This window comes from Heterocephalus glaber, unplaced genomic scaffold (assembly GCF_053883595.1).
Source record: "Heterocephalus glaber isolate CG9 unplaced genomic scaffold, H.glaber_assembly_v1.0 deba00000122, whole genome shotgun sequence".
Classification (NCBI taxonomy): domain Eukaryota; kingdom Metazoa; phylum Chordata; class Mammalia; order Rodentia; family Bathyergidae; genus Heterocephalus; species Heterocephalus glaber.
In genome coordinates this window covers 34,651,124-34,723,212 of record NW_028258138.1, presented here as the reverse complement: position 1 = coordinate 34,723,212, position 72,089 = coordinate 34,651,124, and the positions used below count along the sequence as shown (strand labels likewise).

The 72,089-nt window shown below is 34.6% G+C and overlaps 1 long non-coding RNA gene across 4 annotated transcripts; it reads right to left on the bottom strand.

Annotated features, from left to right (window-relative positions):
- Nucleotides 1–14,643: 14,643 nt before the first annotated feature.
- Nucleotides 14,644–57,461, bottom strand: LOC147830395 (uncharacterized). Of its 4 annotated transcripts, none has more exons than XR_015452306.1 (6): nt 57,274–57,461; nt 53,419–53,501; nt 48,756–48,884; nt 48,074–48,113; nt 44,495–44,544; nt 14,644–17,400 (listed from the first exon to the last, which is right to left on the bottom strand). It is a non-coding gene; the product is annotated as an uncharacterized LOC147830395 (long non-coding RNA). The 4 variants fall into 4 exon arrangements; XR_015452309.1 differs by having other exon boundaries at nt 48,756–48,826; nt 53,419–53,498; XR_015452305.1 differs by having other exon boundaries at nt 48,756–48,826; nt 57,274–57,460.
- Nucleotides 57,462–72,089: the final 14,628 nt, after the last annotated feature.

Sequence of the window (72,089 nt, the reverse complement as noted above, 5' to 3'; positions counted from 1 at the left end):
ATTAGTATTTGTTTTATATAGTTGGGTGCAGTAGTGTTTGGTGCATAGATATTTATGATTGTCATCTCTTCCTCTTGGATTCTTCCCTTTACAAGGATGTAATGTCCTTCTTCATCTCTCTTAATCAGTGTTGGCTTGAAATCTACTTGATCTGCAAAGAGGATAGCTACTCCTGCTTTTTCTCAGGTTCCTGTCACATGGAGTATTGTTTTCCACTCTTTAACTTTCAGTCTATGAGTTTCCTTTTGAATTAAGTGTGTTTCTTGTATGCAGCATATTGTTGGATTTTGCTTCTTGACCCATTCTGTCAGTCTATTTCTTTTGATTGGTGAATTGAGACCATTAACATTAATAGTTCTAACTGAAACATATTGACTTGTCATTGCCATGACTTTTTCTTTTTGTTGGGCTCTCCCCCTTTACATTTAATTTCTTGTCATGCCAGATGGGTTCATTCTGCTTTGCTTCCTGGGGTTGTGATCCTCAATGTCTTTTCCTAGGATATTGTGTAAAATTCCTTGGAGTGCTGGTTTGGTATTCATGAAGTTCCTAAGGTGTTCTTTGTCATGAAAGTATCTTATTTCTCCATCCATTTTGAAAGATAGTTTTCCAGGATACATCAATCTGGGTTGGAGGCTGTTTACATTTAGGGCTTGGAAAATGTCACTCCAAGCTCTTCTTGCCTTGATGGTTTGTGTTGAGAAGTCTGCTGTGATTCTGATGGACTTTCCTTTGTATGTGATTTGTTTCTTTTCTCTAACTGCTTGTAGAACTTTGTTCTTCTGTTGAGTTTCTGGAATCTTAACAATTATATGCCTATGTGTAGATTTTTTTGATCAAGGCTATTTGGAGTCCTATATGCCTCACTTATCTGTATGTCAAGCTCTTTTCTCCTGCTTGGGAATTTTTGTGCCATTATTTCTGTGAAGAGATTTTTTATGTCATCTCCACTCTCTCCTGTTTCTTCATTGACACCAATCAGTCTTATGTTATTCTTCTTTGCATCATCTAGAAGCTGCTGGATTGATTTCTCATGTTCCCTTATAATTTTGAAACAATTTTTCTTTTCCTCGTCACTAATTGCAATCTTATCTTCTATATCTGAAATTCTGTCCTCACATTGGCTTATTCTGCTGTGTAGACTTTCAGTGGAGTTTTTCATCTCCTGCAAATCTATCTGCATCTGTTTTATGGATTCCATTTGTTTCTTATGTTGAGATTCCATCATGTTCTTGAGCTCCTCTCTAGATTTATTAATCATGTCTTGCACTAGGGGCACAATTTCTCCTGTTATCTGAAAAATTATTTCTGATTTCATTTTTTCCAGATTCCCTTTTGTTGACAATTCAGTTGATCCAGGTGTTTGAGTATCAGAGTATTCTATCTCATTTCCCTTTGGGGTTGCTGTAGGTGATCTGGAAGTCTGGTTTTGAGACTTATTTACATGTTTTCTCATTTCAATTGTGGCTGGAGGGGTCTGTTGGCACCTGCATGGATTACCTCCTCTGAGCTGGGAGAGGTGGGACAGGGGCCAGGAGCTGTGGTTGCGATGATGGCCAAAATGCCCTTTCCTGTGGGCTGGGATCAACGGGAGGGATGGTGGCTGGGAAACCCCTTCCTCTGGACCAGGAGCAATGAGACAGTGGCTTGCAAGCCCCTACCTCTGGGCCAGGAGCAGTGGGAAGGATAGTAGCCCAGAAGCCCCATCCTCTGGGCCAGGAGCAGCGGGACAGAAGGTGGCCCAAAAGCCCTTTCCTCTGGGCTGGGAGTAGTGGGAGGGATGGTGACCAGGAAGCCCCCTCTTCTGGACCAGGATCAGTGGGATGACTGCTCAGAAGTCCCTACCTCTGGGCCAGGAGCAGGGGGACTCAGTACCATGGTCTGGTGGTCTGGTGTCCTCTGCATTCTTGTAGTGTGGAACCAGGTAGCTGTACAGAGTAGTGGGTGGGGTCCAATGGATTGTTGCCAGGTGTGGGCTGATTTGGCATGTTCTGTGTGACTCATGACCTCAGTAGGGCATATGCAGACCTGCCTGTCTGTAGAGGGCTGATTTGGCATGTTCCAAGTGGTTCAAGACCTCGGTAGGGTGACTGCAGACCTTCCTATCTGCAGTGGGCTGATTTGGCATGTTCCGCGTGACTGTGTTAATCAGTATTATTTTTTTGCCCATATTGTCAGACATATAAGCACCTCAGTTGGAAAGTCCCACGCTTTATTAAGATTTTAAAATATATTTGTACAAAGCATAATGAAGTTTAAAGTTGGATAATAGATTGATTTTCCCCCTAATGCATTCTTTGTTGATGAAAAACATTTTTAGGATTAACCACTATAGCTTTAGGACTTTTAGGAGGACTCAAAGGGATGAGAAAAGCTAAATAAGAAGGTGAGAAAAAAAGAAAGTACAGGTTTCTCATTTAGAAACTCAGGCTTTCTGAATTCCAAGTTAAAAATATGAGGATATTCATGTTTAGAATTCATATCCCCTGAGACATAGTACATCCTTCACACTAAAATACTAAAATCATGTTCACATAACCCTCTTAATTTCACATAATCAAATAAATTATCTCTAATATGTCCTTTGGATTTGCTTCCTTTTCAAAAAGCCAGAGTCTAAGCTTGTAAAAAGAGTAAGTCTTGCTTGCAGTTGAACTTGAAATAGCCAAGGATTCTTATGAAAACAGGACCTATCAATTTCTAACCCTCATATATTAACTGGGAAGCATAAAACATTTTGTAAAAGGCCAGACAACAATAGACACAGTTTCATACTGTCCATTTTTTATCCATTCTACCTACTTCTTCCATCTTCATCCCAACTTCCTCCTTTTCCTCTCGTATTAAAACAGAAAGCTACAGAGCCAGGTATGGTGGTGCACACCTGTAATTCCAGCTCTCTGGAAGGTGGTTGCAGAATTACAAACTCTACCCCAGCCTTGGTATCTTAGCAAAACTCCATCTCAAAATAAAATTTAAAAAATTTTTAAAGTTGTGGATATAGCTCAGTGCAAAGGCCCTGGATTCATTTCCCAAAAGCAAATAAATAAATACAAGATGAAAATAGAAAGGCAGACTTCACCTTCTGTTATGTTCTCCCAGATTATATCTGGTGTAAAATATTCTCAAACAGGGAATGAGTAAAGAAACTGAACTTCAATGTTGTTGTAGCAAAAAAATTCAGCCAATTTCATAAACTTCTACCATTCTTGTGTGTGTGTGTGTGTGTGTGTGTGTGTGTGTGTGTGTGTGTGTCTGTGTGTGTGTGTCCTACTGAGAGAAAAGTAGATAGGGAAGATGCTTCCTTATTTGTATCACAGTGACAAAATTAATGTGAACTCAGTACCATCCAGGAAGGCAACCTATGCTCTCCAAATATGCGAAGTCTCTGTCCCAGACCCCATGCTTAGTAGTAATGAAGGCATTGGTGATCCAAATCCCTAGAAGGAGGAATAGCATGTAAACATCAGTTGAGTGGACTTATCCACCCCACCCAAGCAGGCAAGTTTTCTACTATGTACAGCATGGCTAAGTTGGAAAACTCAGGTCAGAGTTGTCTGCTATTTCGGAACAAGTGCTCTTGATGACCACTCCTGACCCAAGAAGCAGAGCAGCAAGGGGAGAACAGGGTGCTGCTTCATGGTGAAGACCAGGGGGCATAGATCTACAAAGACTTCTAGACCAGTTTCTTTACATGTTGCATCTCAGTATGAGGGAATTTTAGTGTAATTATGGCTAAATACCATGTTGAAAAACTATGTTACATATTTCAAAACAGAATTCCCAGAGAAGTAACATCATGCTGAACCAGAAAAGAGGTAAATTATTAGAAAGAAAAGTTAATGAAACTGTGGACTGTTCATCAATTGTAAATGTAGGGAAAAACATTTCACCTTTTATTTTTATGGGATCTTTTTTTCTCTGGTACCGGGGATCAAATTTACAACCATGCACTTGCCAGGTAGGTGTGGTGCCACTGAGCTACATCTTCCTCCATTTCATCTTTTGTTTTAAAGCTGAAAGAAAATGAAAAAGCATGGATGAGGATGGAGACAAGTTAGATAAAATTAGAGAATGTTATTCTCCATCGGTGGATAATAAGGGCCCTGATACAGACCACTTAGAGAAGAATTGTTCTTTTGCCAAGAGTATCAGAAAAATTAATCTGAGTCAGCTACACTTTATTGATGCTACCTGCCTCAACACTTCACTGGGTGACAAAGTATATTATTTAAGGTTCACTAAAGGAACAGAGTCAATATAAAATATATGTATAATCGTACAAAGGATTTGCTAGGTAAACTTACATGATCAGAAGGGCAGAAGTACCAATAGCCATCTATGGAATCATACTGGAAGAATCTAAAATGGCCATCTTCACACTAGAGAGCCAGAATTTCCAGCAGCAGTCAAAGGTGGAAAGCCTGGAAGTTTACTGCACAATCAGCGGTGGGAGTCTGAGTTGGAAAACTTATGAATCTATTGGAAGGCTGAAGAATTCACTCTGGAAGCCTAAAGCAACTAGAGAACAATTTCCAAAGGCAATGGCAAAGACCAGAGTTCCTAATTAGAAAACAAAACAGAAATTCCCTTCTTTCCCTTCTTGGTCCATCTAGGCTACAAGCCTATTGATTGATGCCAACTATATTTGGGGTGAGTCTCCCTTCCTCAGTTTGTGGCCTGCATGTTTGACATCCACAGATACACTCTGAGCTTTACTAATCTGCTAGGTTGTTCTTACTCAAGTTGACATATCATAATAGCAATCACATAAAGCTTCATTAACGAAGCATATCAAATGTGTCAGACTTTGCTTAATTCCAATTGGATGACAACTCCCAAGTTCCCAAGGTCATACACAAGCTCAGAGAGGTCTTCTTGAACACCCTCTCCTTGGGACAGACAGCTATCGGCATCCAAGAGGATATTACATGAAGAACTTCAAGATAAAGCAGTGCTAAGTAACATCTCCAATACAGAAAAAAGCAGGGCAGGCTGCTCTGGAACCATAACAGCATGAAACTAAACTAAGAGTATTTGCAGCTACTACAATCAATAGTGTTTTTAAACCAGTTCCCTGGCTCAGTGGACAACATTCACCATTTTCTGTGGTGTGAATACTTACACTATGACCAATTTCAAGTTACCAGTATTTTAACAGCTTTCATGCAACTTTCTAAATATTTAAAATTTGGCTATTGGGAGATAGCACAAGCCAGTCTGTCATACAGCTAGTACAACTTTAACAAAGTAAAAGAAGCAGGACACAGAGAGTTTTCTTGGCCACATCAGGGTAATGTTATTCATGGCTTCTTAAATGCACAAGTATTAAAAATAAAATAGGAAAAACTATATGATAGAGTTTTGTGCAGATTGCACTGATAAATTAATGTTTTAGTACATTCTATGTGGCATATCTCCTATAGTCTCCATATATGACAGATTTTATTGAATTTTAGCTTCATTTTAATCTTTATAAAATCTTGTATTAAAGTACTTTTATAGTTGAAGGAACCATACATAATATATTTGAACTTAGTAGACCTTTACTAATAATTGCTATCCAACCTCATTCTAAAAGGAAGAGGTAAAAAAGGAGTGGCCTTTCATTAAGATTGATTTTAAAATCCTAGTCTGAGTATAATAGGCATTAAATTTTCAAATAGTATTTCTATTTGTGAAATATTACTCTGAGGTCATATTTTGTTATTGATGTCTACATTCTCCACTGAAAAGAGAAAAAATCTTATTTTGCTTGATGATGAATGTGCAGAAATGTACTAATATTTCTAAACATATAGAGACAATAAAATAACATATTAAATAGCTTTGATTTTATTAAAATGTACACTTGTCAGTCTCTGTAAAGAATGAAAGTCTACATAACATATATGCTTCAAAACTAAAACACTAGAAATTGCAACAAAATTTTGCCTTCACAAATGACAGCCCTACAAGTTCTAAATTAGTCCACCTAATTCTTAACCCCCAGGAAATACATTTTTTCAAGCTTTTGAAGTTGTTGTTTTAAAGATTGTATCAGTCTTTGTTTAGTAGAGAAACAGATACAACACCAGATATCCAAATATATAAGAATTTACAAATTTGGCTTACACTGACCACCTACAGAGTCAGATGTGGAAGAGTGCAAAGGGTCTGTCTGCACACTGGAAACTGAAGGATTCAGTTGGAGCTCACTGCATTGTCCCTGTGTGTCTGCATCAGGAAGCCGATGGGTCTGTGATGGAAGGCTGAGGAGTCTGCACCAGAAGCCAAGCAATGAAGTCCAAGGTGAAGGTGAAGACTGGGGCTCCTCCAAAGATGAGAAACAGATCCATACTTTCCCTTTATACTATCCAGGTGACAAGCTGCCCTACAGTGGGTCTTCCACACCCTTGGGTATAGAATTGCTGAGCCAACTTAGTTGAGCTTCTCTTACGTTGACACAATCAATCAACTGTCACAAGGATTATATAAGGTGATGCATATGTTAATTAATTTTATTTAATTGTTCCAAAATGTATTCATAAATTATAACAGCCCTTTACATTCCTTAAATACATAAATTTTCAAATTGTCAATATATAATAAGATGTTTTAAAAGTATTAAAACTTAGTTGCTTTTAAAAGTGTATTTAACAAATTACTTTGCATGAGACAGTTTCCCAAGCACTCTGGAGACACAAAGGTGGTCCCTGTTCTTTAGGCACTCACACTTAGTGAGAGAAAGACATGTACAAAAGACATAGCAAAACATAGCTTTGATAATTGTTATCACAGAAGCAGAAAGTCCTGTAGTTGCTGTGGGAATCAATGATGGAGAGATTCATTCTAATTGTGAGATCTTATAAAACCCATTGGGATAATGAACATGTAGCACATCTGGGATTTCAACTGTCAAAGCCTGGTGCAATAAGCTTCCAAATTTAGAAGCAGCAGTTGGGGGGAAATTTTTCAGAGGAGAGATTTTTTCAGGGTGTGTTAGAGATAAAATGAATAATAAATGATAAAGTATGACTGGACCAAAGATTGTATGAGGCAAAGTAGATGATTGTTAAAGATGAGTTTAAAATATTATAACAAGGCCCGATAATTGACAGTCTTAAATCTCATGATCAAAAGTTTAGGACATTGCGACAGGTGATGAGTGGCTTCTTAAAATTATCTGATTGCATAGCTGCAAAAGTAGAATGGTATGTGACTATGGTTCTAGAAGATACTTTTAGAAATGAGTTTGGACTAGAATGACTTTGAAATTTAAAAGTTATTTGTAAAAGACAAAAAAGTAAATTATTTTGGTTTATTTTGAATAGAATTTTTATATCATGTAGCTGATAATTAAAAGGCTTCTTGAATCAGGAGCACAAAAGATATTACTGGAGTCCAATTTTTTTTCTGTAACTCTCTATTTTTCAATGATCACCTTATTGCAAACTTTCCATATGATTACCAGATGTGAGCAATATGTAAGGCATACATAAGTTTTACAGATTTTGACCTATAAAACTTGAGTAAGGTATCTATTGTTGCTGTCCAAGAAATTGATAAATTTATTTCAAAAATTATACTGAAAGGAAAAAGAATTAAAAGAAATTTTTTTTAAAAAAAAGAATAGGATTAATTTATAATGCTGTAATCTGGTTATAGTAATAAAGACAGTTTAATAGATCTGGAAATCACAAAGGTAATAAAGCCTTACTCAATTACTCAGTTGGCAAAATAATTCAGTCAGAGAAAGAACAGTGTTTTGAACAAATTGAGCTAGAATATGCATGTATCTATATGGAAAAAAATGAATCTCACATTTTACCTAATACTAACCACAGAACTTTACTCTTTGAAACATAGATGCTCTTAGTAAAATTCTGAAAAAGTAAAATATCCAGAAAAACACACACAAAAATCTTTATACCACAGAACACACAGAGCATAAATCATAAAAAAAGAAATGACAAATTGTGCTTCATTGAATTAAAAAGAAAAAATTTTGCTCTTGAACAACACACAGATAAGAAAACAAAACAAAAACTCTAATCTAGGACAAAAAGTTTGCAATGTGTACCTAAAAAGCTATGTGCATGAAGAACATATCAAGGACTCTTACTACTCAGCAATAATAAGACAATTAAATTTATAAGTGGCAAAAGATTTGAAAAGATGATTCATCAAAGCAGATACACAAAAGGCCGATAAACACATGGGATAGGTGCTTGTTGTTACCAGCAATCAAGGGAATACAATGTAATTCATAATAAGACATCATTATACACACACAACAATGGATAAATTAAAATGACTAATGTTAACAAGTACTAGAGATGATATGCATTAACTGGAGCACCTATGTAGCATAGGTGAAATCAAAATGATACAATATTTCTGGAAACCACTCTGTCAATATCTTATAATTTAAGTATACATGCTTAATTAGTTACTGAGGAGAAAGAGCATATATTCTCCCAAAGATGTATAAACAAATGTTTATAGCAGAATTAAGCATAAAATATAACTTGGAAAGCACTCAAATGAAATTAATGAATAAACAAACTACAATATATCCATGCCATGGAGTATATATAAACAAACTACTTATATATTCAACAGTACAAATAAATCTAAAATGAATCATGCTAAAAAGAAAAAGCCAAACACAAAAGATTACCATGGTATAATCCTTTCTGTGTTTTATTCTACTAGGGCAAAACTAAAGTGAGAGAAAATAGATTAGTGTTACCTGGTACTAAAGGTCAGAGGAAGCTCAGAGGAAGGGACTTCTGGGCTGCCATCCATCCTGCCACTGCTGGCCCAGAGGTAGGGGCTCCCAGGCCGCTGTCCTAACTGCCGCTCCCAACTCAGAGGAGGGGGTATCTGAGCCACCTTCCCAACACTCCCAGCTTAGAGGAAGGGGCTTTCTGGGCACCATCCTTCCTCCACCTCTGGCCCAGAGGAAGGGCCTTCCCAGCTACCATTCTCCCATTCCCAGCCCAGAGGAAGGTGCTTCTGGAGCGCTGTTCCACTGCTCCCAACCCAGAGGAAGGGGCTTCCGGGCTGCTGTTCTGCAGCTAACAAATCAAAGAAGATGAGCCACGTGGGCACCAATATCACCTGCCCCACTGTTGAAATCAGAAGACACATAAATAAGTCTCAAAATCAATCTTCCAGATAACCTACACTTAAGCCCAAAGGGAAATGAGATGGAACACTCTGATACTCAACCACCTGGACTCCTTGAACTGGCAACAAAAGAGGATCGGCAAAAATTAAATCAGAAATAATTTATCAGATAACAGCAGAGAGTGTGCTCATAGTACAAGACATGATTAATAAATCTAGAGAGGAGCTGAGGGACATGATGGAATCCCAACAAAGGAAACAAATGGAATCCATAAAACAGATGCAAACAGATTTCCAGGAGATCAAAAACTCCATTGAAAGTCTACACAACAGAATGACCCAATAGAGCATAGAATTTCAGATATAGAAGATAACATTGCAATTAATGACCAGGAAAAGAAAAATTGCTTCAAAATTGTAAGGGACCATGAAAAATCAATCCAGCAGCTGCTAGATGATGCAAAGAAGCATAACATAAGACTGACTGGAGTCAATGAAGAAACAGGAGAGAGTACAGATGACATAAAAAAAACTCTTCACAGAAGTAATGGCAGAAAACTTCCCAAGCAGGGGAAAAGAGCTTGACAAACAGATAAATGAGGAATATAGGACTCCAACTAGACTTGATCAAAAAAAATCTACACATAGGCATATAATTGTTAAGATTCCAGAAACCCAAAAGAAGAACAAAGTTCTACAAGCAGTTAGAGAAAAGAAACAAATCACATACAAAGGAAAGCCCATCAGAATCACACCAGACTTCTCAAAGCAAACCCTCAAGGCAAGAAGAGCTTGGAGTGATGTATTCCAAGCCCTTAAGGAAAACAGCCTCCAAGCCAGATTGATGTGCTTTGAGAAACTATCTTTCAAAACTGATGGAGAAATAAGATACTTTCAGGACAAAGAGCACCTTAAGAACTTCATGAATAACAAACCAGCACTCAAAAAAGTATTAGTCAATATCCTAGGAACAAACAATGAGTATCACAGCCACAAGAAGCACAGCAGAATGAAGCCATCGGGTGTGGCAAGATATTAAATGTAAAGGGGGACAACCTAACAAAAACAAAATGTCATGGCAATGATAACTCAATATGTATCCGTTATAACCACCAATGTTAATGGTCTCAATTCACCAGTCAAAAGAAACAGACTGGCAGAATGGGTCAAGAAGCAAAATCCAACAATATGCTGCATACAAGAAACACACTTAATTCAACAAGAAGCTCATGGATTGCAAGTTAAAGGGTGGAAAACAATACTGAATGCAACAGGAACCTAAAAAAGCAGGACTAGCTATCCTCTTTGCAGAACAAGTAGATTTCAAAGCAACACTGATTAAGAGAGATGAAGGACACTACATCCCTATAAAGGGAACAAACCAACAGGAAGAGATGACAATCATAAATATCTATGCACCAAACACTAGTGCACCCAACTATATAAAACAAATACTAATGGTCATGAAAAGTAATATTTGCACTAATACAATTGTAGTGGGGGACCTCAACACCCCACTGTCACAAATAGATAGATCAACTAGACTAAAAAAAGTAATGAAATACTAGAACTCAATTGAACTCTTGAACAAATGAACTTAACAGATGTTTACAGTGTTCCACCCCACAAAATCAGAATGCACATTCTTCTCAGCTGCACAAGTGTCATTCTCCACAATAGACCACATACTTAAGCATAGAACATATTGAAGTAATTGCAAAGGAATTGAAGTTATCCCCTGTATATTATCAGACCATAGTGTGATGAAATCAGAGATCCATAGCAAAAGAAATTGGAAAAATTTCATAAGCATATGGAAGCACACTTCTGAATAACCAATGGTTCACAGAGGAAATTAAAGAAGAAATGAGACAGTTTCTTCAATAAATGACAATGACAATACAACATATCGGAATCTATGGGACACAATGAAACAGTTTTACGAGGGAAATTCATAGCAGTAAATACACATATTAGGACAATAGAACAAACCCAATTAAACAACCTGATGCTGAACCTCAAGTTTCTAGAAAAAAAAGAGGAGGACATCCCAGAGCTCATACAAGGGAGGAAGTTATAAAGATCAAAGCAGAAATCAATGCAATATAGACAAAGAGAATGATACAAAAAATAAAAGAAGCCAAGAGTTGGTTCGTCAAAAAAATAAATGAAATTGACAAACATTTAGCCAATCTTATCAGAAAAACTAAAGAAAAGGCCCAAATCCTTGCAATTGGGAATGAAAAGGGTGAAATTACAACAGACCCAGCAGAAATCCAGATCATCAATACCTACTTCCAAAACCTATATGCCAGTAAGATGGAAAACACAGAAGAGATGGACAGATTCCTAGATACATATGAATTACCAAAGTTGAATGAAGAAACCCTAAAAACTCTAAACAACCCAATATCAACCAATGAAATTGAAAACATAATTAAAAACTTATCAACTAAAAAAAGCCCAGGTCCTGATGGTTTCACTGCTGAATTCTATAAGACATTTAGAGAGGAACTATGGCCACTACTATTTAAACTCTTCAATGAAATTGAAAAGGAAGCAATACTCCCAAATTCATTCCTAGAAGCAAGCATCACCTTGATTGCCAAAGCAGAGAAAGACCCAACCAAAAAGAGAACTACAGGCCAATCTCAATAATGAACATAGATGCAAAAATCCTTAATAAAATACTGTCAGATGGAATGCAGAAGATCATCAAGAAGATCATGAACCCTGACCAACTGGGATTCATCCCAGGGATGCAGGGATGGTTCAACATATGCAAATCAATCAATGTAATACACTATATCAATAGAGCCATGGACAAAAAACCTGTAACCATCTCAATAGATGCAGAAAAAGCATTTGACAAAATCCAACACCCATTTATAATAAAAGCTCTACAAAAAATTGGAATATATGTTCTCTATCTCAACCTGACAAAAGGTATCTATGAAAAATCAACAGCCAATATCATACTAAATGGTCAAAAACTGAAATCGTTCACACTAAAATCAGGAACAAGACAAGGATGTCCACTGTCACCACTCCTCTTCAATATAGTTTTGGAAACATTAGCCACAGCAATTAGACAAGAGAAAGAAATACAAGGAATGAAGATAGGAAATGAAGAAGTCAAATTTCATTATTTGTAGATGACATAATACTCTATATAGAAGACCCCAAGAACTCCACCAAACGTCTTCTAGACCTAATAACCAATTTCAGTTGAGTAGCTGGATACAAGGTCAACACACAAAAATCAATAGCTTTCCTCTACATGAACAACAGACTCACTGAGGGTGGAATAGGGCAAATAATTCCTATCACAATAGCATCCAAAAAATTGAAATACTTAGGAATCAACCTAATGAAAGAAATCAAAGACCTCTTCTCTGAAAACTACAGCACTCTGAAGAGAGAGATTGAAGATGATATCAGAAAATGTGCAGACATCCGCTGCTCCTGGGTCAGAAGGATGTATATAGTGAAAATGGTCATACTTCCAAAAGTGCTAAATAGATTCAATGCAATTCCAATTGTGATTCCAGGAGCATACTTCATGGGCCTTGAGAAAACAATCCAAAAATTCATTTGGAACAAGAAGAGACCGAGAATAACAAAAGCAATTCTAGGTAACAGAGACATGGCAGGGAGTATCACAACACCCAACTTGAAACTCTACTACAAAGCTACTGTGATAAAAACAGCATTGTACTGGCAGAGAAACCAACCTGAGGACCAGTGGAACAGATTAGAATATGCAGAAATAAGTCCAGACACACTCAGCCATCTCATCTTCAATAAAAGAGCCAAACATCCTCACTGGAGGAAAGATAACCTCTACAGTAAATGGTGCTGGAAGAATTGGATTTCAACTTGCAAAAGATTAAAATTAGACCTATATCTCTTACCATGCACTAAACTAAAATGGAAATGGATTAAAGATCTAAATATTAAAATAGTAACACTGAACTAGCTGGAACAGAGTTTAGGTAGAACACTTGAAGACATTGGTGTAGGAAAAGATTTTATGAACAAAACCTCAGTTGCCTATGAACTAGCACAAACAATCAAGAAGTGGGATCTCTTCTTATTAAAAAGCTTCTGCACAGCAAGAGAAACCACCAGCAGTGTGAAACAACAACCCACAACGTGGGGAGAAATCTTCACCTGCTCTTCCTCAGACAAAGCCTACTATCTCAAATCTATAAAGAACTTAAAAAGATCAGACCTCCCAAATTTAAAGACCCAATCTGAAGATGGGCATCTGAAATGAACAGACATTTCTCAGACAAAGATATAGTAATAGCCAATAAACATGAAAAAATGTTCAACATCTCTGGTCATCCAAGAGATGCAAATGAAAACAACACTGAGATTCCACTTCACTCCAAAAAGTATGGCTGCTATCATGAAACCAACCAATAACTAATGCTGGCGGGGGTGTAGGGAAAGAGGAACATTGCTCCACTGCTGGTGGGAGTGTCGACTGGTGCAACCACTGTGGAAATCAGTATGGAGATACCTCAAAGAACTAGGACTAAATGTCCCATTTGACCCAGCTATTCCCCTGCTGGGTATCTTCCCCAAAGAATTAAAAGAATCATACCACAGTGATATATGTGCACCCATGTTCATACCGGCCCAATTTGCAATAGCTAAAACTTGAAACAGCCCAAATGCCCATCAACCGGTTACTGGATAAAGAAAATGTGTTTTTCTAATAAAATGGAGTACTACTCAATCATAAAGAATGAGAAATTAGAGACATTCATAGATAAAATGGATGCACATTGAGGCAATACTCAAGTGAAATAAATAGGACACACATGTATAAATACAGAATAGTTTCTCTGTTGTGAGAAACTGAAAGTGTAAATAAGGACTAAAATGTATAATAGATAATGTGAAATAGGAAGAAAAGGAGCAAAGGGAAGGGGAAGTGGGAGGGGTAGGAGAAACAAGGGAATGGAATTAATATGAGAAAATGGAAACAAAGTCTTTGTAAATGAGGAGGTCTGGAGGGGTTGAAGGGAGGGCAGGAGAAGGGGGGAAAATAAGAATCAAGAGAGATTATCTGAAGGTGCAAATTTCCAATGATGAATGTCATTATATTGGATACCTAAAATGTACCAATGATTAGAATTAATAATTGATAATGTGAAATAGGAAGAAAAGCTCCAAAGGGTTAGGGGAAGTGGGGGGGATGGGGGAAAGGAAAAATTATGAGAAATGGAAAAAACGGAAACAAAGTCTTTGTAAATAGGGAAGGGTGGATGGGATGAAGGGAGGGCTGGTAATGGAGAAAAAATAAGAACCAAGATGCATCATGTAAAGGTACAAGTTCCCAAAGAGAAATGTAAATGTATTGTGTACCTTAAATGTACCAATAAAATGTACCAATGAATAAAAAAATAAATAAATAAAAAATAAAGATCAGAGGAGGCTATTGATTGAAAAGGATATGAAGAATACCTAAAGTGTACCAATAAAGTTAATGAATTAAAAAAAGTTTATGAAGGGACATGTTGGGATGAAGAGATGCTCTATATCTTAAGATTAATATGAGTAAATTCTCGTGCTTGCTTCGGCAGCACATATAATATGAGAAAATTCTCTTAAATTTAGATTTTTGCTCAATATATGTCGGATAAACTTATTCCTGAATCCTTTCATCCTCTTTCGCTTCTCCTTCTCCAAATGTTCAGTCCTAGAAACTACAATTTTATATTAGACTCAATTTGATGATTCAATATAAAAAGTAATTTTTATAATTTGTGTTCACATGTTATGTACCTCTAATTAGAAAACATAAAAGTCATTGTACCTAAATAGCAATGAGCACACTTGACATCTAGATGTTAGTTGTTAATGCAGAATTACAACTTTGTGTTGAAGTGGACTAGTGTTCTTTCAGAGATATGATTAATTTTAGGGCACAGCTAAAAAGTAGAAGTTCTCAAAAAATAATACAGTCATGTCAAAAGAAAACAAGTTATTCTAACTCTCCACAACCTAAAACAGATGTAATATTTCAAAATAAATGATAGTTCTGGATTATAAATAATAATCATATAAAAATTTAGCATAATTCCCTGCATATAATCATAACAACATGAACAAATTAATGAGTTGAAAGATTGATGATGAATAAAATATTTGTATAGTTTCAATATACCCCCATACATTAACACCAAAAAGAGTAGATTTATAGCAAGGATGCTTATCAGACACCACTTTAATCAACTGATCAAAGTTTATAAGAAATGTGATAAAATAGGTTCCCTCCTGATAGGATGTCAAATAACGATTGCAGCATCATAAGTATGTAATAGACAAAGCCACATGGAATGTATGATTTAAGCTTTATTATTTTCCTATAAGAAATGATATTGATGCAAAAAATTGTCAAAACTTGAATAAAAACTAGAGATTAGATGATGTGGTAAGCAGAATTATGGACCTCAAAACATGTAGACAATCTAATCCCAAGAACCTGTGAATATTATTTTACATGGAAAAAAAACGCTGCAGGTATGATTCAATTAAGGATATCGAGAAGGAGCAATTACCCTGAAGTAATCAAGGAGTTATAAACTTACAAATCCAAATGTTATTGTGAGTATCCTTATAATTAAAAGAGGGAGAATTAGAATCAGAGAGATTTAAAGATACTAAACTGCTGGCTTGCACAATGGAAATATGAGATCAGGAAAAAAGACATGTGGGCTGACTTTAGAAACTGGAAGAATCAAGAAAATAAATTCTTCCATAGAGCCTCCAGATGAAATGCAACCCTGTCAATTTCTTGATTTAGTGAGAACTATTTGTATTTCTGATTTCCAGAATATAACATTAAAATGTGTGCCATTTGTACAACAATGATAGGAAATTAATAAAATGGTATTAATACATCAGTGTTAATGTCCTGATTTTGATAGTTGTATTGTTGCTATGAAGAAAAATTTTGTTTTTAATTATTACCTACTATAAATTTAGAGACAGATAGAACATTGGTAATAACTTACTTTCAAATATTTTGGAGGAAAAATATTTGAATGTTATTTTCAACTTTTTATTAAGTTAAATGTAAATTCTCTTTAGCCTAAATTGTCACCTATCCCCAGTTAAATTTATTATTGTGGTCAAAAGGATAGAACTCCAGACCTAAGATTAATATCCATGAATAGAGAAGCATTTTCATAATTGTACAGACAGTATCTCATTTCTCAAAACAAATTTAGAAAATATTTCAAAGGGACAGAAAAATGGAAGGTATGCATACAAATAACAAAACTTTGCTGTATGAAATTAAAAAACAAAAATATTTAGAATGTTATTTCAGAAGGAAACAATTTGATTCATAAAAAAGAAAGGAAAGATCATGCAAAATTCCAATGTTTCAACTCTGGATAGAATAGTTTATTTTTGTGCCATTTATTGGAAAATAGACTTCAGAAGAATGAAAAAGTACATATAAGTAGGTGAAACTATGTTTTTACATATTCAATTTCTGATGCTAGGGATCCTCTTAGAACTACCCATAAGATGTTTAGATATATGAAGTAAGACTGAAAATGTAAAATTGTAAATTTTTTAATGTATTACAATAAAAGACATCTTGCCACTATTCCCCACCAAATACTTTTCTTTACTTCAAACACACTTATCCAATCATTCTTGCCACTTTTTGGAACAGTTCTAGAAACCCTCTTTGGTGTCCTTAGTTTTGTTTTCATGGCTGCTTCAATGTCCTGAATTGATTAAAGATGTTTAATTTTCATGATCATTTTCACTTTGGGAAAATGTCTAAAGTCACAAGGTGCTAGATCCAATGGATAAGCACACACTCTAATGTTTTCATAAGCCTGTCTCATAAGCACTTGGCAAGAACATTTACTATATTTTTATCACATCCAATAAACATATAAAAGAGGACTTCTTGAACTGTCTTATAAAATGGCAAGAACAATGAGATTGTGTTCAAATTGAAGTGGAGTATTTTGAGAGGATTAATATAAATGTGTTTTTTACTATAATAAATTTTTAAAATTTTAAACATTCACTGTATATTTTGATACAAACTTGTATTATTCCAGATAAAAGGAGAATGGGATATATTTGTCAGCTTTCCCATTCCTGGGGAAACACCCACAATTTACAGGAGAAAACAGTTTATTTGACTCATAATTTCAGAGATTTCAGTCCATGGTCATCTGGCTCCAAGACACAAACATCATGGCAGAAGAGTATGGCAGTGTCAAACTGCTCATCTCGTGACACCTGGGAAGAAGAGTACAGGGCATGTCTTAGTTATTTTCCTCATTGCTAGGACAAAATATCCTACACCCACGAGTTAAAGATGGAAAAGTTCATTTCAGCTCATAGTTTGTAAGACTTCAGTCCATAATTGGCTGACTCCAAGGCAGGGTAGCATGGCAGATGGGCATCACAGAGGAGAAACAGTTCATGGTGTGGCAGGCAGGAGACAGGGAAGCAGCAGCAGAAAGCAATGCCCCCTTCCTTTCCCTTTAATCCCATCCAGGATACCAGCCTTTTGGGTTTGCCACCCAGAACAATGCTAATTCCAGACTGTGAACTAATGTAGTACCACACACCCTTAATTTCAGTATCACATGTCCTAGATACAGCCAGCTCTGGAAAGCCCTACCTGTGGGTACATGAGTCTTTTGGGGGTATACCTAAATACTAGTCAAAACAGTGGAAGACCACTGGTGAGGGATGTATACTCTGAAGTCATGCAGCCAGTGACCCACTTACAACTAGGCTTCACCTCCTTGGAGTAAATTCAGCTATGACCATCAGTGGATTAATGCACTGATGGGTATAGTGACCCCATGAGTCAATCACCATTCCTTCAGTCCAATAAGCCTATCAGGTTGACAAGTACACCTTACTATCACAAAGGGAAAAATCAGAAATGCAGATTTTGTTATTAGTTGGTAAGCAATGATGAAATAAAGGAACAGATGATGTATTAGTCAGGTTTCTCATCCCTGGACACAATAGCCAACACCCAAGGAGAGGATTAATTTGGCTCATAGTTTCAGGGGATTCAGTCCATGATCAGACGGCCCAAGGCAGAAACACGGCACATGGTGGAAGGGCATGGTGGAGTAAAAATGCTTAGTTCATGGCAATGAGAAGGCAGAGTGGAGGAAGAAGAGTACCAGAGAAGAAGAAACAAGGGATCAGGCTCAGACCCCAAAGTTAGCCTGTATGACCCACCCAGGCACACCCAGCAGTGTGCTTTTCTAATCCCTTGAACAAATCCCAAGCCAATCAAGGAGACACAGTTAAGCTTAAAACCACAGATGAATAGAAAGGAAAATGAGAATAAAGAGAAACTGAATGCAAAATTGAAGAAAATGTCCATTTAGTAGAATAAAAATAATTGACAAGTCAAAAAGATATAAATATGAACATAGAAAAATGAGCTAAGTGGCATCAAATTTAGTGTAGCAGAGAGGTTAAATAGGAAATAAAATGAAATCTTTAATTTTTATATATGAATAAACACTGATAGTTTTAATGAGAAATTTTTCAGCAGTGCACTTGACTTTGAAAGAGAAGGTGGGCATACATGGAGGGAATAAAACCATTTCTGTAAAGAGGATGAAAATATCTGTGAAGAGAGCCTCCTGTTTTCCCAGCAATTCCAAATGAGATGGTTCTAAACCAAGCATCTTTAGCTAACATATGAGCTAAAAAACATGTTAATTCAGCCACAACCAGCCAAATACTGCTTTCTCCATACTGACATCTAACATTTCATACTGACAAACTTGGGAGTTAAGTAAATTATGGATATTTTAAGACATTCAATTTTGAGTAAATTTTTAATAGAGCAAGACATAACAAACATGTCTTCAGAAAGTAAGATATATACATATATCATATATATTCATTCTATATATACATATATTCATATATATTCGTTCTAGTTTTTTAATTGATCCTGATGGGGATTTGGTCCTAGTTGCCCATCAAAAGATAAAATTGCTGAAAATTATTATGTTTAAAAATTTTAAGCTTGTAACTTTAAAACAAGCCATGGCTAGTGGATATGGAACATTGTAATTCATAACAAATTGAAATAATCTCCATAAAACCTTAAATATTAGTGACCACTACTCTTAAATCTTTCAAATCATTACAGAAACAACATTGCAAATACATACTGTGCATGTACAAAGTATCAATTACATCATTTCCATTTGGATTCTTAGTCATTGTCAGAATATAAAACAATAATATTTTTAGCTATACTTTAAAATTCTTAAAGAGAAAAGTCATATGATAACCACTAAAACCACATTGATCATATTATACAACAAATAACCTTATCACCCATACATCAATCAGCATAAGGAAAAATAAAAACACAAAAAGAGACTTTGTCACAACAAAACAACTCAAGAAACTTTGATTGTAGGTTGTAATATATATGTTACATGGGAAATAGGTAGTTGCTGTTGACTTTGGGGACAGTCATTAAACTGGTACAATAGTACAAAATCAATCACAATAAACTAAAAGAACAGTTTTTAAATAAGAGAGTCAGTGAGAAGTTTTCTTTGCTTTTCCACAAGGGAATGTAATGATACATGTCCAGAAAATCAATAAAAATGATTCCTTCATTTAGAACTAAGGAATATTTTTATGGAAAAAAAGAATGTGAGAAGGAATCTACTGAATAAAAACATGAGAATAATTAGAATTAGGAAAAATAGAAAAATAATCATACCAAACAACTGTTGCCTCTTATTTTATGGTGCCTCCTATGAAGTACTGCATCATCAACATGATGCACTAACAATCCTAGACTCTTGTAATATTATTAGGGACAAAATTCAATGAAAACTAACCAGATAACCAGTTTTCCCATGGGAAGTAAGATTACATTATTCTAATTGACTTACATCAACTTTAGTAAGAAATGACTTGTATACTCATCAGTTAATATATAAACTTGCATCTCATCAGTGTGGGATAGCAAAACTGTGATTGTTGTGAATAAGTTTACTTGACATAAATTTTTGAATACCATATCAGAAGTAGAATGATTTATTAACTTCTCATAACATTTCCAAGTTCTAAGTTAAGTTAAAGAACAACTGTTTCTTTACAATTATTTTTGGTCAGGAAGTTATTCAGACATTCATTGTTATTGGTTTGCTACATGATTAATATACTGTTGTTTGTTATGGTAGAAGAAGACAACATGCCTGATTTGCACAGGTCAAGATCTTATGGTATTTTCAAGTTTTAAAACAAACCACTACAATTTCTTTGTCTTATTTGAAAATCATGGGGAAAATGTTTTTGAAAAATTTTTGAGAGTAAAACAAATCTCAAAAAGCATTGCAGATTTCAAGTGTAGAACTAAGTAAAAAGAATTTAAACTGTACATCCTCCACAGATTATATGGAAGGTAAAAAATATCATTGAGCTATAGATGAAGATGAGTCAAACATAATAGAAATAAGTGGGGGAAATATCCTTAATTAAGAAACAAATATGTGGGGAAAATATCCTTAATTAAGAAACAAATATCCTTAATTAAGAAACAAATAGGGCTAAAGTATAAAAGTAGGGTCAAAGAGAGGTAAAAGTTTTATAATGGATCCTAATAGTTTCAAATGTTTGAAGAATGTCAACCAAATGATTTTAAAAAGCTAATTATTCCATTTATCCTTCTAGTAAACTTATGAGTGAGTTTTGCTAAGCAATATGACAGACTATATGTAGAACTTTTCAAATAAAATTAAAGGAAATCAATCCTCATAAGGTGGTGATCTTTCTTGGATTTATTTTTCCAGTATAACACTTTCCCATCAAATTCTTTGGAGGAATGCCTGTTGAGAGTTGTGTTGTATTCTCACATATCAATATAATGTAGGAGTTGTTGATAGTTACAAGATCTTGGTGATCATATATTTATTTCACTGGTGATCTGTCAATCATTCTCCTTATTGTAATAAATGCCTAAGAAGTTTCCTAAGTAATAGACTAAATATTTTTCAGATAGGGTGTGACCATTGTGTCTATTTTAAAGCAAACTGGAAGCAAGTACTACATTATATAACACCAGGTTCAATATAATCCTATAGCCAATCAATTAACAAGTGATTGCCTGCTTTACATAGCTCTGATTGCCTCGTTAATTTTTTGAAAAATGCTTGGGGAATGCAATATCATTTTCCACTTTTTACTGTTATAAAAGTTCAATTAACTTTTAAATCACTCACTAAAAGTAATTTAACATTATCATCCAGTGTTTGAATTATAGATGCTAGTATTTTCCATGTATTAATCAAGGTATATATATAATTCCGAGAATAGTTCTATGTAGTTTTGATTTATGCTACACCTATCTTTACCAGCAACAATGTACAAGAGAATTATAATTGTCTTAAAATATTCTTATGAGAATATTATTAATATACATTTAGTTAATCTTCAATATGGGATAAAAATAATTCATCCAAAACTCCAGATAATTTGATTATTGTCAAATATGGATGACAATGTAATGACTCAAGATTAGACTGATCACAGAAAATGATCCAGAAAATGCTCCCAAAAAACCATACGATTATGGAATATTTGAAGGTAACTTTGGCCCACAGAACTAAAACATATTGAAATTTCAAAATTATGACTACATTTAGGAGTTGGAAGTTAATGTTATCCATGATGAACTGGGGAAACTACAAAAAACTTTATCAGCCTATCAAATCCTATAGTATACCAGATTCTCATGTTGGTTTTGCCATTATAAATTGTTCTTGGTCTAACGGGATCTTTTATCTTTCATCTCAGTTTACTTATGTTTATTGCCTGCTAAAACAGAATTTAAATTATACTATGGTATTCCTTAGTTTATTTAATATTCTCTGAAAAATTTAAATAGTGACACGATGTCTCTGTGAAATAAATTCACATTATGTCAAGCTGTGGACAAGTATAAAAAATAGCTTCAGCCTGTGAAAAACCTGTATTTTTATCCCTGTATTAGAATACTTGCTTTTTACAATGGTAAATGAAATGAAGTATTGAATCATTATCAACAAATCATATTTGTTTCTCATCTAACTTTTAGCTCAAATTAATACCATGAGTCTTCAAGCTATACCAGCTCAGAATGCAAATCTATTACACTTTAAGATGTTAGTTTTATTTTCATAGCCCTCTTCAAATGTAGTCAATTACTGGGCAATATAAACAAAGACATTTCTACAATCTATGAGAGTACACTTTTGTATAAAATCCTTCTCTAAGATGGGAATATTGTAGACAGACAGACAGAGATATCTTGAATTAAAATTATTTTTAGTTGAAAATGTCAAGCCTCAGTTGAACAATTCTCATGTGCAACAGTGCATTTTCCAGGTATTTAATTGTAAAATAGTTGTAAGGTGTTATTTTACTTGTAAAATAACCTTACAATAGACCTTATAAGTATTTCACTTGTAAGGTGTTATTTTACTTGTTATTATGGTGTTAAAGAGTTAGGACTATTAAACAATAAAGTAATATCCTTCAAAAGAACAGTAAGAAAATTAATGTAATTAACTGTACTATTTTGAATTTTGAGGAAATAAAGTTCTTTTCATATTTGGATTGGAGAAATGCAAGAGTATATTTAAAATTACTTTTTTTAATTGTATTTTCTTTTAGATTTTACACATTGACTGAAACTATGATTATATAGCAAATGTGTACAAAAGAAAAGAAGGAAGGAGATCAAGGGGTGGAGGGGAAAGAAGGGGGAAGGGAAAGGAGATGGAAAAAGAAGAGTTAAGATGTATTATGCACAAGTATCAGTTCCCCACAAGTGAGGTAAACACTATGTACTACAAACATGTACTAATAAAAAATAATGAAAGATTTCTGTGTTGCTTTTTGCAGAGACTATGTTAAATGTTATATTTGAGAACAGTCAAAATGTATTATTTTATGAATTTATATGTGAACAATTTCTTCTTTGTGATGAAAAACTAGATCATACACAAAAATATATTTAACGAACACTTCAAAAATAATATATCTTCCAGGAATTAATGGTCATTGATACAAATTATTCTGTTGTCATTGCTAAAATGTGAAAAACATGTTTTAAAACAAATAATTTCCTTTTTAACCTATATCCTTTTGTTGTAAAGGACATCACCTTGAAAACCTGATGTTTATATGTTATATCTATCTAGATGGTGACATTAAATGAAAGAGAAATAATCATAATAAAAAGAATTTGATAAGGGATTTGTAAATACATAGAAGAACAATAAGTAACCTAGTTCCATGTTCAAACTCAAAGAAAAAAATGGACCTACAATGGAAAAGTTTTACAGATTCTTACCATCATGAAATAACCTAGTCTTTTAAAGGGGAGCACAAAGAATTCCATTATATCATATGCACATCTTTAACATTTCAATTTTCAAAGTCAGCTTAGAAAGAACAAAGGATACAGAACTGTTCAATGACATTATGCTATAGGAAGTACTGTACTTGGGGTTCCATTTTGCCATCTCAAAGGGAATTTTTTTAGCTGTCAGACTGCTTTTTAGCCTGTAGATAGTGTACAAGCTGGGAGAATTCTGTTTGTTCTTTTAAAAATAGTCCAAAACATTTCAGTCTTTGTGAAAATTTCTTGGAGCTTAAATGGGAAAAAAATTCAAAGTCAAATTTTCTATTAAGCTATCCATGTTACTTGTTTCTTATTCCACTGAGAACAGTATATCATAGATCTACTGAGGCTAAAATAAGCTCAATATAAAATGGGAATAAACTATAGTAAAGTCTTTGATTTAACCTGAAAGTTAAACAGATCTTAAAGTTATACAAGGACATTTCTAGTTTTTCTTTTATTTTTGAAGTTAAAAATTGTACGGTTGCCTATTTTAATGGTCAGATCTTATTTGAAATCACCTTATAGGAAGTTTGTATGCATATTATATTTGTGTAGATATCATAGCTGTTCATTTTTCCTATAAGCTGGTAAACATATATGCATGTTTGTATATATATGCATGTCTGTGTATGTTTCAGAAAACATAGACAAATTTTTAAATTCCTGCATTTACATACTTCACTGAAATATTGCCATTTTAATTGGTGTAGAAAATACATGAGAAATAGAGTTGCTGAATTACTGGATTTCATTTCAAGTAAGAAAAAGTGTAATTTTGATAATTTTATTGTATTAAAAACTCAATTTTTAATAGTAATATGGTCTGGTAAGATACTGTGTGTACATTTATGTTTAAAATTTTGTGTATTTTCATTATCATATATTATATAAAGTAAATAAATTAAAGATCAACTTGATGCAGATTTAATATACCATTCCTAGTCATGCCCTGTATCATTCTAGTAATTATTCAGTTAGTGATAATATTAAGGTTTATATCAACCATTCACTACTTAACAGCATTAAACATTTTTATGCAAAAATCTAAACAAATTAATATATTTTCTAAGCCATAAAAATATAATCAAAATACTGAGGTAACATTTTTTCAGGTCCTGGATGAAGACTATTTATCCTCAAGTGAAGAGTATTACAATATATTAAGATAGGAAGATCCCAACCAGAAAGTGAGAGTGAACATTGTCTGAAAGATGAAAACAGTCTAAAAATTAGTTTCTATGATATAAATCATTTCTCTCAGAACAGTTGTATTAAATTATTTTATTGGTATATTTTGCTGATTTCTTATGCTTTTTCTCTCCTCTCTCCAACTCAATGTCCAATTCACACATGCACTTGCACACACACACACACACACACACACACACACACACTAGAGGAGTCAGTATTCATTTTGATGTATTCTGAAGAACAAAATTTGTCTTTTGATATATTTCTTTTCAAACTTTAAAAATAGTTTCAAATCTTTCTTTTTATTATTTTTTCATTACTTTTTTATCACACAATATACAAAACACTCAGAAAAGTATTTCTGTGAAATTTACAAATCCTACCAACAAAACGAATGTGTCATCAATTCTACCCAGTATGAAAATGAGAATATTAGCATGAATTTTTGTTTTCTTGTTTATTCCTTCCTTGTTCTAGTATCTGAATTCTCCTTCTCTAGAAGCATTTTCACTCCTCACCTTAACACAATAATTCCAAGCTGTTTTGCCAAATGTTTGAAGCAATTCATACTTGCAAAATAATGTAATCAATTTTGCTTTATCTGCCAATATATTAGTTATTATTTTCAGATTTGAAAATTTCCCCAACATATTAGATAAACAAATGACATCTAATTTGGCATTGATTTGTATTTTCCTGATGATCACTGAAATCAAGTAGTATATTTGTCTTGGTCATGCCTTTCCAGTGATATGAACTACACATTCTGTTAATTATCCATTACTATGAAATAACACACCACAAACTTAGTACACAGTTTAAAACACTAGTTCAATTATTATCTCAGAGTTTCTATGAATTGGGTGTCTAGCTATGGCATAATTGGGTCCCCTACCTTGAGCCTTACAAGGCTATAATGAAGTTGATGGATAGGCTGTATTTTCACCTGGATATTTAACTGGAGAAAATCCATTTCTAAACTCTTGCAGATTGTTGACAGACATTATTTTGTTTAGCCATAAAAAAAGGCTTGTGGTTCTTGACAACTGTCAGATGGAAGAGACTCTTAGTTTCTAGAGGTTAGCCTACATTTTCTCAATAGTTCTTTGCCATGAAGACTTTCTCAAAATAGTAGCTTACTTTGTAAATCATGGAAGAAAAGTCTCTAGCACAATTCCACTAAAGAAACAGTCATGTGTAATGTATCATTTTCCTTGAAGTAACATTCAATCACTATTGCCATATTCCATCAGTTAGAACCATGAAATTGGTCCCACCCACACTCAAGGTGAAGGAATTACAAAAGTATTTGCTCACAAGCAGGCAGAGGTGATATTGAGGACCAACATAGCAAATTTTTCTCATACCCATTTATGTCTTTTTCCTATTATCCTACATTAGTCCTCCCTTAACTGTGATTTTGAACTCTGCAACTTCAATTTCAGTGTTATCAATTATTATACGAAAATACTCAATGGAAAATTCCAGAAATAAACAATTCAAAGGTTTTCATTTGGGCTCAATTTGAATAAAGCAATGATTTGTTGATTACCCACTCCATCTTGCCCAGGTTGCAACATGTCCTTTTGTGTAGCACATTTATCCTGTGTATATTACCAAATTCATTTGTTATGAGTTATCTCTGTCATCCATTAACTGTCATCATATTGCATTGCTTTTCTTCAAGTAAATTTATTTGATTTAATAATTTTCCAAAGCACAAGAATGGTGATACTGGCAAATTTATTATATGTTGCTATAATCATTCTATTTTATTATTAGTTATTAGCCTCTTACTATGTCTCATTTCCAAACTAAACTTCATCATAGATATGTATATATAGGAAAAAGATAGTAAGCACAAAGCACAGTACTATTACGATTTGTGGCTTTCACTGAGGGTTTTGGAGGTATTCCTCACAAGTAAGGTGGACTACTATATTTAGTATTTTTTCATAGAGATTTAACAACTTTCGTATATTATATTACCAGGGTTTTTTGTTTGTTTGTTTGTTTGTTTGTTACTGGGGATAAAATTCAGGTCCTTGCACTTGTGAGACAGACAGAAGAATCACTTGAGATAAATCCCCTGCCCTATTATCAGTTTTTTATATGCCTATATTTTCTCTTCACATATGGCTTGTCTTTTTACTTCCTTATAATGACAAATCAGACATTTTTAATTTTAATTGAATCAGATTTATCAAATGTGTCTGGTTATTGTCTTTTATAATGTCCTTTAAGGAGAAAGATATTTTCCTAATTCTTCCTAAGTTTTAAAGTTTTGCACCTCATTTTTAATTGATCCAATATGTTTCAGAGTTTTATATTCTAATTGATATAGATCTCTATCCACAGATCTATTGCTATAATGTGTTAGATCTATAAAAAGGCTTGATGTGAAATAAGATTTCTCAATCTTCTTCAAGCATGACTAGGTAATTGTTAACATTTTTCTCATATATATATTATAATTAATATCCATGAAAAGACTTTTGATGTTTTAATTAGGCCACATAAAAACTATAGGTCATAATGGCTTCAGCTATGTGTAGACTAGTCAGCTTTGGGGGTGACTAGAGCAGGGCTGTCATTTCTGAAGGCAGCCTGATCTTGTAGGATTAGCCAGTTCAGGTGGTCTGGATCCTGCTGACCTGTCCACTTGTCTTGGGCTACTGGCTTTAACCAACTGTGGTGGATCTAAGGTACAGTTCCCGAAATTTTAACAGCTGTGAGGGTAGACAGCATCATGTATGATGCCCATTCCATATGGGCCCTAGTGTTGTTGGATTTTATTTCTGGACCCAAACAAAGTCCCTGGGCTTGAAGGGGTATATTGGGTCTGTTAGGCCTATGGATGTCTTCTATGGCTATTTTTAAAGCCTGTATCTGACCTTAGTTCATAAAGATTATCCTTCATTTGGCTTATAATTGGGGGTGGCTGGCCAAACAAAATCTCATAAAGGGAAATACCTGGTTTGGTGAGGTTGTACCTGACTTGGAAGAGGACCATGGCCAGGACTTGATCCCATTTCAAGTGCATTTTTTGGCAATACTTTTTAAGCATGCACTCCATTTTTCCTGACCTCTGTGGCCAGTAAGCCATGTGAAGCTTCCATTTTATTTTTAACATCTGTGTGGGCTCTTGGGCTATCTCAGCTACAAATGCTGGTCCATTGTCTGATCCTAAGATTAAGGATAGTCCAAATTTTGGGATGATATCTCTTAACAGCATTTTGTCACCTCTTATGGCTCTTCTGTTCAGGTAGGGAAACCTTCAACCCATCCTCAAAAGGTACAGATGAGCACCAACATATATCAATATCCTCCTGCCTAAGCCAGGTCAGTGAAGTCCATAACCAAGCTTTCACAAGGAGTAGTACCCATATCTTGAATACCTAGAGGCAAGTAGGCCCTTGTGTTGGATTGTTTTAAGCATTATTTTGAGCAGGTTAAACCTTGGTCACAAATACCTCAGGTGATAGCAGTGAGCTGCAGCACATAGAAATGATGGCTAGCAATATCTCTAGTGCTACTTTTTCCATGTGAGTCCCTTTATGGAGTTGTTTCATAAACCTGGGGGTCATCATTTCAGAGATGGCCAGTCTCCCATCAGAGAATTTCCATCATCCTCCCTTGATATAATTTTTAGATTCTCAGTCAAACCAGGCTTTTTATTTGAAGAGTAATTTGGGATCTACACCAGAGGAGGCTCCAGAATGAGCAGTATGGCTAGGGCCTTTCTTTGGGTTGTGGGTCATCATAGCAGCACATTTTGTTTTTCTGTCTTTCCTTTGTTTTTTTTTTCTGGCCCCCATGTTCCAGTCCTCTGGTGCCCCCTGCAGAGCATAATGGTCATTTTCTCTGGGGCCCATACAACATCTAGTAGCTATAAATTTTTTTCTTTATACTTTATCTTTTTTTCCTCTAGCAGTTAAGAGGCCTTTTTTTCTATTTCAATCCCATGTACATGTAATGTTGTAAAGGCACATTTGGAATCAGTAGAGATGTTAGCTTTCTTCTCTTTTGCTGACCAAAGAGCCCTTGTCAAGGTTATTAGCTCTGCCTTCTGGGCTGAAGTTCCATTAGACAAAGGCTGGGCCTCTACCACAGAGTCCAGTGTGACTACTGCACATCCTCCCCATTGGATGCTTTCCAGTATAAAACTATTTCCATCTGTGAAATATTTAACATCTGAGTCTCTGAGAAGGAAATCTGTGATATCTCCCTGGCTTGAGAATACTTCATCCGTGATTTCCACATAGTCATGAAGGAGAGCACCAGGTTTGATTGTGACCAAGGGAGCTGGTTTAAGAGTGTTCATTGTCTCTAGAGTTATATGGGGATTTTTACATAGGAGCCTTGATACCGAGTCATCCTTGGATTTGACAACCAATGGTGCCCTCTCTGGTCCATTAAGGTTATAATAGAGTGAGAACTCAAATGTTCAGATGCTGTTCCAAGGTCAGCTTGTCAGCTTCCTGCATCAGCAGGGTGGTGGTAGAAAGTACCCTGAATCTTGGAGGCCATCCCAGAGCCACATAATTTAACTGTTTTGACAAGTATGTCACCAAACAATGTCAGAATCCCATGATCTGGGTTAAGACTCCTACAATCATTCCCTTTTTCATGGACATATAGGAAGAAAGGCTTAGTTATATTTGGCAGCCCTAAGGCTGGGCCCTTAGTGCTTTTTTCATTTGTTTAAATACTCTCTCTTGGTTCATTTTTCAGAGGAGGAGCTTCCCCCTACCCTTTTGTGGCTTTATATAAGGGCTTACCCATAAGTGAGAAATTTGGGATCCAGATATGGCAGAATTTTGTTGTCCTCAGAAACTCCCTTATTTGGAGCTGGGTGGTTGGAGTTGGGAGTGCACAAACAGCCTGTTTTTGTCCTATGTCTATTTGGCATTTCCCCTGGGCACTATGAAGCTTAGATGTTTGACTCCTTGTCAGTAAATTTTTTTTTGGATACCTTTTATCTAGGCCACCAAAGGAAATGAAGGAGGTTCCCTGAAAGGAGTCCTCTCAGGAGTTGCTCAAAGGAGGTCATCTACATACTACAACAGCATGCAATTGTTCTCTGGTATAATGAAAGCTTTGAGGTCAGTGATCAATGCTTCTCAAAGATTGTAGGGGAGTTTTTGAACCCTTGAGGAAGTCTAATCCAGGTTAGCTGGGGTTTTTTGTGTGTGTTTTTTTTAATGCTCATGACACGATCCTCCCATTGAAATGCAAAGGTGGGCTAACTGTGCAATGTGGAGACATAAAAAGTCATTTTTCAAGTTCAAACAAGTAAACAAGGCCTCATTTGCTGGAATGAGTCCCATCAATATGTCAAGATTGTATGTTCTAAAAGCTCCTTTAAATGTCCTTGAATACCTTGTATAGCCACCTGGGGGAGGAGTTGTTGATGGATTTGAACCAGAATTGTGATTTTAGTTCCATAATCACCAGTTTTTGATTTATAACCAGCCCAAGTGGTTTATCTTCAGCTTGGTGTTCCTGGTTCTGATGGCTTATCTAAATACAGTCTCCATTTCTCTGCCTGTGGGATAGTAAGGGTCAATATTATGGCCTCTGAATAAGTTAAACTTAAAAATCATCTTTTTCTGTGGCCCAAAGGCAATTTGGGCCTGTAACTTGTGGAGTAAATCTCTTCCTAGCAGGGGAACTGGGCAGTTTGGAAGACAAAAGAACTCATGTTGGACATCTTTTCCTCCTAGGACACACTTCTTAGACCAGAAAAAAAATGGCCTCTTTTGGGGGGGATCACAGTGGCTCTAACAATAGTCACATGATTTTTGGAGAAGGGCCCAATGGGGCCTATGTCATTACTGAATGTTCAGCTCCATTATTGATCAGAAAATCCATCAATTGGTTGCCTGCTTTCATTGAGGATATGGCCTTTTGAGGGCCTGAGGAGATGGAGCCTGGTCTTACTAGTTCTCATAACTTTCAGTTCTTGCCAGTTCAATGAAATGAATGTCTGGTTCCTTCTGGGGGCAATAGCCTTTTTCAGGCCACCTCCTAGTTTTAATTTTTATCATCTCTGAAATCATTTTCTGTGCACTCATTTTTCTAGTGACCATACGTTTTACATCGTGTACACTGATCCCAATATAGCTTAGGTCAACTGGCAGATCTTGGCTCCGTTTGGCTCCTTTTTCTGCCCACATTGCTTTTGCCCATTAGTGATCTCTGTCTTTTTTCCCCATGAGCACTGCTGCTGACAGATTGTCCTTTTTTTTAGCCTCTAGTTGGCCTCTCACTTTGCTATAATTTTGTTGCTGAGCCTCCTAGTAAAGCTGATTTTTCTCTCTCTTTTGCCTTAGGCTTGGCCTGGGCTATGAGCATATATTTAACCATGAATCAATGTAGGGAAATTTATTCAGATGCCTTGGTTCTTCTTTGTCTTCAGTTATCACCCTATGTACATGTCCAATTGTGCCCCTGTCAACCATCCCCTTGGCCACCTATCCAACATCAAAGGAAGACCAATATATTTCATAAAGAGTTCTCAACCTCTGGGGGATCAAATTTATTCCATAGTCCCCTGTATAGTCTCTTTTAAAGTTCTTTAACATACCTTCTAATGGGGTGGGTTTTGAAGCCTTTTATTCTATATCTACTCCGTTGTGATGCAAATCATTCTCTCAAACACTTTCATTTCAGGAACAATCTGAGCTCCCTGTAATTAACAAGCAACCATACATACTTCTTTTCATAAACTACTTTCACAAGCTTTACAGTCCTATCATCATCTCTCTTACCTCTCTAGCAGGACAAGACTTTTATTTTGTCCTGCTAAAACATACAGTTTTTGTCATGTAAAACATAACAAAATTCACTCATATAAAAAGTATATCTCTTATAGTCTTCTTAATATTTTTATCTCACTATAAATCTTCTATAACAAACTTGGTTATAGCTGCTTGGATTTATTTTATTTTATTATTTTATTATTTTTGGTACCTGGGATCGAGCTTGGGACCTCATGCTCCCAAGGCCGGCAGCATCACCACTGAGCTAAATTCCTGGCCTAAATTTTATTTTATTTATTTATTTATTTATTTTTTGGTACCAGGGATCGAACTCAGGTCCTTGCACTTGCGCAGCAGGCGGTGAAACCACTAAGCTAAATACCCAGCCCCCTGGCCTAAATTTTAAAGTGTCCTTTTTTCCCCCATTTTTTCTTTGTTTTCAGAATTTTCATTTCAAATTGACTGGCTGCCAACAGACCACTAAATAATCTTAAATCAGTGTTCTTATTTTAAACCAATAGAGAGCAGAGAAAAGAGCAAGTTAACCCTGTAATTACAATTTAAGAATTTGTAGTACACAAGAAATGTTTTAATCACACCAGTTAATCAAAAACACCAATCAAATTAGAAGCTAAAAGTATATTTATCAATTAGCTAAAATTTATAATTTGAGTCCTCCTGTAAAACCTCCTTATGGCTGGCAGGATGAGTTCATAGCTCCTCAATTTTGACCATTTAGCCACAGGCTAGAGTTCCTCTTGCTTTTAGGTTCCTGCAGAAAGTGTCAGGCTGGTGACATCAACCAAGCACTGGCCTTGGGGCTCCCAAAGCTGAGAGTACCCCTCAGACTGTCTCACTCTATGAGACAAGTGCTCTATGGCACTTTTCCAGTTTTTTCATTCTATTTATTCACATGTATTCATGCAATTCCCCATTGCAATTTTTTCCAACCTAGGTGTAGATTTCATCTGACTCCCCCTCAGTCTGAAGTGGGGAGTCACTACTGTGTCACTACTCGGCACACCCCTTTGCAAGCCAGTCTCACTGTGGGCCTTTCTTATGAGTTGTTTGTGAGCCACACTCATTGCAGTCCTCTCTCAAATTCTACTAGGTGTAATAGGTTTCATTTGACTCCCCCTGAGTCAGATTACTTATCAATCTGCCCTTGTATCCTAACAGGATGGGCTTTCCCTTGAGCCCCAAAACCTTACCATGGTCCTGTAGCACACTGTTGTTCCAGAATCATCCTGAATCCCCTCAGGTTCCATTGTGCTGGGGTGGGGGGTCACCCAACTGTGGGAGGGCTGGTTCCTTTCTAAGCCAAAGTATCACCCAGTGGTGCATGAGGTCACAGGACTCCCAAAGCTCAATGTCCACCCAGGACTTCAGGCAAAAGAGACAACAAATCTGTCATTTCCAAACTCTTCATGGTCACCAAAAATGCTGCAGGATTTAAGAGACAGGAGAGACCACTGGGAAAGAAAAGAATTTTATTGTAGGTTTTAGGTGAACACTGTCTCAATGGTCTGATGTCCAAAGGAAGAGCCTTGAAAAAAGAAATGTTCCACTTTTTATACATTTGGTCAAACAGGTTGGTCTTTCTAGTAATGTAGCAAGCAAGTAAGTTTACAGAAACAAGAAAAGAGCAGACAGTTTTGTAATTTATCCTTGAAAGAAGACAGAGCCTTGTGAATCTTGTGAGAATAAGATAACACAAATTTTGTTTACAGGTCATAGTTACTAATTTTATCTGCATCAGAATAAGGAATTATAGCTACAGGCGAGGGTGGGTGATTTGAGGGGAAGGGGACTACTCAAGGCTGGGAAAAACTTGTTTTTCTTTAAATCCTGCTTCATGAGTACATCCCAAAGTGGGGCATAAATGTAAATGGGGCAAGACTGATGTCTATGTGGGTGAGGTCAAGATAATAACTTTGGCATCTTTCTACACAGTCCTCTTCCACACTAAATAGGACTGACTTGTATTTCCTGCAAGATATTGTATAAATGATAGAGTGTGAGAGTTGGAGCTAGGTCAAAACAGATATCGAAGCTTTTATCTTGCCACGATGAACTAATTTCTCTGTAGCAAGTCATATTGTAAGGACACTTAACAAAGCCAACCAAATAAGGTTACATGGAAAGAAACTAAGTCTCCCTGCCAATAGTGACTAAGGAATTGATGATACCTGTCAACAATCACATGAATGAGCTATATCAGGAGTGGATTTCCCAGGCTCAGTAAAGCAGTCAACAGACCGAAACCCCAGACACAATCTGAATCATACTTCATGAGAAATTCTGACCAAGAACACCCAAATGAGCTACTATTGAATTCCATACTTAGAGAAAATCTCTGTGATAATATTTTTTTATGTTTTAAGCTACTAGTATTGGAGTAATGTATTATACACTTTTCAAACATTAACAACTGTAAAAAGAAAATAAATCATTACAATTGTATGAGATATTAATCACCTTTCAATGAAATGACAGTTTACACAATAATGACATAAATTTTTGCATACTGTATTGTATAACAGAATATACGAATGTGGTAGTGAAGTAACATTCTTATGCATTGATATTGGGAATAAAAACTATAAAAACATCTGAAAGAAAAAGCTATATATATATATATATATATATATATATATATATATATTGACTTGTGATTCAAGGAACAGATTGAGTATGTGCACTAAATTTTTCCCTGTATCTAAAAATGTCAGAAAAGGCAGGAAGTACTCTGACTGACTTCATTCTGCTGAAAAAAATACCAGAAAAGAAAATCTTCAGAACAATGATGATCCCACCCAGATAGACACATAATACTAAAGTATCCTCCTTGCTTCTCTCAGGCAACTAAAACTTTAATGCGGCAAATTAAAATTTTTGCCATGTTAATATTTCTTAACTTTTCTTCTCCTTTATCATGGAAACATTTGAATGTAGATTCACATGGTCTTAGAGCCAACTTATTTCTGAACATAGGCCTTTCCTGGCATGTTTAGGAAACAGATTCAGACACATGAACAGTGCTAATCTGAGTAGCAAAGCAAATTTTTCCATGTAGAATATTTTTGTTTTACTTCAAAAAACTGTAGAAAAAATTTCACTGACTTTTGAAGCTTTGAAATATTCTGGCAATCAAAGAAATAAAATTGAAATTGAAATATCTTGGCCTTTCAAATTTTTAAGTAATTTAAATTGCTACTATTCTGAATTAGTCAAGATAAGGCACACAGAAACTCACAGGCAATGATAATTGGAGAATAAATTGATATGTTCCTTCTGAAGAGGAACTTAAATTAATAACGAATTTTCTTGAGCCAATATTTATGCTACTAAAAATTTATAATTATAATCAGTGAGACTTACTAAGATATATGTAAGAGATGTTTGTAGTAAATTAGTTAAAATAGAAAAATAATTTAAATATATAGCAATAGAGACTAAGTAAATAAATGAAGGTATAGGACTGCCATAATTTTTCATTTGATTAAAATGTAAAGCAATTTTTTTCATAATCCCCAATTTCAAGTAAGAAGCAAAGAAAAAATAATTCCAATTCAAATAGACAATGACTTACTGATGTATGAGTTATTATTTCAGTTAAATTAAAATTCCCTTTCTCTTCATTCTCTTTCTGTTTTTCTATCCTAAGATGATCTCAGTTCCCAGGGAGTCTTTCTTAATGTCTCTGTTTCAGATCTTTCTTGAAGATAAGTACTTGCCACACTATCTCCTCTGTCTTACCAACTTGCATACCCTGGTAAGGTGTGCTGGTAGCCACTGTATCTCCTGTCTTATGCTCATGATCTCATTATGCCTTCTCACTAGACAAACCCTTGTGCTCTGAATCTGCCTAGTAAGAATTCCTGTCTTTTTTCATGTTTTCTGATCTTCTTAACTTATTTAAATTCTTTTCTACTCTGAAATTTAGGGAGTCTCTGCTGTTTGTCCTGTAGCATCCTGGAGTACTCAAGCATTTCTATGTAAACACTTCTCTTTCCATGGTTCATGTAATGCTTGGATACTGGATTATATGTGAAAACTTCATAACCTTTCGATTTCTATGATTTGACACTGGAAAGCTTTTGGTTCAAGGTCTTGTACTCCTCACACTTAGACTTTTAATGCTGGAAGGGAGCAGCAACAACTTTGGTTTTACCCTTGCACAGCACTCTGAAGTCTCATCCTCTACCAAAAATTGGTTGCAGTTATTTCATTTTGGAAGGGAAAGATTCTTAAGAGAATCACTCTGTAGTTCATGCTATAAACCCTCACTTTAAGTCTTCCAGATTGTGGCCTTTTGAACCTAGAATTCTTATTTTGTCACATCAAAACTTAATACTTTCAAATAAAAGGTTTGTTCTCAGTATTATACAACATTTCAAAATCCACTTTGCACATTTGTTAACACAGCATTTTTCAGGATGTACATAATCTCACACTCAAGGAAGGAGGTATTAAAAGTTAACTCTGATGCTTAAACAGTAGAACTGGAAGAATGATAAGAAAAGATGGAGTCAGCAACAGTTTAATATTTCATTCATACAGAGAAATAAAGGTGAAATAAAACATGCAAAAAATGTTCACAATGGTTAACTGTGTCTGCATTCTATTTTTCTTTTTAGGTTTTCTACAACAAATGTGCTATTGTGTAATATGATAAAATTATTACCAAAGGCAATTATTTTTATGACTACAGAACTCTTATTCCTTCTGAAATTAATGTACTAGAATACCTCTGAATTTTACTCAAGGACATTTGTCATCCTCACCTGAATCAATGTAATCTGTGTTCTTCCAAATCAAGAATAAAGTCTTCAAGTTTTTCCTCAATGGTCACACAATACGTAGTATGTATTTAAAAATTTGCTGCTAATGCTCCAAAATAAGTTAAACAACCTAAAATACCTGTTTGTCTTTGGACCTGGATTCCACCAGTACTTCTTGCTGGGAACTTAATTTTCAGCCAAGAGTTTTCCCTGTTGGCCATGTACTTTTATATTTTTCACATTCTGATTTTTTTTTCTTTTTAGAATCAAATAGAATACCCAATGTTTCTGTAATTCTTATTATTTGATGGCTGCACAGGCAAGATCCACAATGAAAAGAAGACACAGGCTGTTAAAATCCTTACTCCCTAGTTCAACAGAGCCTAGACATAAAAACATTCAGAAAGAAATTCAATACCTTTTTCTTTGAAGTATGTTTTTGTTTCTCTTAAAATACTCTAGTTCCCCAGGTCCCTAGGGTCTCTTGGACAATACCCAAGAGAGAATGTTTAAGTAACCAGTGTGATTCTTATTTGTTGACTGTTGTTGGAGTTTTCCTCTTTAAATTCAAGGTGGCTGAGGATAACTTTCTGCAAGACAACAGGGAATTTGCTTTATTTGAAAAGAGAATATTGGATTTTAGTGTATGATTTTGATGGAAAAACCAAAGAAAGGAAACTCTAATACATACTGAAAATAGAATGTTCAAATCTGCTACACTGCAGCAGAATGGTATCTGTTTCTAATGAGGTTGGCTGCTCTATTTTTTCCCCTCTAACATAATGCAGTTTGAGAAAATCAGGTAAACAAACTAAAATGTTTTCAAATTATTAAATGAAATTTGTGCTACAAAGTTTTAAGTGGGACATAATAGGTAGGACATTGTGTAAACATTTGTCCACTTGTCAAATTACAAACAGACATTATTTACCCCCAAAAAAATTCTTTTGGAGATAATTTATTTTCTCATTTATATTTCTTTAAAAATGTTATTTTTACCTATCATCCCAGCAGTCTGGAAAACTGAAGCAGGAGAATTACAAGTTTGAGCTCACTCAACTTGGGCAATTTAGTGACTTAGCAAGACCCTATTTCAAACTTAAATAAATAAACAACAAATAAATACATAAAAGGGCTGGGGACTGTAGCTCAGTGTGAAGGCCCTGGATTCAATACCCTGTTCTCAATAAAAAAGAGTTATTGTTAAAGAAGCCTTATTGAATAAAAGGATTTCTAGAATGGCAGTGATTATTCTTCATATGAACTTACTTCAACCCTTTCATTAAAATTTTTTAAAAGCTAAAACCAGATAAGTCATGATATTTGTTATATGAAAGCTAATTTCTGATAACTGAGAAAACTGCTTGTATTACACAGGCTCCTATACCTCCTTTTAAAAAAATGAACAATGAAGCTCTGTATTCCTTCCATTCCATGTTTTACAGCTGAGTCACATTTTTTATTTAAAAGACATCTGCCTCCCCCTTCATAAATCTCTGAAGCAAACATTGGGGAATAAGAAAGTCCAATTTTAAATTCTATCCGCTCACAAGTTATTTGATGCAGTGGATTCCATTTCAGTCACTGTCTTAGCCTATGTCCCCCATGTGGTAGCACGAAGAAACCTTCCCCTCAAGAGCTAAACAGGAAGGCTAAACTTCAATTTATATATCCCTAGATGTAGGATTATTGATAGTAGTCTTAGTCCTAGTGTTTGACTTTAACCCCCTTCGAGCCTCCTTTGTGTTCCCAAGAGTGATGGGTGGTATTTTAACTTCTCTGAGCTCCAGATTTCAGACATTAAAGTTCAATGCAGAAGAGAATTTTACACAACCGTAAATATATAAAATCTCTGCATGACTCTTGGAAGTGAGAGTGTACTGTGAGCTTTTCAGGAAAAAATAATTTTATGGAGATCTCTAGAGAGAATGGGACAAGAAAAGGCTCTTGGCAAGTAGTCATTTCCGAAAGGAAAGGGAAATGGTGGATGTTTAGGGATATGATTGTTTCTATAATCATTTAGAGTTGATTTCTTGAATTTTTCATTATTCACTTTCTCAGCCTAACTCAAATTGTGTTACATAGAAGTCACAATATAAATTGGCTTTTCAAGAAGATACAACTTTGGAGATCTATTGTTGGCCTATAAACTGACATCTTCTCTTCTATTCAAAATCGGAAGAGTTTTCCTTACTAAGAAAATACCTGATTGGACAAATTTACAAAATATGTAAAATGACAACTCATTAAGCTTTCTTTCAACATGTGGAAGACTTTAATTCCTATGGTTATCGTACCCCCATCTCTATTTCTGCACCCATATCCTGCTCCCAGACACTTCAGAACTCAGTCCACAGAGCAGCTCAATAGAATGTACCTCAGTGTTTTAAAACGCACACCTTTTTTAGGCATCTGGGACATGCTACAGATTTAAAGGACTATCATATCAAATGCTGACTATGAAACTTCTTCCTCATCGTTTATACTTTCAAATACTCATTGTCAATCCAGAAAACTATTTAGTTGAATTAAACAACTAAAAAGAGGGAGAAGTTTTGCCAGATTATAATTAGGGTGGGAAAACATGGAGGTAAATGTTTTAAAGAATAAGAAGTTTAGTTATATTAAATAATATGTATGTACATGTATACACACATATATCAGGAAAGTAATTTCACAAATTATTTTAATGAATAATTGTGAGCATCTGGAAATTTTTTCTTGACACAACAGTGTTTAATATAATTAGCTGTTCAACATCTATAATTCATCAATGAATTATCCTGCAGTAGATTAATAGTAGAATTTCTTTTAAATACATGTAATAAAACAGCAACCAGCAAATCGAAAAGCTAAAACATGGATTTAAAAGTCCCTAGAACATACCAGTCCGCCTTTTAATTGCACACTTGTAATAGAATAGTTTCACCATTGTTGGTATATGACTTTTTCTTCCTGTTTGTTAAGATGGTACCAGAATGATAAAATTAGGAAGAGTGCAGGAGATAAGTGTTTAAAGATTTTAAACTTTTGAATAATATAAGCAAGAGGAATAAGTAGGAATTCAGAATATCTCTATTGTTAAATTCCTCTGCTGATTTTGTCAACAGGCAGTTAACCAAACTCAAATGAATATTGAAAAACTACTTTTACACAAAATTTTTTATAGCACATAACAGAGGCAAACAATCATATTCCCTTCTTCTTTCTCCTCATAAATTTGTAGTGTAAGTAACTAAAGAAGAGAAATGAAATAGGATTAGACTGGAACTGATGTTCACTAACCTTCAACAACTATGGTTAACAGACTATGCTAAAGCATAACACTTCTAGGCTAAAATTTTTAAGCATGTGATTCTTCGTACATAATCTGCATTCAGTACAATATTTTAAAATATAAAAATATGGCAGCAATAAGTGATCTGTCCTTGAAGAGAAGGCTGAAATAAGTGCCAGAGGAATGAAAAGATGGATTTATTCTTCATCTGATTGTTTGGTAGATAGATAGATAGATAGATAGATAGATAGATAGATAGATAGATAAGAGAGATAGATAGGAACGACCAGGCTCTCAAAAAGACAAAGATTTTCCATTTCAACTAGACATTATTCAAGCAGTTTACTTCTTGTGAAAACTAAGCAAGGGATAATGTAAATACTAAATTTTAAACTATAAATGTATAATTCAAAAGTTTTAAAAATAAATTTTACTGTATACATTTAAGGTATATAACATAATGTAATAAGATGTATGTATAGCAAAATGGTTAGCATAGAGAAGCAAATTAACATATCCATCATCTCACATAGTGACCCAATTCTGCCCCCTGTGGTAGAAGCTGCAATAATTCTGAATTTAGCACATCACTTTTAGCTATACACCTCCTGTTGTACCTTAAATCTTTGGACATGTTCATCCATATTTCTCATCCTTTAACCTACTTCTCATTTCTTCTCCCACACCCTTTGCCACTCTGCTACTGGTAACCACTGTTTTGTTCTCTCTATATATATTTGATATTCTTTTTAGATTTCACACAAAATTGAGATCATTAACCATTTTTATTTTTGTGCCCTGGGTTTACTTAATTTGTAAAATTTCATTTCATAATGTCCTGTAGACTGTCCATGTTTTAGCAAAAGCCAGGATCATGTTTTTAAGGCCTAACACTATTCTGTGGTATATACACAGCACAATTTTTTTATCCATTCATTTATTAATGAACATTGAAATTATTTATATATCTTGCCTATAATGAATACTTTTTCAATGAACATGGGCATTCAGATATCTTTATGAGGTGGTGCATTAGTTTTGGGAGGTATATGTTCAGAATTGAGATTGCTTAGTTCTATGGTAGCTCAGTTTTTAATTTGTTTTGAAATCTCCATATTGTTTTCTAGAATAGCTGTAACCAATCTATGTTCTATCAACAGCCTACAGTTGTTCTCTCTTTCTACACCTAAGCCAATACTTCTTACAGCTTTTCTTTTTCATCATAGCGTTCCTAATATGATGTGTGTATTAGTGTTCTCTAAGGAACAAATTCAATACAAAGTATATTTGTAATTATATCAGGTATTTCTTAGGCCAGGCCTACGAGGCAAAGGAAGAAGTGTCACAATGGCCATCTATCAGATCTGAGTTGAAGCAATGCACAAGGGCTAGGTGCACACTAAAGAGCTGGAGGATCCAGTAGCAACTGAAAATTGAAGTCCTGGAGGCTCCCTGAAGAGTCACTAGTGTGACTCCCAAAAAAGGAAACAGTTCCTTCTTTGTTTCCAGTTTATTCTGTCCAAACTATAAGCCTATTGGTTGGTGTTGCATGGCAATCACCCACAGACACTCTAAACTGCTTGGTGGTTCTTATTCAAGTCAAGTTGACATACCACAATTAATGATCATATTGTGGCTTTGATTTGCATTTCCCTAGTGAGTAGTGATTTGGGGCATTTTTTCATATACCTATTGATCATTTTTATTTCAAAAAAAGGAAGAGAAAGAGCAATCTTAAAATTTGGTGTTTTACTCTAATTTCCCAGAATCTTTGACATTTCCAAATGTGGTTATGCTAATTACATACCTTTCTTCAGGTCTAAAAGCACCGCATCTGGTTCAGCAAAGATATATTTTATATAGTTCCCCACTATTATTGACAGTGATATCCATTTCACTTTTCTCTATTTCATCTACCTATACATATCTAACTTCTGGTATCTTGCTCTCAATGTTGAATTCTTTGAACTCTAACCTTTCTTGCTCTTTACTATGCTAAATGATCCTATATTATAAATCAGCTTTTCATTTTTTATGTTAATTTTACTTGAACTTCCTAATATATTAAGACTCTACTCAGAAAACAACAAATTTTATTCATACACTATGGGATCAAACATACAATGAATGTTTAAATATTTTTCAACATTGCCTTTAATCTCCCACAAAACACTCCCCCTCACTTGAAACATACTTATCCCATCACTCTTGCCACTTTCTGAAGCAATTCTGGAAGTGTTCTTTCATGTCTTTAGCTATGCTGCCATGACTGTCTTGGTGCCCTAAATCAATTCAAAATATTTTCCTCTTATAGTCATTTCTACTTTGGGGAAGAGCAGGAAGTCTTATGGTGACATATCCAGTGAATAAGATGGATGAGGACACACTATAAGACATTTAGGGGCCTAGTTTTTATTTGATGGCAGTGACAGCAACATTCACTGTTTTTGATCACACCTGATAAAGATAGGCATGAAATAAAATTGCTTTTCAGAACTGCTTCAGAAAGTGGCGACAATGACAGGATGAATATGTTTAAGGAAAGAGGAGTATTGTGAGAGAGACCGATTAATGGCAATGAGTCTTTTATTCTAATAAATTTTTAAACATTCACTGTGTATTCTGATCACACTTCCTATATATATATATATATATATATATATATATATATATATATATATATATATCAGAGCCTTAGAATGAGCAATTCTACTTAAACGTTTTGTTTTACAGAGTGATACTAAGGGTTAAGAATGTAGCTGAGTGGTACACCATTTGCCTAGTAAGCACAGTGCCTGAATTCAATTGATCCTCGGCACTAAAAGTTTGAGCTAAGTATGTGTCTGAAGTTGAATATTAAATTTATGTATATATAAAATATATACATTGTCCACACACATGCACATACGTACATATGGTCACATATATAATACATTGCAGAATGCTTTTTCTTTTTGTTTTTGTTTTTTGGGTTAAATTGGTATTGGGAATCAAACTCAGGGACTTGTGCTTGCCAGACAGACACTGCACTGTCAAGCTGCATTCCTGGCCCTCAGAATGCATTTGTAGCATCATGTAATCCTATTTTTGTAATATGTGCATTATAAATGAGAATTCAATGGAGAACTTTAAATTATTAAATTATCTATTGACATCCTTCCCAAGCAGGTGAATGATATCTTTGATTGTCAAACATGGTAGTGAGTAGGTTTCTCATTTCCTTCTAAAGAAGACTTTTTCCATATTCTGAAAGTGATTAATTGAATTAGTGCAGTTAATAATGTGAAATCTGGATCTTTCAGCACCAAGAAGGTATTTTCAACAAGGTTTTCTTGTAAGTGTAAGAAATGAATATACTAATGTCACCATCTCTATATGCTTTCCTTTGCAAGATAATTCAAAGCCATAATTCAATCCTTGAAACTCCATGAAATGCTTATTTTATATCTTGGGGCTTTAATGGTATAAAACATTAATCTTACTAATCATGAACATGTGAACCAAATGGTTTCTATTCAATAATTTGTCATAGTCTAGAATTTTGAATTTTAAAGATAAAATGTATAAACTTACTAAACACTTTTCTAAATGGCCCAGTGGTAACATATCATAACTTTCCTGCTGGTTTTCATTACAATTATATGCTGCACAGGCAGCTTAGCCATTAAACATTTATGCAGGAGCACCTTTAGTGCTTTAGTATTATAGCTTCATCCTATGCATACCATCTTTCCAAGTTCTATAATTGTTTAAAAGAAGGTTTTGCTTCTTCAGAAAATGACATCTGCTAGGTCAGGTTGCGATAGACTAAAACTGGGTTCTAATTGAGTATGTTTGTTAAAATTTCTATTTAAAAATAATTGAGATATGCTTCTGAAAGCATTGGGTCATATCAATTGTGTCATAATATAAATGGAATGGAGCTCACGTTATGGTTGCTTTTGGATAATTTGTGCAATTGTCTGTGAAGTGCTACTAGACAATATCTGTGGGTAACTGATTTTGTCTTTTCATTTAAACATGCCTCATAATAGACTATTAAGTTTGTTTCTGAAGATATACATCAATAATTTATATATCATTGCAATCAAAACTGGCTCATCACTTGTTTTTAGCAATACATCATTGTAAAAAATTTAATTATTGAGTAAATTCATGAGATCAACTAAATATAGAAAACTCCATCATCTCTGTCCCAGAAGAGCTGAAGGCCATTTAATAATATGGGGGAATATTTAAAATATTGATACTTAACAAAAGATAGAACAGAATTTATAGCATCATATAGTAATTTTTTAAATCTGCACCTTCAAAAAATTTTTACAGTTGATATAATTGGATTTTTACAATGCTCTCGTCTTCACTGCTGATATTCTAAAAGCTCACATTTCTCTTCTTTCCCACTGAGATCTGCCTGTCATGTTTTTAGTCAGCAGTAATTTTGTGTTAGGGCTATGAAAGCCCTTAAAATTGTGTTTTACTATTTATGATCCATAGATCTGTATTAGAGGCATTGTTCAGTGTGGTAATTCACACCTCACATTAGGATGGTTCAGATTACCCTGAGATTATCAATGCTCTCCAAAGAGCTGGCTTAAATCATTCTGGAAGCATCCACAGTAAATATTTCACTATTGATCTAACTGTGATTAAAGTGATTGCTAATATTGAACTGAGTAACCAATTGCCTCAAAATTTGAATTTGATTCAACATAATGAGATGCCGTTCATTGCCTGTGACCAACGTCATGTTTTAGGAATGGTGTTTGGGTCATCGGTGAACAAATGTACTTTTGAAGACAATGATATAGGCAAATTGTCTTCTTTTTTCCTGACTACATTTTTGTTTTAATAGAATGAACATTTTTAAAAGTTAATTGATAATCTCAGCTAGCTCTGTTAGCATTTTCTGATCAGTTACCTGGAGTTGTGCCTTCAAAGATGTTACATCAGACAGATTTCATCAGTCACCTACAGAGACACAGAAGTCACCAAATAGGATTATTGGAGGGTAGAGAGCTAGAGACTCAACAATACCACAGAGGTTGTCACAGAGCATAGCTTTCATCTCACCACAAGCGTTCTTGTGTGAAATCTTAAAGCTATGTGAAACGACTATTTTAGTTCACAAGGTTTAAGACAAACTTTATTTTTACCACACATGTGAACTTTATTGTGTATTTAGAGGTCCAATAAATTTAAAACCTCAAAATAAAATCTAACAACCATAGGAATGTTTGTGGAACTATCCATAGGCTTTAATACCACATAGCCTTCTATGCATTCATCAGATTCATTGTGTTACTATCTATTGAAATATTATCACAGATTGATAATACATTTTAATAATATCAGTGATAGTCCCAAAATTGTTCTTTAGAAATCATATATACATCCAATATAAGTATTTACTAAGCACAGATCTATTATCAAAAGATGACTTCCATTTATAATGAGAGATGGTCATTTTGGGGAGGGTGGGGATAAAACTAAAATTTTTTCTGTTTTGTAAATTTTTATTTTGACATTTCAGTAAACAGGCATTTTGGTCTCAATCTATATGATCATTTGGTGTAATTATAAAAGTTCAATGTCATGTCAGGAAGTGTAGAAGAAATTCAGATGAAAATTAACCTGTAAATAAGCTCGTATACTTTCAAAGGAAGCAATTACCACCCGAACACATGTTCTATAACTACTGAAGAGAACACAGTCTTGATCAGTGTGTTGACAGATTCTGGATCATTATAGAGTAACCTTCCTAAGAAAGTGGTCACAAGATTCTTTGGTCAATTGCTTGTGCTAGGAAACTATTTGGGTTTCTTATGTAGATAGCTACCCAGCATGTGACCCTAAAGCAAATTGCCCCTTCTTCCAGAAGGAAAACTGCCCTGAAATAGATTGCCCATTTATTCACCCACTCCTATGCATGTTGATTGAAAATTCCAGGGCATGACTTTTCCTGGAGCTGTCCTCTACCTTAATTTTAGCAGTCCAGAAAAAGATCGGGTGTCCAAGGCTTTTCATCCCCTCCTCTTCAGTCCCAGAGAAACTGCTGTCACTGTGTTCCTTCCTGCTGGCCAGGCAGGTATGAGGCATCCAGTGAGGTGAATGTTAAAACAGCCACATGGGTCAATAGGCAGATGGAGAAAAGGACTTGGGATAGCGAAATAGTGCAGACTTTTTAAAAAGACAGCATACCACGGTTTCATAGATGTGCAACTGAGTGATCTGACACTGCAATACTGACAGTCGTTAGATAAAATTTTAAATCTAGAGGTTTTTGTAAACTTTTTTTGGCTAGTTCAGTGCATCTAGATAATTTCATTAGGTGCTCTGACCTATTATTTAAGAATCATAATGAAAAACTTCTTTGAAGACATGACAAAAGTGTATCCATTTTATAATAGGCCAATAAGCCTCACTTTTTAAACTGACAAAATTGTCAGTTAATTGCTGAATCGCTTAAGTGAAACTAACAGAAATCAAGAAGAGAAGAAAAAATAAAACAGAGAAACAATGTTGGAAGTACAAATTCTAGGAAAACACTCATAGCCTATCAGTAAATGTGATCTACCAACTCAGAAAAAAGCAACCCTAAGAGGCTTCAGAAAGTACAGTTCTTCTGGAAGCTGTTAAGTTGGTGGTTTGACCTTCAAAACAGTGACATTGGGCTGGGGATTTAGCTCAGTGGTGCCATGCCTGCCTGGCAAGCACAAGGTCCTGAGTTCCATATCCAGTACTGGAAAAAATATATATTAATAATAAAACAGTGAGATTTACATTATTTGACAATACCAGAATTGGAAATACAATTTCTAGTGCCCAATTCTATTCCAAAGTGTAAAGTGTTCATCTAAAGAATGTCTTGCTTTTAGAAATACAACTGTAACCTCAATGACAGCATTTTTTTTTCCAGTACTGGGGATTGAACTCAGGGCCTTGTACTTGCAAGGCAGGCACAGTGCCACTGAGCTAAATCCACAGCCCAACAGCAATTTTTTATAAACAAGGTTCATCTTTCATTTTCTGCCATTTGGCCAACAGGGGATTCCTAATGATCTCTTGGACCTGGGTGACTGCTAGGTTGCTTTTATTCATCCATAGATGAAGAAGCAATTAACCGGCATCCAGTGTCTGAAGCCCAAGAGAGCTGACAGTTAACATGACTCAAGGTGTTACATTTTCACTACTTCAGGGGGAAGCATTGAAATCAAAACTATCACAGTGAAAATCCTCAAGAAGTGGCATTTACAGAAGAAGATGCAGAAGAAGATAAACAGTGCCACTGAGGTTGACAGGGTAAAACCCACAAGGCCCACAACATTTGAAGCCCACCTGAAGGCATTTAAAGTGCATGATTTTTTTCCCTCAGGAAGAGAATGTATTAAGTTACTATAACCCATCAACTCTTGACATTATACTAGTTAGAGCTCTGCCAGAGAAACAGAATTCCCAGGAGATCAGTAGTAAAAGATCCCGTGCAAGGAATTGTCCTACATGATTGTGGGGCTGAGGTAGGCATGTCTGCAAGCCATCAAGAAGGCTGAAAGCCCTCAGGCATAAGCTGAAGCTGCTTCTCACAGGTGGAACATCTTCTTCAGAGAAGACTCGGTTCTCCTCTTAAGACCACCCACCTGGTTGAAGCAGACTCATCCAGACTATCTATGATTATCTCGTTTATTAAAAAATGAGCTTATTATAGGCCTTAACCATGCATACAAATGCAGCAATATTTTGCTTACTGAAAGCGCTGCAGCCTAAGATAACACAAAACTAATCACCAAAGTCCTATAATCAAAAATGAAAGAAAAATTTACTGTTTTAAAATTCTTCAATAATAGTAAAGAACAAATCTAATACCCAGGAGAGAAAATGCAGCCATACCCCAAGGAGCTGTCCTCTATCTTAAGTTTAGCTGACGTTCTAAGTCACAATCCACAAATAGGATATAAATATAAAAGGGGAAAGGAATAAAGGGAAAGGAAAAATTATGAGAAATGAAAAAAATGGAAACAAAGTCTATGTAAATAGGGAAGGGTGGAGGGGGTGAAGGGCGCACAGGTAATGGGGAAAAATAAGAACCAAGATACATGATGTACGGGTACAGCACCCAATGATAAATGTAAACGTATTGTATACCTAAAATGCACCAATAAAAGAATTTAAGCAAAAAAAAAAAAAAAGAAAGAAAGAATGAAATGAGAGTGGATCCAAAAAAAAAAAAAAAAGATTCAGAATCTAAAGTGGGTTCTTCGTATTTTAAGGACGAAAACATTATTTTAATTATATTAGTAACTGTATTTTTTATTCTCTGTAATTTTCATTTCTTTTAGTTCCCTTTTATTCCTTAGCCCTTCCTATGTCCAAACAGAACCTAGAGACATCCATTGCCTCAAGAAAAGACTGCAAGTCACATACCTGTGAATATCAAATGCTAATGCTTACATTAGAAGTTCAGGAGAAAAATATCTGCCGGAGAAAGTTTCTTCATACTCACCTGCAAATTCCAACATTAGTTATAATTTCTTTTGCAGAGGCTGAAAAGGAAAAAAAGGCAAAAGAAAGAAGTAAATCTTAGGGTTAGGATCTTGACAGGACCATGCTCAATACCCCAACCTAGTTTACTGAATTCTACCTCAGGATGAAGAAAAGTGAAAAATAGTTCACAGTACCTAAAAGTAGAATATTGCCCATTGCTCAGATCTATCCAAACATCTGTGTAAATGTGTGAAAGAGGAAATAGAATTTTTCTCCATCTTACGTGGGAAGGATAAAAACCAATATCTGAATAAGAGAACAGAAGCTGCCACACAGCAAGTGTGCTGAGGCCACCCACATAACTGTAAAGGACCCAAAGGGGAAGGAGAAGGGGGGGGGGTAGTAAAACATAAAAAAGGGAAAAGAAAAAATATGAGAAAAGGAAAAAACGGAAACGAAGTCTGTAAATAGGGAGGGGTGGAGGAGTTGAAGAGAGGGCAGGGGAATGGGGAAAAAAATAAGAACCAAGATGTACCATGTAAAGGTACAAATTCCCAATGATTAATATCATCATATTGTATACCTAAAATGTACCAATAAACTTAGTGAATTAAAAAAACATGCAAAGAAGCACAGCATTTGCAATGAAGAAGAGATTTCATTTGGTGAAGTAAGTGATTTTTATGAAACTTCAGCCTTACCTTGGGGATTCCTTTGGTATCTGTTGCCCTGGAACCAACTTAACTTCAAAATTTGTTAGATGAGTGTCCTGCTACCAAAAGATCACATGGAAGATTTATACGTGATGCCTTCATCAATTTATTCTAAAACTTAATAAATATGTTCTAATTAGATGCCCTCATTATTTCATTTGGTATTCTCTAATTTAAATATTGCAAAATGGCTATATTATGGGACAGCAATAAAGTAAACTCATGTTACTTTTTTATATTTTTATTGCAGAGGAAGAACATCTGCAGGAGAGCTCAGATTGTATGTGCTGTCAGCAGAATGCAGTTTTCAGAGTCATAAAGGCTTAACAACACAAAGGCCTTGGAGTTTGAACTATAATTTGATGACATGTTGCTCCATTCCATACCTATCTATCTTCTATCCAATGCACTGACTTATCTTAACAAGAACTGTTATATTCTGGTCCAAGTCTGCATCACTAGGAACTTGCAACCAAGAAAAGCCAACCTTGTTGAAACTCTTAGCTCCTCAACATTAATGGCAAATTTGGATTGCCCATAGGGTTCCAGCTGATTTGTAACCTCTGCTTCACTCAAGCATATTGTTAGTCCACAGCCTTGAGTGAAGAAATAATTGACAACCTGCTCTATCTCCTCCTGTATAAGACTGCAGGTCATAGTCATCCACATTAAACAACTGCAACGTGACTGCTTCAAATATTGCAGGCTTCTACTGAGTCTTGCTCAAAGTCAAGAACTTTCTGGAGAAGGAAAAGGAAATCTTTATACCAGTTTCCAACTTTCCAGTTACATCACTGATGAGGACTAAGAAATAAGAATGAATATTCTCAAAGCAGTAGGCAAACCTATCTAAATCCACAGGACACAGACAAAAGACATAGAGGAGCCATGCGGCTAACATTGACCCAACACTGAGCTGTTTTAGTTGTAGTAGTAGATATGTTTTTTAATGAGTTGATATGTAAAAATAACCCAGTGATAGGCAGAAAGTTGACTTTTCCAGTTTGAATAATTTAATTTAAATGATTCTCTTTACAATCTCTGTCAAAATTATAGAAATGTCATGGGTATAAACTTCTTTCTTGTATGAGTCATTCTGCTAGTCATCTATTGGTATATAATAAACCATCCCAGAAATTATTGGTTTAAATAATGTACTATCCCTCACATGTCTGAGAGTTGATGGGCTTAGCTAGGTGGCTCCCTCTCAGCATCTTTCTTTTAATATGGTCAGATAATGGCAGAAACTGATGCCATCTCAAGACACATATCTAACTAACACTTAGGCTCAAAGGATGAAACATTTGGAAATCAGCAGGCATCTCTCTCTATTTACCCTGAGCCCATCCATGTGGATAGCCTGGGCTTCCTTATTACATGAAATGTCTGAGTACCTGAACTTCTCATCTGATAGCTGATAGAGAGTGTGCTCTTATAGAAATAAAGATGAAGCTGCCAATCTCCTAAGGCCTACATCTAGAAACAGAAACAATTTCACTAATGCAGTGTCATTCTGGTTAAAATAGTTTTTTTTCAAGGAAAGAGTTCTCCATATCTTGATAAAAAGTAATGTCCAAAAATGTGTGGTTTTGATCTAGTGTAGTTAATGATGAAAGTCACTTTTTTCCATTGTAGATTGTGTAATTAAAGAATCTTTAATGATTATCATGACCTCAGAGTTACATATGCAAATACTTCATATTTGACTTGTACATGATTAGAGCATTGTAGGCTATGATAGGCTGAACTCCCTTTGACATAGTTCATCAGCAAGGTTATCTGTGATGCACAAAGAGTACAGAATCAAGTAAACACTCTTGTGAGTCTTGTATTATGATCATGAATATAATATCTTGCATTAACTAGACTAGATTTTTATATTAAGTATTATAAATTCAAGTTCAATGGATTTCACAATACAAAATCTATTAAAGCACAGCCTTTTCCTCTGAATATTAGTAAAAAATGAATATTTTATATGGCATAGTTATCCAAATAATATTATTTAATTATACAGGGATACTTTAAAACACTTTAAAAACAAACTTTAAAAACTTGTTAAAAATACTTTAAAACAAAGTTATATTAATTAAAATACATTTTACTGCACATAACACAAAACCCAAATGTCAGCAGTTTAAATATAGACATGTAATTGTTTTTCACAATGAGTAGTTTGAAAATAGGTTGTTCCAGAATGGTGGCAATGATATTATTACTGGCACTGGATTTTAAAAATCCTTTGCTCTGTCCTTCCAACATGCTGATTTCCCTTTCTTACCTTTCTCACTTGATAATCACAAAATGGCTTTCACCATACCAAGTGTCCTTGTTATTTCATATCTCACATGAGAAAAAAATGAATGGGCAAGAGAAGATTTTTCTTTATCAGAGAAAATAAATCTTTCACAAGGGCTCTGTTAAATACCCCCTTACAGTCTACTAAACTAGGACGTATGTCCACCCCAAGTATGACAGGTCTGTTTTTACTCAATTCAAGGGGATACTGCTTCATACAATATTTCAAATGAGATTTTCTTACCAATGAGAAATGAAAGATAGCTTCTATAGGCAATGAGGTGAATGTATAAAGTGAGTTTTCTGCATAATTATATTAAAAGGGAATAGTTTTATCACAATTTCCAGGGAGGGCTGTGATCTTTTACGCAAATCCCTAAATAATTTAGCATTACCTGTGTTGGTGCTGTCGATAAGTGGCGCCTCTTAATTTTACCAAGCTAAAAGTTGTCAATCTTCCTTTACTGGATGCATTTATTTGGCAGACTCCCATAATCTATTTATATATAATTTTTTAAACAGCTTGAGTTTTTTTTGCCCCACATCTGCTAGAAGCTAGCAACTAGAAGTAATCCACCAACACTAATATCATGGTACTTTGGGCTGGAAAATACTTGCCCTCATATCCATTCTTACCAATATGCTTGCCATTCCTTCTCTACCTAAAATATGAGAGATACAAGTTCCCTGGCTCAAATACAACCTCCCAGAAAGACCCTGATAATTTCTAATTACCACTGGTCAGCCCAATAAACTCCCTAAATTACAAAGCCATATGATGTCAAACTAATGCCAATCCTCACTTCTCTGACTTAGATCCCATGAAATAACCCAGGCAAACTCTGAAACCAAAGGAAAGATCTGGGCTTCATTTAAAGAATGATTTATTCAGTAAATTGAAAGTATAACTCTGATAAATATATCTGAACCTCAATTTCCAGCCCACACTTGTTCACTAGGACTCTCACTGATATTTGAGATTCTGAAGTTTTTCTAACTGGCTTAAATGTTCAAGTAGGATTTCAAGCCCTTTGCTCTTTTAGGTTTCTTGAAAAACACTTGTTATTCTCTCTCCTCAGTAAGTAATGTATGAGGAGACTGATGTCTCTATCCTTCTCTCTGGACTTGAATTAGAATAGTGGGAAAGTTTGAAGTTCCTTGTTCATTCATGCCTCTTATTTTGTCACTCAACAAACGTGGTGTGAGCAACAATTATGTTCCAGAGACCTGACTCAGGCTCTCTCCCCTCATGGAGCAGGTAATCTGTCCTTTTCTGAAAAATGAAAAGAATACTTCAAGGGAGACAACAATCATGTTTTTTAAAAGAGATTAAATATTATCAAAAGAATGAATCAATGCAGAAGTTTGAAAATTTTAAGATAATGCTTATACGAGTATTCAGTGTCTAGAAAGCATCAGGAGAAAAGACAAAAAATTTTAATGTGTCACTTATGTTCCTTTACGTATTAAAATGATAATTAAATCCAGAATGTACTTTTAAAAATGCAACCTTAACTGTTGAAGATGAAAGTGGTAGGGAGGTGCTTTGATTAAAAATTGATTAAAGACCAGCATCTATATGTTAAGAACTTTTGGAACTCATTTTAAATAACTGATAAATAAGGTGAGAAAAATTTGTGTATTTCCATTTTAACAAAAATACTACAATGAATTCGAACCAAATAAAATACACTTTGCACATTAGAATATAATTTTAAATTGATAAAACTAGATTATAGACCATACAGAAAACCTGATAAACTATTCCTCAGAAAATTAATTAGATTGTGAGAGGAGGCAACTTTCACATTATAAGATTAATTTCTTTAAATTGCTTTTAGTTTCCTTTCTTTCTCCCTCTTCTTATTTCTGATCCTAAGAACTATGGTCTTATTTATATAAAACTTCAAGGCAATGGAAAGATTTTTAAAAGGTAGACATTTGACAGTAGCTAATGAAGCCAAATTGCTACCCTAGAGATATTCCCAGATTTTGATTGCCAAGCCCTGAGCATGCACATCTTTGCTTTATGTAGGGGTTTTAGAAGGGTCTACGTGGAATCCATTGACCAGGAGGCTGACAGAATGCTAAATTCGCAAAGAGAACAAAACACATCCTTTTCCTCAAGTTCTACCTGGCATGCTTATACCCAGTCCTCCACGGTGCCTCTATGTGCAGCAGAAGAGGTTGATAATTAATGTCTGCAGCTCTCTGGATACTGTCTGCCCTAGAAACCCCAAGGCATGTGCATGTGCACTTTATAATGATTAATGATTGTCCTGGGTGGCCTAAGAAGGAAACACAGAATGAAAGGCTGATTCAAGCATTACAGAGACCATCCAGCCTCAAGTACCTCTGCAGATGACACTGGAAAAGTGGCTTCTGATTATGATCCAGGGTGACAGATCAATCTTGAATGGATGGCAGGTGTATCTACTTGGAGAAAAGAAGTGAATGAAATGGCAGAACACGAGGCAAACTGGCAGTGCATTATCATTTGCTAAATTGGCTTCTTTGAGCTAAGTATTTAGTCTCCAATGTCAAGAAGCCTGAAAATAAGTGTTACTGTCACTAACTTACCTGTAAACAAGCTTAGTAAATTGATAACTTTGTTTAAGCTAAATCATATCATAAAAGAAATTATTTTAGTCCCTAAATGAAAGAAAATTTTACAGGGGCATTAGTGATAAATAGCCAAAAAATTGATTCAGAAAATTCTCTAACCAATCTAAACAAAAACTTGAAACTAACTTAATAACTTGGTATATTGATATGTTATGTGGAGCTTTAAACTTCCCTTAAAGCAGCATATGCAGTTATAGAGCTTATGAAAGATCTGAAAAATGTTATATACAAGTATTAGCAGCTGTTCCAGGAGAAGACAGCTGCTGGGAGGCAAAACAAAAGTTTTCAATGACCAAAAGGATCAATAAAACCATTCATTTATGCTAAAGTATTGCACCTGGATTTGCTGTTTTATATGTTTGGTCAAATTGTAAGAAAATTTGTTTCATTTGGTTGCTAATTTTGTGACAATGTTAAGACCCACAAAATAATAGTTTATTGTGATTATTTAACATTTGTAAGTATAAAAAGATATTAAAATATGTGAAGATTTAAAATATGTGAAGAGTGAAGTCAAATTTCTGGGAATGTTATTTTCTATAAAATGTGAAAAAATTAAGGCTTACCCAAAAAAGAGGTTAAACTTGAAAAAAACAATTTTGATACACATTAAAGGATATAATTTAAATGTGCACCTACTGAGCAGTTTCCAAGACTAATTTACTGACGATGTTCTTCCGGTAGACAAAAATGTATTTGCAAAATTTTAACCTGAAAATTAAGAGAAAAATATTCTTTCCCAGAAATAAACATCAAGAATGTCTCCATAAGTGAATCATGTCCTGGGATCTATGTTATATCCTTTCTATCTCTGGAATTTCTAGCTGTTTGGTGATCCAGGAAAAAAGAAATTTAAAAGGCAAATAGTCCTTTGGAACTCAGCTTCTTTGTATGTATTTTTGAGGAAGGAGAATGAATTAGTCTATGACCAAATGCTAGGTATTATTGTAAGGATTTGCAATTTTTTATCCATTTAATAGTCACAAAAAAAATATCAGGTGGATACTATTCTTATCTTCACAGTACATGTGAGAAAACTAAGGCTTAGATAATTTATACAAATTACTCATGATGACAAAATTCAGAATCACAAGTTCGGAATGATCATTAAGTTTCCTTCTAGTTATGCCATTATAATTGAAAAGTACTATTTAATACAACTTTAATTAAAATATTGTTTAAATAATTGAATTAAAATTTAAAACTTGAATTTAAATATAGCTTGACTAAAATATGATTACATGATGTCTATGTATACAAACACTGTTTCCATAGCAAACTTTGGTTAACAAGATCTGTGCCATAAAAATAATAATTTTATAACTCCCAGACAGATCCACATTATTCCAAATATTGTGCCAAACCAGTACTTGTTACAGCTATGCCCACCCCCAGTCATGAGCTCATTTTCAGTCTCCTAACTCTCAGACTAATTTGAAATGTCATTGGTTAGTTAAAAACTATCTTTAACTACAGTGTGCCCATAAATCACCAAGATACAGCGTTCCAAAATACATCTCATTCTGATGACTTGAGAACATGAAAAAAATGAAAATACTATTCAAGTAGATAAAGAAGCAACACAAAGCATGGAGAATGGTGAGGCAGGGATAAGGAAGGAAGGAAGAGCTGAACATTTAAACACTAATGGCTGCTTCTGCCAAAGAGGCTCAAGAAATGTACAAACACCAAGGGTCAGAGCAGCTCATCAAATTTTGCAGATGAATGGAAAGAATAAGAACAGTTTCCAGAATCCCCCTCCCCTTGCCCAAAAATAATAACAGGCTTGAACTTTCAGATTCCTGGCCAATTAGACGTGATTCTTTTACTAAGCACTTCATATAATGTTTTTACCAAAAGACCATTTATTTAGCTTTAGCTTTAACTCCAATTCTGAGCAGCAGGAATGCTAGAAAATATTACTGATACAGATGATATTTTTAATATATCAAAACAAGATAATCTAATCCTCTAAACATTTGGTATGCAATATTCTATATACTGTTTTATAACCATCATGTCTTTTTCTCATAAAAGTTTAAAGTATGTTATGGGAATGGTAATGATACATAATACATATTTAAGTGCTTAATAATTTACATTTTGTTAATTATTTTGACTGATTTGGGGTAAAGATTGTTACAACACATAAGCAGACCATCTGTTGCTGTTAGAATTATTAATAAATACTCCCTGAACTAAGTATTTTTAATTAAAAATAAAACATTGCATGCATTAAGGCCCATCTTAAGTGGCATGCTCCAAAAGGAATTGATAGCATATGCAGCTGCCAATCTTTAAACAGTCTGAAATTATTACAAACTTTTATTCATGAGAAACTGCCTGGATCTGGATGATTGGGGACCAATCTGTTGAGTCTTCAAATGCCTTCTGCTTTGGAGGATCCAAGAGTATATGAATCGATAAAAATTTATCATCTATTCTTTCTACTATTTCATACAATTGCCAAGGGGTCAGACCAGTGCACAGTCTTTCTTCTTGGCAACTACCTCTTTTTGGCCTTTATCCTGGGACAAAAATCAAAGGAAGAAATCACCTGACAATTTAATGATCTTGGATACTATAAACTCCGTGATACAGTAATGTAAAGAGCAAGTCTCCACAGTCAGTTTCTCAAGGTTTCAATACGACCTCCATATTTTCTAGATATGTGACCTTGAGACATTTACCCAAACTTTCTGTTCCTTAATGTTTTGTCAGTAAACTGAGGATAATACCGTTATCTACTTCATATGGGTAGTTTGAAAATTAACAATTAATAGATATAAAAGACCTGGAAAAGCACTTAATACATGGTTGAGTACTTAATTTCTGAATTATTACTTCAGTACATTGTCATTATTCAAAGTACTTTTGCAACTTTCCTTTGAAGATCACCTTTGAAAAATGAGTCACAGTCTTTTGTGTTTTTTAATGCTACATAAATTTATGATTTACAATCTTCTTTCAAACACAATTCCAACAAATGGGATAAGGGAAACTTGATAAGGGAAGGAAGGAGGAAGGAAGGAAGGAGGAAAGGAAAGAGGGAGGGAGAGAGAAGATTGAGGGGAAAAAAGAAGAAACGCAAGGAAGATGCCAAAAGAATATCAAAACGTCTAGAATTCTGAATCAAACTTCCTAAAAAATAAAAATTATCTTTTTTAAATGTTAGCCCTTTTGACTAAATGCCTAGGTTTCACCCTGGACAGTGCTGTTAACAAGCATGGACTCTGACCCTGGGACATTTCAGCAAATCCCTCCTCATGATCGCAGCACTCAACTAGAAAACAAAACGGAGTCATTTTCCATTCAGTGAATTCACATGCCTAGAAACAACTAGGTTTGGGAGCTCTGAAGCTGGACGTATTCAAGCTCTGACGGGCTGCAGCACAGTTTCTGCCACGAGAGTCCCCTGTGGTGAGAAAAAGACTCTTTGAAGGGATCGCCGCTCTTCCTTACCTTAGTCCAGTCAAGTCCTACGAACTGCAGAAGGTGCCTGCAGTTCTGCAGACCGACTAGATCATCGGAACCACATTCAAGTCACTATTGTTAGTTCACTTTTATGGATTAGAATACTTACTGAGCCTCAAAGAATTTACGTGGCTTTCACTCCAGTGGTCACAGAGCCAGAAAGTCAAGAGACAACATGAAATTCAAAGCAAATGGATAGTCGGCCCCAGTGACTTAAAAACGTGAAATGCAGGGCTCTACTTCCTTCTGGTACTTGAAGGAGCAGCACAGGGCAGGGGCGGTCCCTGCACGGTCCACTCTCCGTGCCTCCACCTTTACACCTCCTACCTCCACAGAAGTTCTGGGGGCTGTTTACACAGCAGAGGTGCAAATGAGGTTTGTTTGTTTTGTTTTGTTTTTAACAAAATTATTTTACAGGGCCAGGGATTTAGCTCAGTGGTTTCCCTGCCTGCTGTGCAAGCGCAAGGACCAGAGTTTAATTCCCGGGAACCAAAAAAAAAAACAAACAAAAAAACAAAATTATTTTACTGCTAGGAATTTTTTTCAAAATAACCAAGAAATGCTTCTACTAATAAGACTCAGATACGCACAACTTTAGATTATATGTGTCTGATTTATTTGCTGTGCCCATTATATATAATAATTCACATGGAAATCTGTGTTCTCTGGGTAAGGTGACATGAATTGATCTGATTATATTACAGAATAATCAGCAGCAGAGGAGAATTTGATCTAGACTCACGCTACTCAAAGAACCATCAACAAATTGTTACTGGATTTGAGATGGGAGGCCTGTACCAGAATGCAAATCAACACATTGCTTTCTTTCTATGGAAAAAGGCTGGTGGCAAAACAAAAATAAAGACCTATACAAGGTGCTAAGCTGCTTTATAATCTAGGTTAGCTAATAATGTTGTCAGTATTTACAAACAGTTTCCCTGGAACACTGTTTTCAATGCCAGATGGACTTTGGCCTTGGAAATTTGCTTCCCACCCCACACATATGAGAGGAACTTGCAAAGCTATCTGACTCTCTGACAATTCCTCATCTATTTCTTCTGCCTGCTTCATGGCCTGACTACTAAATGCTGGACACTTCGTAACCCTGTCCTTGGACTGATCCTGTCCTTGGACTGAGACCTTATTCTTCAGTCTTACCCTCTCCACTCATCTTGGATAAATTTTATGTCTCTATGATGCCAAAAACTTTTAAATGTATTTTTCTTTCATCTCTGACCCTGACTTCTCTTTTGAGATTCAGACTACATTTAATGACCATTAGCCATCTTTATTATAGTTTACTGCAAGCACCTACAATTTAATATTTCTAGTGAAAGACAAAAACTTGATCCTATACTCCCTCTTCAACTATGTTAGCCAAGAATTTGTATTAATAGAAAAAAATGACAATTTTGAGAGAAGAGAGAAAAGAGAAGACAGGGGAGAGAATGGAAGAGGAGAGGAAAGAAGTTTGGGTTGTGATTGGTCATCTGTGGTGTTGGCTGTGGAGCAGCTACATTTACAATATGGACTATAGAAAAAGAGACAGGATCTGTCTCCAAGGAATATACAGAATTATTTTTCAGATAACAGAAAAGGATGTCAAGGAGACATCAAGGTATGTTATGAATATGTACAAAGCTACCCAAATGAAACTCATTAATCTGTATAACCAATAAAGAAAGAATGATAAAACAAACACATAAAAGATGGCTTCTTTTCACTTATCCAGCACAAAGAGAGACAGGAAGAGGGGGAGAGACAAGGACAGGGACAGGGAGAGAGACAGAGACAGAGACAAAGACAGAGAGAGAGGCAGAGAGAGAAGCAGAGAGGCCACAATGTCACGTGTGCTGCCTCCTCCATTATCTTCAGTTGATCAAGCCACCAGACATTCTCTCAGCTTTTAATCTGGAAACTTGGCAAACTTCAATTACTACTTCTCTCTAACCTATATCCATGACTATATACAAGAATAAGTCTGCTGTTTTTACCTCTGAAGAGTCTAGAAAATCATCCCAATGCAATTAGTCCCATTAGTTTTACTCCCATAGTTAAGTTTTACTGCTTTCTCTACTCCATTAACTTTCTCTCCTCCATTCCATATATATTCTTCAAATTAAAACATTGATGCAAAAAATATAGACCAAAATCCAAACTTCTGAGATTAATTCATGCATTTTCTAATTACAGATTTTGTCTGCTATATTTGGAATGGCGAGAAGAGACAATCAATCTCTGGGATATCTACCACAAACAGTCTTCATTTCTGGATCTAATTATTTTCAAATCTTACACATAAGCTATTTCTACAGTACCTTCCAAACACCCTTAAGGTCTTCCATCTGCTCACCCTTGAACTTCTCTCCACAGTATACTGCAGGCCCTTCCTTGATAGGACTGTAGCTTCAATTGCCTTCTTTCCTCTAAACTTTTAACAGTATCCTGAATACCAGTCATACTTCATATATTTCCATTATATTCTTGACTAAGAAATCTTGATTTTCCTTGAAGATATCATTTCACATGTGGCTTTCTTATTTGGAAGTTGCTCATTTACCTAAGACTGTACTCATTCCCGGATTGCTAGACAAGGAAGTGCTTTTGCACAGCAGGTCCAGGCATTAATCAGATAGAGAGATACTGACATTGATTACATTTGGTAATTAATTCCTCTGTCTTCATCAATTTGATCCACTATCCCTCTTATTATTATTATTAATTGAGGACCTTAATACCAGGAACACTGATTTCCCTCCACTCCATGCTCTGCCATGTTTATGAGTTATTTCATTTTCCAGAAGTGTGATTGAATCAGCATCTCAATGTTTCAATTACTTTTCCTTGTTTCAAGTGACATTGACCTCAATTTCTCTGAAATTCTCCACTGCTTTGGTCATACCTTGGATAAATCATCTATGCATAATCTGCATCCAAAGAACCCTACTTTCCAATCACATCCAACGATCTTTCCTGCTCTCACTCTTTTTTTTAACTTTTTCATATGCCATTTATTTATATTTACCACATAAGTATCACACATTAATTTTTTCCAATTAAATAAATACTATTTGTGACTTAATGAGCGTGACTTCAGGTCACAGTGCAACAAGCTCAGAAACACACAGAGATGATTACAACCCTGAAAAAAATACAACAATTCAAAGTTAGTCACATTATCATGGAAAAGTCTACAATGTTGTACAACAAATTTAAGAACATGTTTTTGGTTGGTGGAGGAGATTCTGTCATCACACAAATGTTGAATAAATCTCTTGCTGAACAAAGACAGCACGAGGAAGCAAATAAAACCAAAGATCAAGGGAAGAAAGGGCCGAAAAGCTAGAAAAGGAACAAACAGGTTCAAATACTCTAAATGGAGGCTCTGATGCTCAAGACAGTAATCAGCCACAACACAATGGAGACGGCAATGAAGAAAGCAAAGACAATCATGAGGCTGGCAGCAAGAAAAAGCCATCCAGTGAAGAGAGAGACTGAAGTACCACTGAAGGAGTCTACAGTAGATAACTAGGTTGATATACAGTACCAGGATTACAAAGAACACCTGTTCTCACTCTTGAACTCTCATCACAAATTTCTTTGATCTCATAACAACTTCTAGTTCCTTGACCTTTTATTTTGTTCTTATCAATGGTTTCCTCTATTCACTTCTTTGATTAATTAACTTAAAGTCCACTAAAATTACATATTCCTCAATAGCTTTAATTTTTTCCTTGTTCTTCTATATTTTATTGTTCTAGAAAACTAAACAAATGAATGCAGCTCAATCTTTTCAAGGTCTCCATTAAGTCTTCTGAGAATTGCTGTTGAACTTTCTTCAAAATTTCAATCCATTTCACATGTCACCACCCCTACAAGCCCCAAAATATTAGATTTTTATTCTGTAGAAATAACATCACCTTATTTTATCTATTTAGATAGTTATCTCCTTCTGTAGGCCTATTGAGAACAAATAACATGTTTTAATCACCCTTTTTATTGCTGGTGCTTAGCACACTGAGTTGTCGAGTATAAGTTAAATAGATGCTGCATTTTGACATTATTCAAGGTGCAGTGGATGATACAGAAAGCCCTGGAAATTGTTACTATTCGCTACATTAATTAGAATTTTTAGTGACCGTCCTAAAATCATATTATTTTTACTAAGTAAATACAATTCTTTGGTTCCTTGTTAAATGATGAAGTGATTTGAATGAAAAGCATATGTAGATATTTAAGACAAAGTGGATTAGAAGTATAGAGGTTTAGAGGGCCCAAACACAAATCTAAATGACAGTCACCTGTGCTAGAATGGAGAAAGAATTCTCTTTTTAACAAATGATGTGTCCTTACTTAAAGTACAAAAATTAGTTCCAGGTAGTTTATGTATCTAATTTCCATAGGAAGAAATGGAGTACTTACAGGAAAATAGAATACTTTCAAACTTTTCTCCAATAATACATGTCAAAAAGGTAATTGTAAAAGAAATAAATTTAAATTTTACTATATTAAGTCAGAGAATTCTATTCATTGAAAAAATATTAAAAAGCCTAAAAAAATCCAAATAGTGAGAGAAAGTATAAAGATAATCCACCTTAATAGTTATATTTCAAATATATATATATATATATATATATATATATAATGTGTGTGTGTGCAAAAGACTTTCACTGGAAATATAGGCACACCCCATAAAGAGGTTAACCAAATAGCTAATTTAACATATGGAGTGGTGTTTAATATCAGAGCTACAATTTGATCAGAAGGACCAAGATTAAAGTTAAAATGATAGAAACTGAAAGTATGTGCAGTCACTAGAATTCTATACATCATTGGTAAGAATGTGAATTGTAACAGACACTTGGAAAACTGTTAGTATCTATTAAATCTAGACATTTTTATATGCTATGATTCACTCATTCCACTGCTAGGATTATGTCCTAATGTTTACTTAAAGACTTGAGATTGTTTCTAGATGCAGTATTAACCAAAGGTCCAAATTAGAAACAACCTAGATGTCCAACAATTGAATAGAAAAAGTTGTGATATGTTAACAGAATGAAATATTATAAAGCAATGACAATAAATGCTGTTATAACATGCAATGGTGTGGCTAAATTTCACGAATATAAATTTGGCCAAAAAAGTTACATGCAAGAATCCAGGACATCTGATTCTATTTATGTAAAATATACAAGTATGGAAATCTAATATCTGATGATAAAAAGTCAGGACAGTGGTTATGCTTAATGGTAGACAGCTGAGTTACTCATAGGAGGAATTCAGGTGAATAACATGGGGTGTTGGATACAAAGATGTGTTCAAAAATTCACCAAGATTTGTACTTATGATATATAGCTATATCATATATAGCTATATATATTGCATTAATCAAAAATAATCCACCGGAAACCTATGCTACATAAACTATCTTTGAAAATGACATTAGGTAATTATATATATTAGGAACATATGTATATGAGTAGGAGTCCAGGAAAAATAAGGCAAGGACAAAGTTCAGAAAGAGTGAACTCTTACAAATTGAATATGAAATTTCTCATGCTTAAGAACTCATCAAAATATGAACTATTCAAAATTGAATTATAGATATACTTAGATTTACTTTTATGGACTCCTTCAACCCATTGATATTATTTTTGCACTAAAAGACTTTAAACAATTCTTCAGTGAGTTACAAATACTTTGGACAACAGAACAGACCTAGTTTGTAAATGAGCATTCTTTTTTTGTCTTTATCACAACAGAATAGGCTGTTCTGTTGTGTCCTGAATGATCACTTTGCAGTTCTTTTCACTTATAATTATCTTCATACGCAAGGTTTTCTAGAATACTATTGGTGCTCATAAACAAAATTTGGATGTCAGAAAAACCACCTCCCTTTAAAAAGCATGTTTGCTTTCTAATTGAAAAATTATACTGCTTTTGGCACAAACTGAAAAGAAAAGCCATCAAATAAGATGTAGGTAATGTTAAATGACTAAAGATTATAAAAAGCTTTTATAACATGGAATCCCAAGTTACACACTAGCTAACATGCGCTCAAACAATGTAGCACTTTATAGTAAAGTGTGAGGAAAATGTACTATATTAAAACAATTTATTTTCATTTTTTTGTTAGGCACTCATCTGTGATAAATGCAGTGAGACAATAGACTACAGGTGGCAGATGGTTATTTAATAGGCAAAAATGTCAAAGCTAAACTATCCACTTCTGCAAAATACCTTCAGGTAAAAGAAAAAGGCTATTATCATTGAGAATAGCATTAAATTCATTAATAATTGCCTTAAGAATGTGCTTTAGTCATTACAGAATACAAAAGCAATAACTTAGTTCTAATACTTTTCAGGACAGATTTCTTAGAAGAGTGAAAATAAAAATCTGACAGTACATACATTTTAACTCAGATACAGAGCAGATAAACAAAGCTATAGGACCTTGGGGTTTTCCCACCCAAGTTCATAATCTGGAGAAATAATAAGTTTTTATGTAAGTATTTTTACAGGACAGGCATTCTTCTAATAATGATGTGGATTATCTTTTAATAAGTATAGTAAAGGCTGAAGCAGGAGGGTCACCAAGAGTTTGAGGCCAGCTTGGACTACATAGTGAATTCAAGGCCAACCTGAACTGCATGGTGAGACTCTGTCTCAAAAATCCAAAACAAAACAAAACAAAAAATAAATTACAATAAAACCTCCAGGTCACAGGCTAGATAATCTCCAAGTATGGCTGCCATTTGTTCTTTCTCTCCCGTTACAGGAATGCTGTTTCTCATACCAAGTGATTGATAGAATCTAATTCTACTCTCCTTAAACCTCGGCTGTCTTTGTGATATCCTTTTGACAAATAGAATTGTGACCCACTAAGTTATAAAAAGCCTTAGCACTTCCTTGTTGACCTTTAGGAATGTTTACTTTCAGAATGCTTCTTCTCAGATCCCAGAGACTATATTATAAGAAGCTCAAGCCCAGAGCTTGATTCATGAGCCTGCAACACATGAGCTACTGTCTTGAACTTCTTAGCAATCTTAAACAAGAGATTCTGTAGTTTTATTTTGCACTTGTTGGGCTCTGTAAATGATGTAGCTGATCTTGTGTAAGCACCATGGACAGGCTAAATGCCTATAATGTCAGCACTACTTGCCAACCACATCAGTGAGTTACCTTGGAAATTCAGCAAGGTTGAGCATTTAAGTGGCAACAGTCCCAGTCAACATCTGATTACAACTCCATAGAGACCCCAAATGAAAACTACCCAGCTAAGACCAGTCAACAGCTATTGCAATGAAAAACAATAAAATGATTTTAAGCCATTAAGTTTGGCATGGCTTGTTACACAGGAACAGAAATATGACAGGTAGACACTATTATTAACTCATTTGCTCCTTATAACAAATCTAATAAGCATCATATACTAATATTGTCTATCATATATTCATTTTTAGAAACAAATTTTTCTAGGAGTACATTAAGAGGTAGAGAAGCAATGAATCTAACTTAGTTGTGATCTAAACATGTAGCCTTGCCAGATGTTGTGGCATTCTCTTGTAATCCCAGCTGCAGAGGCTGAGGAAGGAAGATCAGGATTTTGAGGATGACCTGGGCAGTATAATAAGGAGACTTCCACCACAAAAACTAACAATATAAAATGAGGTAAATAAACATACAGTCAAAGCTGGTTGGTTCCTATTCTTTTATTGAAATATGTAGCAATAGTACCTGATTTTTCCAGTTGTCCTTCGATTTTTATCTATTTTTGTTTCATTAGATTTTCCCCAGGTTCCCTTTCTGTAGATTTTCTTTATAAGATTCTAAATTATCACGGATGAAATTTTGGGAATAATACCTTGGGCTGTACCTCCTCATTTCTTCAAGAAGTGTCTGAACATTAATATTTGTAGGTACCTCCATTTTAATGTTAGCCAATTATGCAACAGTAGCACACTACTCGTTCTCCGTGATGTATATTCAACTTTTCCGATTATGTCCTCTTCTATCCCCTGCAAGGTCATCATTATTTCCTAATTGATCAAAATTATTTTGCGACACACACACACACCCATGAGGCCCTTGTACTGGGAATTCATTTCTCAGAAGGGAATTTAAGACCGAGTCTCAGATGTTCAAAAACTGATGAACCAGGTAGTTGACCTGAATCAGCTAATTAAGCTATAGGAAGTCACCAGGGAAAGAAAAAGCATGTCATTAGGTTCACTTCGCTGAAAAATAACAGTTTCAGGGTTTCTAGGAAAGCGAAGTGATATGTTAAACATTCAGAATTTCTTGAAATTTCATTCTACTTTGACTATGATTCAACTTTTCTGTTTCTAGTATTAGCCTAAAGCACTTGAATAAAACACTTAATAAGCCATTTTTTAATTGAAATTGTTAATTAACTGGAAGTTTGAAAACCTATCTGAGTTATTCTTTTGTTTGGGTTTAAATTGTTTTAAATTGGGCTGAATGAATATTGAGGAGAAAAAGCTTTTTTAAGAAATAATTTTACTTCTACCCAATATTCCTCAGTTATTCCTCCTTTGTATTTGAAATATATATATATATTTAAGCACAAAATCAGGCATATCTGAGTAACAACCAGAAATGACTAAATAACAATGAGAGTTGTGTATATTAATTTTTAGTTAAGAGATAAAATATTAACTACTTACTTAGGAATAAAAAATTATTATAAAATTTATTATTGACTGACTGCTATTATTACAGAACTTTTAGTGTCTTTTATCCAATTCTCCTCTCACAGAACATAAAATAATGACTCCCCAAATGCTTCTAATCTGCAATGATTTTCTCCTCAAATAAACACACATGTGAGGAAAGGCAGAAGGGAGGGGAGGGCAAAGGGAAATAAAAGGGTCAAGATGTGATATACTGTATATAAATTCCCCACAATGAAGGCATTTATTATGTATTGCAAACATAAATTGATAAAAAAGTGAAAATGTTAGAAAATGAAATTATATACTTATATACTCTTAATAAAGTTTTTATTTTTTCAAAGATTTGGAAAATAGAGCAAAATAAACCTTTTAACCTTTTTGATAAAAGAGCAATTGGCATTTTGGCATTTTGTGTTCTTTAATATGATAATATGCTTCAGGAATTGGAGATGTGTTGATAATGTTTGTAAGTGCTTCTGGAAGAAATGAATGAACAGACAGATCACAAACAATAATTATACCTCTATAATTTCTCAGAAAAAGGAATTTTGTTATTATTTCTCCCTTTCTTTTTTCTATTAGTAACACTGAGAAAATAGCTGGCCTCTCACCAGACCCATGGAACTGGGAGGAAACTTGTAACTGAGGGGAACTAAAGTATAAGATTAAGTAAATATAAAAATAAAAAATTTAATTCTAATTTTATATTATATAGGAATATGAAAATGTAAATAAGGAACTGTATTAATTGCAATTCAACACTAAAATCTATTGATACATGGACTATGAACTTCATAGAGGAAGGCATATCATGTGCTACTTCATCTCCAGTACCCAACACAGTGTAATGGCCAGCTTTTCCACTGCTGGAACATAATACCCGATGCCTCTAACTTAAGGGAGGGAAAGGTTAATTTAGCTCACAGTTTCAGGGAATTCAGTACATGGTTATTTGGCTCCACAGTGAGAATATCTTGATAGAAGGGTGTAGTGGAGCAAATTTACTTAGTTCATGGCAGCAGGGAAGCAGAGCAGAGGAAAAGTGTCAGAGGGGAAGTGTGCAGAGACCAGACATATACCCCAAGGCCACCCCTCTATAACCCACCAAACGCACATCCAGACGTGTGCTCCAGCAATCCCGTGTGGATTTCAAAACCAAAGAAGATGACACTCTGACCTAACCACAGTGGACAGTGAGTAGTTTTCAATTTTCAATTTATATTTGATTAAATAAATGAATGGTGATCTTTATTATATGTCTCTATAATATCTTTTTTAAAATCTAAAATATTATTCTATCAAAATATGAAAAGGATATTTCTGAATGTCATTATCGCTGTTCCATTCCCAATTTGTCACTCAGTGTTATCCACTATATATATCATAATCATTCTCAAAATTTTTAATAAATCATTGTTTGTCTGTTTAACATATTGCTTTGGGGCAGAAAACTGACACTTTTCTTCTTTCTGTGTACTTTATATACTATTTTATGCAATTTTATTAGCTGCATAACACATTAACCCAATCTTAGAAACTTATTAAAAAATGATTTGATATGTCTAACAACTTCTTCAGGTCAGTAATTCAAACATATCAGGTTCCTGATGATCAGTCCTATGTTATCTGGGCCACAGTCATTTAAAGGCTTGTCTGAGGCTGGCGGATCCACTTCAAAGGTGTTTTAATCTCAAGACTCCCAAGTTCGTTCTTCTCCATCTGGACTACTTTGGCATCTTCACGATATAGCAACTGGCTCATCCCAGAGTGAGCAAGGCAAGAAACCCAGGAGGAAGCTACAAAGCCTTTCATAACCTACCTTTGAAAGTTATATGCCATCTTTCTGTTGCATTCTATCAGTCATTCAAGTTAGCTCTGATTCAGTAGGTGTAAATAGATGGGAATGTGAACTCAGATCTCTGGCTACCACACCAATTTTATATGTAAAAACATAAAATCGTATAAGTAATTAAATTCTTTGAACTATGACAAAAATGCACTTGGAATTAGTTCTAGTGAAAGCTTTTTCATCAGCATTTCCACTTACCTTGACACTCTGGGCTTTAAATTGTCTTAAAAGGTTTCTTAAGAACTTTTTATTTCATGGTGTTGAAATAACAATTTAATCATAGTTAATGTGTTAGTCATAGTTTATTTCATTTCTTCTCTCATTAATTTGATATTTAAAAATTACATTTGACACATAAATTTAAATTTGACACATAAATAGTAAAATCACAGAATTTTTACTGGAATCTTTTCAGTATGAGTACATTATTTTCCCTGTAAAGTACTTTATCCAAATTGATTCCCCGAAATTTTTGAATGGAGCAGAGGCAGTCTAAACTCATGAACTATTTTCATAGAAAGAAAAGTTAAATCCAATATAGAATGAAGGAAAAAAATACAGAAATGATACTCAGAGGAAATCCTAAATTGTGGGACTTAGAATGATGAAGCAGCACTAAAAGACCCTGGAACATATGGGAATAATGCAGGTGGTATTAGCACTTTGACAGCTGACAGCTTCTCTGCAACGTTACCGACCTCCCTCATCTTCCATCAACAGGAACAAATGTGGTTCTTCGAGCCTTGTCTCTGGGAGTCATGGTCATGTTCCTTGACTACCATCTCAATAATATGTTGAAAGGAAGGTCCTGATATTGCCTAATTGTGCTTTTGTATGAACATCATTAAATATATTATTCCATGTTGTTTGCTATGCTAGCTTACTATATTCCAAAGACATGGGCCAGCATTTTCTAAAATAAATAAGTTCTGCTTGGGAAAATTGTTGGCAATAGATCAGGTCTTCATAAATCTAACTGTATGAAAAATGGGACATCATTTTTTATCAATTTTAGAAAAAACTTTCTTTCCTCATACTACGTTAGAAAAGGGTTGGAATTTGAAAAACTATATGAAGGCTGATTCCTGCTCACTAGTCATATAACCATGAGCTGGCTCCTTATATTATCCTCTGTCTTCATCCTATTTCAAGTGGGAATAATAGCTATTTCACAGAGTTCTCATAAACATCCAAGGTGATAACAGTTACAACTTGCCTTACATAATAAATACTTATTAAATTTTTGTTCCTATCTTTCTTTTGCTTTACATATGTTCCAAAAACATAACACTATTTTCTGATAATATCAAATCAATTTTCTGGCAGCCAATATTTTATTCCTCAATGAAGAAATTTTCTTAAGTCCTTGTTCTGAGGTTTTCATATTTAGTTCATAATTTTTCTTTTTACTTGAAAGGGCAATACCAGTAATACCTCTTCATTGGCTTAATCCTCTTTATGAAGCACTTTTTTGATGTTTTTCATCATCATTCTTCAAATAATATCAATATAAGTTTTATAATGTATCAATTTTTTGTTCTGCTGATTATTAACCATCTCAAGGCATTTAAAAATTTTGTATAAATACTAGATTCTTATACAACTGTTAATAATATTTTTATTTTCAACTTTTTCATCCTTGTTCCATATGTAAAAATAATATAGTGTGAGTGTAAAGCAATAGAAGAAAAATAAAAGTCCTGCTTATTTAGGTTCTCTAATTTTTGCACTTGCTACTCTCATTTCTGAAATTATACTTCAGAGACTATATTATTCATAATTTGCATATCCAATAAATATCCAAAACACAATTACTTCACTTCTTGTTTTATAAACCTTCTAAATTGCAAAATGAGTCCTCTTTTTCTACTCATTCATTAGGCACCTATTAAATATGAGTATAAATTTGTTTTTCCAATTTCCAGTTGCTCTTTGCCTCCTCCAGTTTCCAACAATAGAGTTTTAATGTGAAAAGTATGGATATTAGTATCTCTTACTATTTCCATGTAAGAGAATGTGATCAACATAAGACCTATTAATTCTTCTCTAATGTGTTATATTAGATGTAAATGTGTTTCTCTTAGTAAAAGAGCCTATAATGTCAATTCTCTGAAAGTGCAAGTTGTTACTGAAAATTCTCATGCCCATTCCAGATCTAATATTTTCTCTATCATAGAAATTTCTTCAACTATTTTTAATTTCTAGCAAATTGACATTTGAAAACCCTGCAGCAGTATTCTGGTTTCACTTATAATATTGAAATAAGTTCATTTATTTGCTTTAGTAATTTCTTACTTAAAATATCCTTCACTGTTTACTAATTCTAAGTCTTTAACATATACATAAAATAAAATCGATATGACTATTTTTGGTTTGTAGCAATACTGTTTATTTACTAAAACAGCATCACTGGGAGAATTTTTAAATATTAATAGTAATATTTTACAATGACTGCAAAAGTGATTTTATGGGTTGAATTGTGTTCCTCCAAAAGAAATACGTTGAAATCCTAATCCCCAGTGACACTAAACGTACCCTTCTTGGAAATAAGCTCTTTGAAGATATAGTCAAGTAAATCATGGACCCTAATCTCATATAAGATGTGTCTTGGACATAGACACAGACACACATGACATGGAGAGAGAGACTACGTAAAGGAACACAAGGAGAATAGTATATGACTATTGGAACCGTGTTGCCATGACCAAGCAGAGTTACCAGAAGCTGGAAAAACAAATAATCCTTCCCTTACAAGCTTCTGAGGGAACATAGCCCTGATGATACCTTTGTTTTGCACTTGTAGCATCCAGAAATGTGAGAATATATTTCTGTTGTCCTAATCCAACCCAGTTTTGGTAGTTTATTATGGCAGCCATAGGAAATTAATGTAATTGAAAACCTAACAGGTATTTTAGTTCACTAGATATGCATTACATAGACTGTGACTATATAAATACACCATTGAAAGATTTATTTTTAAATGAATCACTGTTTTACTCTCAGGGATCTTTGTCATCATAGTCTATTTTGGTAATAACATAAAAGAATATTTATTGGACATTTCTATGATTCCAAAAGTAATTTATTGTTCTTCAATAATACAAGCGCTTTACTTGTCTTAATTCATTTCATCTACACAGGTGTGCTTTGAAATACTCATCATCCTTATAATCCCTATTTAAAGGCACAGAAAAAGGAGGTAATGTTCCTTGATCACACTCCTGGTAAGAAGGAGAATAAATTCAACCCCACAAAGTCTACCCAAAGAGTGCATATCCTCAATCACTTCATACTGGACTCTGGGAAGTCCACAGTTAGATCATCTTCTTTGACATTGTCTGTCATCCATTAATATTTCACTCTGTCAACCTACTAACACATAGCTGTGCAACTTACTAGGTACTCAAATATAGGAACAAGATCACATACTTGGGAGTGACAGACTGGGCACATTGTGTATGCCAAAGCAGATTTTTGTCAAGCAGACCAGTTGTAAGGGAAGAGAAGTCAGCTGAGAATAGATCATAGTACAGTTGGTAAAGTTCAGCTGATGTAAAAGGTAATTTTATAGACAGATGAATTTGTAGAAAACTATTACATCAACATATTATATAAGCCTTTACCTAGTAAAATGCTCAGTGGATAGGGATTATATTCAGAGCCAAGTAATGAACAGATATGAAAACAGACACATTGGCAATTTTATAAAATACTAATGACTGCAATAGATATTTCACTTGTTCCTTATAATTTTATGAAATTTCTACTCTAGCAGAAATCAACCACTGTGTGACTAGTCAGGAACATAAGCTTCATGAGGGCAAGTCTATAATCATCCGACTCATTGATGTATCCACAGTCTAGCACCGTAAAAACAGAGGAAAGAAGCTTAGAGAATAGAATGACAGATCTTTCATTTACAACCCTTACCAACTTCTCTTTCCTATTTCTCTTTTCGGCGTGCATTCACTTGTTCAGGCATGAAGCCATAAATCATCACTGTTTTCCTCTCTTATCCACTCTCCCAAAGAACTTATTAATAAACCACTCACTGATTCTTCTTACAGAACACATTTTTGTGAATTGATGTACATTTTCCCCCTTAACACAATGCTTGTTCAAGCCACTGTTGTTTTTCATTTACATAGCCGATAAAATCCTTGTAATTATTCCCTCTGCTTTTAACTATTGTCCTTGAATAAATTCACAAAGTTAGAACCAAATTAGTAAGTTTTATTGATTGAAGTATATCTTCTCAAAAATATGCTTAATCCTAACTCATAGTATTTGTGTGAATTTATTTTAAAATAATCAAGTTAACATGAAGCCATACTGGATTAGAATATGTCCTAATTCAGTGAGTGATAACCTTACAAA